This window comes from Dermacentor variabilis, chromosome 6 (assembly GCF_050947875.1).
Source record: "Dermacentor variabilis isolate Ectoservices chromosome 6, ASM5094787v1, whole genome shotgun sequence".
NCBI lineage: Eukaryota > Metazoa > Arthropoda > Arachnida > Ixodida > Ixodidae > Dermacentor > Dermacentor variabilis.
In genome coordinates this window covers 130,951,267-131,022,509 of record NC_134573.1, presented here as the reverse complement: position 1 = coordinate 131,022,509, position 71,243 = coordinate 130,951,267, and the positions used below count along the sequence as shown (strand labels likewise).

Genomic DNA, 71,243 nt, shown 5'->3' with positions numbered 1-71,243 from the left:
TTGCTATCTGTCACCAAACAACAGCACATTACGAATACAAACTATGCAGAGTGCACCGGTTTAGAATTGAGAGAATATTGTATTACGGGTGAAAACAGAATTAGCGTGTGGTAGGTGTAGCGACTGATGTCCTATAAAATATACAGCCAAAAACGTCTAAACAACCAAAATGGCTCATAATAAATTATCGAAGTCGATGCACCATAACACGGAAATATTTAAGGTGTAAACGTTACCTTGCCAGAAAAGGTGGCGTGACGATTTACAAAGGCACTGCAAATTGGAATAAAAACAAGCGCTGTAAAGCGATGAGCTCGTCATAACAACATATATCTCTGCGGCCATTGCAACCCAGCTTATTTTGGTGCACACGTAAAGACATGTTTCGTGCATTTTGAACGTGCCTGCCGCAAGTTATAAGGTACACTGCAAAATACAGGCTAGTGGCAAAGGACAGCGCAAGCGTCGTAATAGTGGGAGATTCATGTTTTCAATAGAGATTGTCTTGCACATTTGTGGAACCGGCTCATACGTCCGCACGAATATCGTAAACTGTGCACATGGACCCGCTGCCGGAACATATTTCTCAAGCGAGTGGCTCCACACAGTTCGTAACGCATATTTACACACAGCAAGCCACGATTTCACTTAACGGCGAATGAACCGCGTAGAAACATGAAGCATTGTAAGCCGTCTTCACACACAACAGCGCCATATTTGCTATTTGTTTCGATGCTGTTAACGCCACTACATAGGTAGAAAGAAGCTTGGCAATGGTATCAAGAAATGCGAAGTGGCAGTGACGAAAATAACTACTCCAGGAAGGAAGGAAGCATCAGGACAGCTTGAAAAGAAAATCGCGAATGTTTCTCAGTATGTTCTCCTCAGTAAAGTTGCTCATTAGAGTACCTTACAGTTTTGACACAGAACGCTTTTAAGACAAAAGTATGGCATAAAATTTCAAGTACCAGCGCGGCAAACACATCGAAACGCATCTTAACATATCCTGCAAGCGTTCATAAACGGTGGAAATACGCGAGTATTCACAAAGTTTCTTCTATGCAAGAGCATTCGTTAACGAATGAGCACGTTCGACTTTACCGGAAGGCTTTGTCGACAGAAATAGACTGAAGTTGCAACTTTTTTTTTCCAAAAGAGTAGGATAAGTCTGTATAACGCCGCTACGTTACGGAAATTCAGAATCCGATAGCGCAAGATTACTATTAAAAAGTAAATTTCTTTTCTTCTGTACCTAGTTAACAATAAGAAGGGTCGAAGACGACGGCGAGAAAATAAGGCCAACAAGGCGACGCCTTCAAGAAGCTGGGCGTACGACTACGTTCTTGGAGTATACTCGGCCCAGTAATGATTCCACTCTCCGCTTGCTTTTCACCGCTGGGCTCCCTGCAATCAATCTCTGCCAGTCGGCGACCAAACACCGGTATCAATCGGCCGATCCTCCCGAGAGCGCTAAAGGCGGGAAAGAGAGGATCAAGATGACAGCCGTCGACATAGATCAGATCGGCCGGGAGCAATCTCCGTCGATAAAAAGAGCACAAAAATAAATATCCGTGCCACTTGCTCTCTGGGACTATACAAGCGAGGCGCTCCTCTCATTGTTTTGGTAATCGGCTTCACCAGGCTTTTCTCTTCCTCCACAGCTAGTCAGCACCATATCCTCCGCACAGGGCCCCTTATTTTGTTCTTTCTCGCGCAGGAAAGGACCCGCAAAAAAATGTGTCGTACTAATAAGAAAAAAAAAAGAAAACGTGTTCAAACCTTGGAGACAGCTAGAAAAGTGACAACAGATAGCACTGTCAAGACTTCTTCCTTTCTTCCGGCGCACACAAGAGGATGACACCGAAGAGCCATTGTCCGGGTTCAGCACGACCGATCGCTTTTCACGATCCCGCGCGCTTTGAACTCCTTCCGTTCTGGAGCGTTTATATTGTGCGCAAATGGGATTCCACGCAGAGAGACCCGAGCAAACAAAGAGGCGAGAAGAGTACAGTGTGTGTGTGTGTGAGTATGTGAGCCCATGCACACGTCTCGATGAGGGAGAGCCGTGGGTGCCGGGCAGGGTGATGGGACAGCCAGGCCGGCACGCAGGGTGCGAACACAGGGGTGATGGGGGCGAGGAGAGGGGGGGGGGGTGAGGGGGGTTCTATAGCGTATCCTTTAATCCTTGATTCTCGATTCGGCCTGTTTGCTTCTTGTTTCACGCCTGACGAACAGGCTTGCCAGAGAAGAATGACGGAAAGAAAGGGAAGAAGACGGACAAGCCGTCGCCGACGAAGAAGTGGAAGAGCGTAGGAAGAAGAAGACAAGGGCGCCGCCGGAGCAAAGAGTTCGCTTATCTGGACAACGAGCGACGCGGCGCGCACGGCCAAGTCCCGTACGCGGAGTGGGCCGACGCACAACAACGGCAAGAGTTTCTCCGGCTTCCGGACCGACGGGGGTGGGCGACCATTGAGGGCCCGAAATCTTTGGCTCCCGTGCTGCGTTGCCTGACAGGCTTGGTGACCGATGGGCACGCATTCATCAAAGTCTTGAGCCGGAGCGCCCCTTCCCGGCCAAGCCGCCCGCGGGCGGCGGGTGGGCCGCGCGCTTCGTGTCGAAACGCTCCAATGGCAAAGACACTGGCGTTTCCGCCCAGGACGCACGGCGCCCCGCAGAAAAGAAAGATCGAGAAAAAAACGAAAAGAAGCAAGGGTCGCCCGGGCCAGGGTGTAGAGTTTTGCTACGCGTAAGTTTTTTTTTTTTTTGCCTTTACGTTTGGTCCTTGCGATGTCAGTGACGCGTGATTATGCCCCCCCTACCGATGCGAGTAGCTAGCTAGCGACGTGACGAACGTGCGCGTGCCAGGCGGGAGGACTGCGCTACCCCTGGCTGGTGAACTGGTTTCACCGACTGCGTATACTGTGTGGAATGGCTGTGCGCGGCCACACCCTACCGTCGGAAGTCTGGCATACATGCGCATGCCAGCTGGTGGAAAGGCCCGAAGTTGGCGCAGTTAAAAAGAAAGAAAAGAAAACGAGAAACAAATCTGGGCGCCAGCCAAAGTAAAAAAAAAAATAAAATAAACAGAGAGAAGAGACTAAAGACATCTTTTGCATTCTTGAGCAATTTACAGCGTAAATAGATCTGATAAGAAGGCAAGTGAGGCAACACATAACGGGTAGAACACTTTATTGTTGCAACGTACGCCTATTCGTACACTAGACCACCCGCTGACTAGACAATGTGTTATTAGGCGACAATATCTTTTGTACTTTTGAGACTTTCATCTACATAAGTGTGGAGACATTTACATTGTGTATTGTATGTACCATGTGTTCCTTACGTCATAGTCTTCCTGTGGAAACGTTGAGTGACAAGTCCTGGTGCTTGTGTGAAAAGACTATTTGATATGTAACCTTGAACCCTGTACGATGTATGACGGAACAACTCAAGAGATGAGGAGTAGCCGGCGCCTTAAACTGTGCGCCAACATCTCCTTACATCATATCAATAAAAAAAAACAATACGAAGACGATCATTATGGTATCGTGACGACAATAATGACGAAGACAGTGGTTCGACGATAGTTCCCGACCTCTGCGCCGATGGCAACGGCAATGATGACAGCGGCACGACGACAGTGTTGACGATGACAGTGGTACGATGACAATGGCACGAGAACATCATGGAACTATCGCGACGATGTCGGCCCAATGACGACAACACTTTGTTGACTGTAGTGTAACGCCCATTCGTTGAGCCTGACACTACAGCGCTAAACAACACATTCCATCATTAGCCTTGCACTCAAACTTGTTCTGAGTCTCCGTCGGTTATAGGTGTAAAGCCGGGAACGCAATAAATGAAACTGACACTAGGTTCATTGTCACATCAGTGCCTACAAGGAAGTTGTCATTGTTTGCTTGCTTGCTTGCTCGCTTTTTCTCTTCTTTCTCTAATAGCGTCATCTTTCAATAATCATTCGTAAGTGGCTACAGAAACAAACATTAATATGTCCACCTGTGAACTTTTCGTTGACACTACGGGGAAGAAACACAGTCACAACATGACACATACGTAATTTTCATGTGATCTGCTAGTATACGCGACTTGATCGCGTGCCGTTTGGCAATTCTCGCACCAAATTCACAAATCATTTAGTTAGTAAGTCCTGTTTCCCGGTGTCCGGATAGCTATTTGGTCATACCTGCGCTTAGAAACAATTATGGCGAACTAACTCCTTTTTCGAACACGGGCCGCGTTTCCTGTGCCCCGCTCGCGCCTTCATTCAAAGAGCGCAGTCAGGCGGGTTGAGACCCCGTGCAATGCAGAAAAGCTACCACTAAGACACAGCCAAACAAAGTTCACTGTGTGGCAGCGTCACCACAGCGCATACAGCTCCATAGGCCGTGGAGTCCTATATCAATAATAATAATAATAATAATAATAATAATAATAATAATAATAATAATAATAATAATAATAATAATAATAATAATAATAATAATAATAATAATAATAATAATAATAATAATAATAATAATAATCCCCGTAATTAGCATAATCATCATCTTATTATTATTATATGTCCACTGCCCGGACGAAGGCCTCTTCCTGCGATCTCCAATTACCCCTGACCTGTGCCAACCGATTTCAAACAGCGCCCGCGAATTTCCTAATTTCAAAGCCCCACCTAGCCTTCTGCCGTCCTTGACTGCGCTTCCCTTCTCTTGGCACCCATTCAGCAGCCCTAATGATACACCGGATATCTAACCTACGCATTGCACGACCTGCTCAGCTCCGTTTTTTTTCTCTTAATGTGAACTAGAATATCGGCTACCTATGTTTTCTTTCTGATCCACACCGCTCTCTTCCTGTCTCTTAACCTTACGCTTAACATTCTTCATTCCATCGTTCTTTGCGCGGTCCTTAACTTGTTCTCGAGCTTCTTTGTCAGTCGACAAATTTCTGCCACATATGTTAGCACCGGCAAAATGCACTGATTGGATACCTTTGTTTTTAATCACAATGGTAAGCTTCCAGTGACGATCTGACAATGAGTGCCGTATGCGCTCCAATCCATTTTTATTCTTCTGTCAATTTCATTCTCATGATCACGGTCCCCTGTGAATAACTAACCTACGTAAGCGTATTCATTCACAGACTCCAGAGGCAGGCTGGCGATCCTGAAATCTTGTTCCCTTGCCAAGCTATCGAACATTATCTTTGTTTTCTGCATATTATTGTTCAACCCCACTCTTACACTCGTTCTGTTAAGGTCCTCAATTATTTGTTATAACTCGTCTGCAGTGTTGCTCAATAGAACAATGTCATCGGCAAATCGAAGGTTGCTGAGGTATTCGCCGTCGATCCTTACTCCTAAGCCTTCCCAGTTTAATAGCTTGAGTATTTCTTCCAGGCACGCAGTGAATAGCATTGGAGAGATTGTGTCTCCCTGACTGACCCCTTTCTTTATAGGTATCTTCCTGCTTTTCTTGCGGAGAATTAGGGTGGCTGTGGAATCTCCGTAGATATTTTCCAGGATATTTCCGTAAGCGGTCTGTACTCCTTTATTACGTAATGCCTCTATGACTGCTGGTATCTTTACTGAATCAAATGCCTTTTCGTAATCTATGAAAGCCATATATAGAGGCTGATTGTATTCTGCGGATTTCTAGATTACCTTATTGATGAAATGGATGTGATCCATTGTACTGTATCCCTTCTTGAAACCTGCCTGTTCCCTTGGTTGACTAAAGTCCAGTGTTGCTCTTATTCTATTTGAGATTATCTTGGTGAATATTTTATATAATATTGTAAGTAAGCTAATGAGCTTATAACTTTTCAATTCTTTAACATCTCCCTTTTCGTGGATTAGTGTAATGTTGGAATTCTTCCAATTCTCTGGGACCCTTGAAGTCGAAAGGCAGTTCGTATAAAGGGCCGCTAGTTTTTGAAGCATTATGTCTTCTTCATCTTTGATTAAATCGACTGGTAGTCCATCTTCTCCTGCCGCTTTTCCGCGTTTCATGTCTTGCAAGGCCCTTCTGACTTCGTCGCTATATCTATAGAAGGAGCCTCTGTAACCTGTTCATTACTACTTAGAATGGAGGTATTGTGGCTGCTTTGGGTACTGTACAGGTCAGCATAGAATTCTTCCGCTTCCTTTACTATAGCTTCAAGATTGCTGATGAAATTACCCTGTTTATCTTTCATTGCATACATCTTGGCTTGTCCTGTGCCAAGTTTTATTCACACTGATTTCATGCTGCACCTATTTTTTACTGCTTCTTCAGTCTTTCTTACGTTATAATTTCGAGTATCCCCTATTTTCTCCTTGTTGATCAGTTTTGACAATTCCGCGAATTCCGCCTTATCTCTTGAGTTGGACACTTTCATTTTAATTTCATTTCCTTGAGTTGGACACTTGTAGTAAATGTAACGCTGATGTTTAGTGGCGCTAATGTTCAGCATCTTCGAAGCGTATTCGCTGTTGTAATTTCGTCGTATAGCGACAAATGTTCTCATTTAGCACCCCTTTTTCACCATTCGACAATTTTTTAGAACATTACAAGCAGCAATAGTTGTCTAGGAAAAGAAACATATAGAACATTACGTCATTCACTGCAATGAAAATTCCGGTAGAACTTATCTAATGCGACCTGTCGTTGGTGACGCGATTAGCATTAGTGCAGTGTGGCCGCACGCCGTATTTGTGAAGTCAAGTTTACTTAAAAGACGCAATTGTTATTCTGAAACTACCATTGCTCCGACTATATGTGACCTAGCCCAGTGTCCTCCCATGTTAGCATAGCACTCGATAGCCAAGGTCGCCCAAGAGCATGGCGGTATGACGACAACTGTATGACTTCGTCACACTGAATTGGATGGAATGACGAATAAAGAAATATCTCGAAGTAATGACAAAGGCGGTGTGACGACAGCTGCATGGCGGCAATGAGATGATGATTCTTAAATGGTAACTCTTTTCTGTAGATAACCGCGTTTCCTGGAAAATAATCGAATCAGGAGGAGGATCTCCACGAAGATGTAACAAATCAGTGGCTGCAGCAAAAATCGAACGACAGTTCCACTGCAGCCCTTTTAAAGTCCCTATGTTGACGAGATACCAGCAGTATCACACTGCCGTCTATAGAATGCTATCTTTTAGGAAATCATCCTTTGATAGGTCGCAATTTTCACTCTTTTTAGCCCCTAGTTTATGAAGGATGCTAGTTCTCGGGGAGCACTGAGAAGCGCGACATTTACACTTTCGAGCATCCTGATCCATGTACTCAATGTTTTCCGAACTGGACTCGCTACTGTTACCACCCTCGCGTTCTACGTGGGATGCGGAAGCTTCCGTGTCCTCAGGACTGCGGGGCCAGGCCTTTGCAGATAAGCCTTCACCCGCCGTGGTGGCTCAGTGGCTATGGTGTTAGGCTGCTGAGCACGAGGTCGCGGGATCGAATCCCGGCCATGGCGGCCGCGTTTCGATGGGGGTGAAATGCGAAAACACCCGTGTACTTAGATTTAGGTGCACGTTAAAGAACCCCAGGTGGTCAAAATTTCCGGAGTCCTCCACTACGGCGTGCCTCATAATCAGAAAGGGGTTTTGGCACGTAAAACCACATTTAAAAAAATAAGCCTTCGTCTACATTCTCATGAGAAACTGCAATCTCAGAAACAACACTTGATCGGGCAGCAATCTGCATAAGTTGTGACATCTGAACAGTGAAAAGTTGCCCGGTGGTCTCTGAAAGGTTAGAAAAGGGACTGTCAAGGGCTTTTGCCATAGCTTTCTCCCCATCAGCAGCTACAGCGTCACCAAGAGATGCATGCATAGCTTTTGAGTGACGTGCAGCAGCTTCAGCGTGCCCACATGACTTCTCTAATACAATTGCCCGAGCCTCACGGCGCGAACATCGCTTCCGTTCTATAATTGCAGAAGTTGAAGATCTTGTTCTCTCGCAGGACATTTCGAACAGTCCGCAGGGATGAAACCTTCGCACAAACAGCGTCGCTCGCTCTGAGAGGGACGTGTCTGAGCCTTGTGGCCTTCTCCGCAAATTCGGCACCGAAGATCTGATCTGCATTCATTAACGCTATGACCATATCGCCAACAGTGAACACATTGCAGTGTGCGGGAAGAAAATGCTTCGACCCTGTATATTAAAGGCCATGCCTTGATCTATGACGGCATAGTTGTGCCTGCAAAAGTGACAATGACCAACTCTGTTGCTACTATTTGATACTCAGAAACTCATGAACATCGCTAGACGGATACGGCACGTGCCGTGGAAAACATCTGCAGCAGTTCGGAAGCACACAGACCCCCGCCGACCCCCCGACTAGTCCCTTAACGCAAGCTAGATGAGAAGTAATAAAAGGGCTCATCGGGTGATTCGCGAACATTACACACTTTAAGAGGTCGGAGACACGAGTCTGGTCCGGCGAACAACATGGAATTGTCCTTCTGCCATATCGTCGGACATCAGTTATGCTCTGGAAGTGCGGGGCAGCTTTCCACAGCACTTCTTGAATTGCCCTTGGATTCTTCACGCGGATGAATCCCCTCATCGGTCGGCACTAGGGCAACAGGAACGCTGTGAATGCCACTGCGCAATAAAGCCTCTGTAGGTACATCATTAGTGAGAAGGAAATACGTCCATAGCAAAAACCACTGGCCGAGAGAATAAAGAGACATTAGTAGTAAACTGCAGAAGAACTGATAGTCGGGCGAGATAAGGGCTCGTGTGTCCACCGTCTCTGCGTCCTTGTCTATTGTGCGCGTCACAAATTTGACCATGATACTTAGGGACTCACAATGAAATCAACCAGATTATAAGAGGTAAATGTTAAACAAAACTAATAACAGATAAACCGCTTCATACTTGACCAATAGCCCGTAACACGAGGCCTGGGGAGAGCGTCTATACAACACCATACCAAGCGATTCTCACACCAACGCCGGCTCAGCGAGACAGCGCAGGCCGAACGAATAAGATGGGATAGGACATCCTACTTCGATGGCGCCTACCCACGGCGAGAAATTGGCTAAGATTTGGATGGTATTAGGACGATGTTGGTATTACAAAAATTGGTAAAAGTGTCAGGTGTAAAGTGATAAAAATAATGTTTGAAGAGCTTAAGAGAATCGCCTTGAAGCAACTATGAATTCCTCCACGGCTGAGCAACTTGCCTATGGTAGTTTCCAAGAGAAGAGGCTCCTAGTGAAAGGATATTTAAAATGGAAAATGTAAACCAAGTTACCTGATCGTTGGTTTTAAAATGTTCTTTCTCATTAAAGGAGAAAAACGGCGGCGGAATATGAAATGATCTATGGTCTCGTCTTCTCCACAGATTGGGCACAGCGGGGAGGGTGCCATACCAGCCGTTAATACTCGTGTTCGACAACGTAACCGGGTAAAAATTGCTTCAGTTTTTCTGGTGTGAAAGGAATTTTTGTGCCAAGGGAATAGGAGATGTCGATATACTAGAAAATTTGCTATCACTGGGTTCAAAAAGTCGGGAGCAATTGCCGAAGAAGCTCTCTTCTATTCTTCCCCTTTTCTTCTAATCTCGCAGCTCGCAGCACCACGCACAAGACACAGGCGCCCGAGCGCGCCATGTATAAAAGGCGGCCGAGGAGGGTGACGATAGCTGCTATACTCGCGCACAACTTTCTGTGGCTACGAAGGGAAAGCTACCGAGGCAAAGCGCGCATAAGTTAGAGCATTTCTGAAAAGACTCGCACGTTTTACTCCACGTTAATTTAGGCTGGGAAGACAAAACCTAAACGCCTTGTTAGCAGCAGTTAAATAATACAGAACACACCATTGAGTGTAAATTTTAGGTTTACTTATTTTACGGTTTTTCCCTTCCGTGTCTGAGGAAACGCGAAACCGTCGCACGTGAAAGCTCCCTCGGTTCAGCGTCTGTTCTGAGCAACCAAAAGCACTATCAAACGCTGCTGGACTACCCGGCGCGGTAACACATGTGCAGATGTCACGCGCCCGTAGCTTTCCCTTCATAGCCACAGAAAGTTGTCCGAGAGTATAGTAGGGTGCCTCGATGGTACTCTTCGCCTGCAGCTCCGTACAGAGTGTAGGCAACTGCGGAGACTCGTATACGGCGTTGGGCACGCGAATGGCGGACGGCGTAGTAGGCGCCTTTGACGGATGACGCAGGGGCGCGGTGCCGGCGCTCGTGCGTATCCGCCATTCGTGTGCCCCACACCGTAGCAAACGCCGCGGTTGTCTCCACCCTATACGGAGCGGCAGGCGAAGAGGACATCGAGGCACTCTAGCTGTTAGACGAGTACATACCTAGAGGCACAAACTATAGGAGTACCCCATCCTCTTGGACGGCTTAGAAGGCACGACATTGACGGCGCAACGAGAGGCAGATGACAAGCCTGGAATGACGACGATAGAACGACCCAATGATACCCAAGCGGGTAGAAAGCTTGGGGCACTGGATCTGCGTAAGAGGACGGACGGACGGATGGGTGGGTAGATGGGTGAACGAATGTATTGATGGATGGACCAAAGGACGGAGGGACCGACAGACAGGCTCGAAACGCCTACTCCATAAGGAAAGTCAAATGACAAAGCTGAAATGAAGGCGATAGAACGACATTGACGGCATGACGACCACGAGCCTATAGTGGTCCAAGCTGGTAAACAACTTGGGTTTCTGGATCTGAGTGAGTTAGTTCGTTAGCTAGTTAACTTGATAGATAGATAGATAGATAGATAGATAGATAGATAGATAGATAGATAGATAGATAGATAGATAGATAGATAGATAGATAGATAGATAGATAGATAGATAGATAGATAGATAGATAGATAGATAGATAGATAGATAGATAGATAGATAGATAGATAGATAGATAGATAGATAGATAGATAGATAGATAGATAGATAGATAGCAAAGAATGTTAGTCGCATTAAAATTAGGCACGCACGGTGGGCATTACTAACTGAACGTTATCAAGATTTATCGGCTCGCGTACTCGAACCTGTTGTACGCTGGAAATTACACGATTGAATAAAGCAATTATGGATGTAGAAGACTTTGCAGTTTTAAATAAGTGTTGTGAGGCTACTACGAAACATAACTGACCCGTTAATGACACCGAAAGAAAGTACTGTAATCCATGTACCAGCAATGATTTTCGTGGTGGTTGAACGACTTCAGCGTCGCAAAATCGATGTTCTTTCCCAGCGCATTGGATGATGGCAACAGAATGGAGAGAGACAGTTCTACGCTTTGCGTTATTCCGAGGTACCTGCGTCCACTGCACACGCAAGACATTTACAAAGAAAGCATTACATCCAAAAGAATGTTACCTTTCTGTGCTTTGAATTGAAAGGCTGAAAATGATCGCCGACCTTTACTGCCCTGCTGTCGACACCCTTCACAAAAAAATAGAAAAGGTAACTTTATTTCTTTTTCAAAGCTTTAAGAGCGAGTCAACTTTCAGTAAAACGCTTTCCTTTTTCTTTTCTTTTTTTTTTTCTCCCCGTGGGACCCAGTGGGCTCACAGCGGTGTCTCTGGGTAGTGAGCCTTTCAACGCACGCGTGAGGAAGAGGAGGGAGTACGCGGTGGGTCCCTTTTCTTCGTTGGGGCGCCCCCGTTGCTTCGCGAAGGAAACGACCGAGCTTCGCTATCCCGCCATATCGGCGACGTCATCTTGACGAGAGAGTGTCGTGACGGAGATGGATGCCAAAGCGTGAACCATGGAGATGCCAAGCTCTATTGTGAACACCACGTGACCTCGTTCCCGCTGCGCGTCTAAGCCGATGTTTTTTTTTTATTTCCTTCCATATAAAGTTGGGAGGGAGCATGCGACAAAAAGACTTTAATTGGACGTTCCACGCGCTTTCGATGTTCTCAACGAACTCGTTTTGTCTTTATTTTTTTGTTTATTTTTTTGTCACTGCCTTACCGACGGCCTCCCTTAGCGTATTTCTTCGCCCCCATGGCGACGTTCTTTTCAAACGCTGAATAATGAGTTAGAATAGCGCCACCGCGACTCATTTTTCCAACGTGCCGTAGCTTCCCACCAGAGCTTTGAGGAAGCGTCGACACTTCTTCCAATGCCTGTAGTATTTAACGTTTACGAGACCCGCCGATGTGGCTCAGTTGCTGTGATGTTGCGCTGCTCAGGACGAGGTCGCCGGTTCGATTCCCACTTACGGCGGCGGCATTCCGATGGCGGTGGGACACAAAATAGGGTCGTGTACCGTGCATTGAGTGCACGTTAAAGAACTGCAGGCGGTCAAAATAATCTGGAGCCCGAACTACGGCGTCCTATATGACGTACCTTTTAACTCACTATTTTACAGGGACGTTAAACCCGACAATTGAATTTTATTTAACGTACAAGGTCTCGTAGGAGGTAACAGATTGGCTCCAAGGGTGACGCTTCGACATGCTGCTATTTTCCTAAAGGAAAAAAAATAGCGGCACGAGTTCGAAAAACATGCGTTTCTTCTGCGCTAACCGATTTTCTCTAGCTAAGCGACGGGAAACTTTCCTCTCAGATATAATGGTATTTCATGTGACGCATGCAACGTATCAATATAGCGATACGTCATGTGACGAATCTTGCGGCCACACGAAGTTTAACGTGCTGAAACTCATTCAAGATGTATTGAATTGTTCCGTTACGCCTTTCATTTCCGTTATCACCACAGTTCATACTTCGTACAAGGTATATGTAAACTGGTAGCGAGGCTTTCGTAGAAGCCCACATGGCATGCAAGAAAATGGCGGCCTGTGGCAACCGTCGCCATCTGTGTGTCGTGGGAGCAACTTCTCTACAAAAATAAAGAAAGAAACAAGTACGGCGTCACACTTGAAAATGGAAGTGACGTCGAAATCTTATGCTGCTTGGGGAGAATGTTTGAATTTATTTTAGCGTCTGGCATTTCTGCCACCAAGCCAGCCGTTATCTTTCTTTTGAGGCTGAGGCGAGCTTGCGACTCGCCTCAGCTGACGCGCCAGCGTGTCATTTAACTATAGGTGTGGCGTATGTCTTAATGTGATCATAATTAGGATGTTCACGGCAAGTGTTCCAGTAGGTTCCTTGGGAAGGTGAGCGAATATGATGGAAATAAATGACAGTGGTACAGAGGTTTCTAAACGCAACTTCACTTTTATTCGCCTAGAATAATGCAACCAATATACTTGACTAAACAAAACGTACGTTTAAATGGATGAAAGCCTCTATGGCCAGCACACATTCGTATCGTATAACAACATATGTGAAACCTTTCCACAGAACCATTCGCAATTCCATGTGACGCCGTGTATTCAAGTCCAACAGTTATCATAGAAGGCAACGTTGCACCACATTATCATTTAGAAAGCATTCGACTTGCTAATTTTGCTGCCTGTAGGACACTTAGAGCCTGTGTTACAGAGAGTGAACGAACATAGCGCGACGTTTCTTCGCGGAGCGCTCAGCATTTATTGTCACGATGAGACAAAGCGCGTCGGATGCCGCAGCGTGAACTTGCACGATAACGAAAAGTCTGCACTCACACCTTTCTCCAATGAATGCCGTGCGCCAGGTCACGCAAAATTTGAAGTGAAGCTGGCGCCACGTTCTGAACAAACACGCGAGAAAAAAAAAAAAAAACTCGGACAAAACCGCCGCGTTAAAGTGAACTACGCTATTTCGCATGACAGCTGGCTTGCACAGGCCAGTCATTTCTTCCGCCAGAATCACTGGTTGGTAGGGGGTCACCAAGAACAAACTAATAAATTGTAAAATAGAAAAAAGACGAACATTTGTTGTTTTAGTACAGCAAAAAAATATTTGAACTGGAATATTTACTCGTACGACAATATTCAGATTAAAAATTTTCGAGCATTATTTTTTTACATAGGTTCTCTAGTGAAATCGCGCACCTCTAACTGATATCTCTAGCAATATCCTTTGGCCCGCTCTCCGTTCCAAGCTTCGCGACCTATTCTGATGGACCTTGCTTCCTACGCCACAGTTACAAGGAATATGATTGCCCACATATTCTATTCTCTGACAATAATATTTGAGCCTCTTGCTATCTACACGCAGTGAGCACAGCGTGCAACAGCCGATCGAGACTCAACCGCATACGTTCAAAGCTTTGAAATTATGTGGTTTTATGTGCCAGAACCACGATCTAATTATGAGACACGCCGTAGTGAGGGACTCCGGAAATTTTGACCACCCGGGTTTGTTTAACGCGCACCTAAATCTATGTACACGGGTGTTTTCGCATTTCGCCCTCATCAAAATGCAGCCACCGCGGCCGGAATTCGATCCCGCGAGCTTGTGCTTAGCAGCCCGACACCGCAGTCACTAAGCAACCACGGCGAGTTGCACTCGTTAAAAGCTATAAAACGTTGCTCGAAGTAGCTACAGCTATCATTGAACGAAGTTTAATACCTCGTTTTGTCAATTGCCTCTGATATCGAGATATTGTCCCGTTGTACATACTTTCTGAGGAGCGGCTTTGAGGCTTCAAGGTAAGCCGCGACAATCGCGCGACGCAGTTTAGAAAAACCTCGCGCGTTAAGATTTCATAAGGCACCGACAGCCTTCCGCCAAAGCTAAACTCCGGGAACCAAACAAGGCTCTCAGCGACAGTGTGTATACAAGCTCGCTTCGCACCTGGCGTCACTGTTCAAAAGCAGGTCCGCACCTGACACGGCCGAGTACTCAGAAACCATCGCTGGCCACTGAAGCCTGCGAGAGAAGCTCGCTAACGAGGCTTGAAACGCGGAGAAATGGAAAAGCGCGAAGAAATGTAAAAGAGGAAACAAGAAAAGGTATAAGAGTGGGCGACGACGTATAGGCATAATATATGCGCCGGCAAAAATTAGAGCGCGCAACATGCGCAATTAGCCGGAGAGCACGTGAGCAATCCACTTGCGTACAAGACTCGACAGTAGCGCAAAGCGCAAGCGTTTCCCTGACGCACAATTATGCGAGCCAGGCAGGCTGAACTAGAGAGGGCTGGCCGTATCTCAGACGCACGGCTACTACACATCGCTATACTTCAGGCTGCAACCTTTCTAGATTCTTCATACGGTATATATCCTCCTCGGCGGCTGCGTCAACGAAAGTGTCAGGCGACATAAAGATATCACCATAATAGCTGGTCGCAATGCCAGTGGCATTTGCCACCATGGCAAATGCCATTTTTACGTTGTTCTTTTTTTTTTTGCTTCCTACTGAAGCCGCAGTTCATGCGGCCCAAAATGGCGACTATATATAGAAACAACAAGCGATGACTCGAGACGCCGGGAGCGGTTTCTTTTTAGTACAACGGTGTATATTCAGTGGCCGAGAACGCGAAATGGCGGAGCGTAGAAAAGACAGAGGTTGGGAGAGGGGGGGGGGGAGGAGGAGGAAGGAGACGGTGGTCATATATCGCCGCCGCTCAGACTAGCGGTCCTGCTGCGTGACCTTTGCGCGGTGGAGTAACGCTTCGTCTGCTGTGAATGCGCAATGTTTCCTTTCGATGTCGCGCTACTCGTGGCCCAAGGCCAGCTGCGTGAAAAAAAAGCAGGTGACCAGACACGAGGGCCAGTGCTACCGTTCGGAGCAGCGTCAAAACGAGTGACGGTGGAAGACGTAAGCTGCATTTTACAGCTCCAAAATATTGATAGAAAAACAGTTACAACGAGAGTTAACACGTGTTTACGGTATAGTTGTATCTTGCGTTAAGGTGTACTATAAAGTTTTTTTTTTCCACCTTTTCGTTTCAGGACTAATTTAGCGGAAGCATGTACAATCTTGTGAACGACAGCATTCCTTGGCGGAAGTAATTGGCACTTTGTATAATATATATATATATATATATATATATATATATATATATATATATATATATATATATTACTACATACACTAAATTACGCTGCCTTCAGGAAAGAAAATGTGATGAAAAGGGTAAATTCGATTTATGATTCTTTTTTTTTTATCATCGCATCTCTCATAGGCCGAATTTTCGATCACACCATGGAATGCCTTCCATTGCAAAGAGCACTAAACGCAAAGATTTATGTGGCTTTCCTTTGTTAGCTAGTTGAGATAAATTATAATAAGTTGAATATTACATTAAGCCACGCATATTAGGCCACGCAACGAAGGACCACCCCATTCTTTTTGCTTATTCTCTACATATTTGATCCTTCATCTGACGTCATGTTCTCTTCCAACCATACATTCGCCATTGCGTGCTCGCTTATCAACACGACGCCATCATATCGCTATCACATTTTCTTTCTTCGCTGCTTCTAGAGAAATTCACGCGCGTCGTTTCCAGTCTTTCATATATATTCTAGAAAGACAGAACTATAAGTGCAAATCCACCTGCAACAACTTTACTCTACCAAACACAGCGGTAAAGGAAACAACAGTTCAATGACCGACCACTTTCACGAAAAAAAAAAAGGGAAAGGGCACCAAGCGGCGACAAACAGTGGGGAAAGCGAAGTAACGGCCTGTCCGCTTTTCCAGCAATGTGCACAAATGTCCTTTTTAGTTTTCTTTTGGTTTTTCATGCGCAAACATCCTTCGTTTGTCATCGATGTCCACGTTCTCACAACACCGGCATGCACAGTGTCTCGTCCGAACCACCAGTGCTCACACAATACTTGCTGATCCGCTGCCAACTCACGCTGGCAGCCTCAGCAACATTGCGAGGCTGGGCAGCGTCGATGCCAGCGCGAGAAGCACTCGTCCCGGCTGGGATGAGCCGGACGCCGACGTCCAGCCCTTTGACCCCGATGCTGGAGACCTGCAGTTTTTCGTTTTATACGAACATTCGCTTATTAGGTATATTTGTATGTGAGACTGAAATAAAATATGAACGGGACATAATAAGGTATACACATCTTTAACCTTTATTTAGCAAGATAAGCAAACTAGCGGACGAATAATTTTGCGCTCGTTTCTCTTCGATTAACTTGCCTGAACTCACAGAATATGAAAAAAAAATTTTGAGAGAATATAAAAGACGATGTCTGAATACTACCGATTTGACAGCTTAACGTTGAGAAACTTGATCCATAAACATAAGATGAACGCTCGTAGAGTAAGGTTCGGCAACAGAAGAGATATATTGAACTGAACATGGGCAAGCAATAAGAAATACGTGTCGGGTGTATAATTTCCTAAGGCTATAGCGTAAAGCCTTTGCTTTTTTCTACGCCAGATGTTTAAAACCACAAGCAAAAAGTGTGTGCGTGCGTGCGTGCGTTCGTGCGTGCGTGCGTGCGTGCGTGCGTGCGTGCGTGCGTGCGTGCGCGCCAGAGAAAGAGGGTTTCCTTGTATCATTTACTCGCTGCAATCTCTGTGTGCCTCGCATAAGAAGTTAAAACTACCTAAATATATATACAGCTTGTTTCGTTAACATGTTTAGTTACATTCAGTCATCGCCATCTCGTATCGGACAGTTTATCCGCTACGCAAGAACGCGGCGTCCACTGGCCTTTGACCGCTGGTGTGTCCGGCGTGGTGGTGTCCGCCGTGGCCGTCGTGCGCCAGCAGGCCGTGGTGTCCGGCCACGCGCAGCACAGGCATCGAGCCGTTCTTCATCTCGACGCGGAAGGTCCGCGCCTGCAGCCAGGACAGAGCGTCGTGCTTCTTCATGCGCTTGAGCTCGCTGCCCACGACGTCCAAGGTGCGGGCGTTGTAGTCGTTCAGCCAGTCCAGCTGCGGGAGGCGGTGTGCCGGCAGTGGCGCGGTTGACAACGCGCGTCTCAGCGTCAGCCACACGTATAGCGTTTCGTTCGCGATCGAATGAACGATGCATCCTTTTTTTTTTTTTTTAACGGCCCGAAAAAACAGAAATCACTACATCGCACGCAAACACGGCACTTGTACGGGTCGTGCACTGCGTGTTGGGGCTGCTCTCTCGCGCCGATAACAGGGTTGCATACTGTAAACCGCACCAACTTCCTGAGCTACAACTTCTCTTGGATGAACAACGAGTAAAGACAGACGCGGAAGCGTGGAGAAAACGAAAACAGAAAACAGGATCTCAGCATGGGTTTAGGTTCACACTGATTCGCTTTCTTTTTTTTTTTCAACATTCCATTTGAGTCTACTGGCTGCCACCAAGAGCTCCGAAAATGGTTCACCGTAGTTGAGTGGAATCGCCAAAAGTACACCGCCAGGGTTCAATAAGCGGATAGTGCAGCGAAAAGAATGCGCGCCGGCAGTTCCTCATAGCCAATGCGATATCAAATCAACCAACGTTATTAGAACCAAACTTTGATATCGACAGAAGCGTCCGGCATATGTCGACAGTTCTAACGTCCTCAGGAGCGGGTTTGTGAGTTTTGCCATCGACGGCGTAACGCAGCAAAACGGGCACTGCGTCATCGTTCGAGTCGTTTTCGTCAGCGGTTCAACGAGTGTATGGTACGCTGCGAACACCTAACGATTACCGGCACAAGGAAAAGGCCGAACCTTACTGCTCGTATAAGCATCGTAACGCGCTTCTCAATTACTAGGCCATGGCGGTGTTAACGAAAAAATAATAATGATAAAAATGAAAGATGCAGCCAAGCTGCCGAATCGCTCGTCGTTTTACATTCCTCATCGGTATAGGCCGGCAACGAACAGTGGTACCACCTCGTCCACATAGTGTATATGGCACGACCCGCGCCTATACCCATGCGGCCGGCACGACTCATGTGCGGGCAAGCACACCCCTATGTAATGGAATGGGGACGCCTTCGTCGTGCTTGGGCCAGCCTTCTGCATGGGCGGCGTGAGAGGCCGAACGTATACCTACTGCGTGCTCGTGACGCGAATGAAGCTGTGCGGCCCGCGTGAACACTAAAACAAACGCCCAACGCTATCCTGAAAGACTACGCAATAAATAAAAAAAAAATGTAAGAGGTAGGGAAAGGGGAGGGGGAGTAACGTTACGAAGCTCGAGATTGATCTCCAAGGGAGGGAGGAATGCCACTGACCTGCGCCTTGTTCAGCAGCTCCCACTTGATCAGGCTCGCTTGGAAAGGCACGAACGTGATGGGTTCAAACTTGCAAAACTTGTGGGACATGAACCTGTACTGGAAGAGCGAAGCACACACATGCGCACACATACGCGCATATAGGCGCACACCACGTAAAGGCTGCAGCCGGCCCACGTATCGACACGGACAATGCCGAGCCGCGGCGTGTCCACGCCGGCGCGCGCGCGGCGCGTTTGATGAGATCGTTAGCCTTGTTAGCGCGTGAGCGAGGTGGATGGTAAACGACCCTGATGACGCGTTGCTTAGACGAAAGGGGTGCACGATCTTATGCCGAGCTGCGCCGTGCCATGAAACCTGAGCAGCAGCAACAGCACGGCTGCTGCTGTCCGCGGTCTCTCTATACCGGTGTTATTGGTGCTGCTGGTGTTTCACAAGGAGAAAGCAACAGCCTAATAACACATTGCCTCACACCACTGGCGGTTCGAAGTCATGATGAGAGAGATATGACTTCCGGTGTTTGCGGACGCCTGCTTTTTGTTTGTTTGTTTGTTTGTTTGTTTATTAATTAATTTATTTATTTCTCGTCACTCGCTTATGTTTCATGCCTCCTTGGGGTTCGTTCTTTGTACTGCTTATTATTATTATTATTTTTCACTTACACCGCAAGTGCGATCATTCCCACCGCTATGATGTTTAAACGGATGGAGATAAACGCAGCGATTACGTTAACTTTAATAGAGCGACTGGCTAACTCCGTGTCAATTGCAGCGCAAGATTGATCAACGCTGGAGTTTACTCTCTCCCTTACCCCCCTCACCCCCCCAACAGCCCTGTATTACGTGCCCGTCACGCACATCACCGCGTTCCCACCACACACAGCGGTAGGTCACCGATTGCTAATACCTTCTGCTAGGCGGTCAGGTAGCATATTCACTTCCAGGCAGTGCCAACCACACTACGTTGGGGCCAGAATGGAAACGAGTCAACACGCTGTAGGATTTCTGTGCGCGTAGGATAATTTGGGAGTCTGCATTTTTGTAATGATTACTTTCCTTCGATTTAATTTCTTTCTTATCAACTGATCTCATCGAGCGATCCACACCGGCGATAAAGGAGCAATACCGCGCGATGAGAACCATTGACGAAGGGCGAAGTGAATCTAGAATGAAAGAAACTGTCACAAATTACGGCCCCAGGCGGTGGAAATTTATCCCAAGTAGGTCTTGCCTATATGCCGTATCTAACGGGTCGGGTGGGCGTAGCTTAGTGACGTAGAAACGCATCGGCGATTACGATCGATATTATCAAACCCCGCACTCAGTTCAACATACAATTCAGGTTGTAAGGGGCTGAATGCTGAAAAAAAAAAGGAGCTGCTATGTACCAGCTGTAGCTTTATTTGTCATAGCCCGCTAGCGCATTAAAACGTTTATTATGCTGACAATGCGGTGTATCCCGTAAAGGCACACCGCGCAATACGTGGTGACCCATTCGCTCAGAGCAGCCTTCGGCTCCTAAACGCAATGCCAATCTACGCACCCAATCTATTAGAGCAGTAAAAAAAAAAAGAAAAGAAAAAGGAAAAGGAATGCATCAAAGCAGGACTATGAATATAGCTGTGCTTCATAATTTGCGCTATCTGCTGTTACGAAACACGTCCGAAATAGACATAAAATCATCCTTATTCTACTAACCAGTGCAGGCCATCGCCGCATACCGGCGAGTTAGCGTAAATGGAACACGTTTGCATGACCACTGCGGTGCGAGCCAGGCATTATTCTAAAACGGGCGGCGTCCCACGGAGTGCGAAGGCTACATTTATTTTCTGGGTAAATGTTTGGCGGTGAAGCTAACGCAAACATTCGCATTCGCAAACTAATCCGAGCGAATTCGCTGATGCGACAACACGCACAAGCGGGCGCCATATACTACTGAAGAGCTATGAGCAAGCTATTTCTGTTAGGACTGCCTTTCCAGATCAGTCGAACCTTACACGACTTGCAGAAACAGTGGCGGAAGAAAAATGATGTGCTATATAGTGCAGACCGACTGCTATGAGTCTATTACTGCAGTTGAAGTGGTTCAACGTCTCAAAACAACATTTGGTTTGGCGCTTTATAGCCTGCATGGCTGCCGCGCAGTAAAAATCCCAAATCATCTTCAAAACAACATTTGGACTGTAAGTCTTAGTTGCCTCCACGAAAACTTTGAATACATTGTGATCTCGGAAGTTTATATGTATCAAAAAACATTTTTTTTACGCTCCATAGTCATCGTAATACCGCTGCAGAGTCTGGAAATTGAACCTGCAACATCGATGGTGCTCACAGGAAGACTGCCTCGTGAATTAATCCAATTAACACTTAATGTTCCCCGAGACTTACAGTAGTGTTGAACGGAGTGATCTGCATCGTCGTTTCAAGACGCACTCCCAGTCGCTCTTCTTCATAGTAACCCGGCTCTGAAATACAACGTCACGGAAGCGGTGCAAATGGAAAATTGAGGCAAGACAAAATCGTCAACGACATTCTTTTCTTCGAAGAAACGTCACTTTCTTTCTTGGGTCATCTAAGCTTCCGAAATTATAATGCCGTCTATTTTCTTTTCGTTCTTTTTAGAGAGGTTTTCAATCGGCATTTCTTACAACGAAGAAGTTCATTTATTTCAGCTATATGTGGTAGTAGCTCTCTATATTCAGCGTCCCTGCTGCGTACTGTCACCACTGCAGTTAAGCCTTCTGTGCTGACGTTGACATTTCGTCATTAATGTCGAAACATACAAGTTGACTACTCGAGCGACGTGAATATCACCCAAAAAATTAGGTACGGTCGGAAGACCTTTATTTTCAATGAAAACCTAAAAATTCGATGAAAACTCCGGCCACAAATCCGCACGCCATCTGTTCACATATAATATTGCTGATAATATACTGGTAAAAGTATGTAGCTTCAAATATTTGGGTATAACCATAACAGATAAATTGAACTGGCGTCCTCATGTTGAAAATCTTTGTCAATCAACATACAGGAAGTTGTGCTACTTGCAAAGGAAATTACGCCAGGCGACGAAAGAAGTCAAGTTAATTGCATACAAGACATATATCCGTCCGAGCCTAGAATACGCTGGTGCTGTGTGGAGCCCCCATCAAAAGGTTTTAAAACATAAACTAGAACGAATTCAAAGAATGTCAGTTCGCTTTATCTGCTCTAAATATCGACGACGTGACTCGGTAACTGAAATGTTAAAAATATGTAACTTGGAACCACTGGAATCAAGAAGGCAGAAGCAGCGATTGAAATTGCTTTTTCAAATACTACACGCAGATGCGAAAATAGACAAGGATGATTATCTGACGCTCTTTCACAAAAGGTTACCACGAAGAACACGCAGTACATTCGTGCAACCAATAATAGCTCGAACAGACTTATACCGCTTTTCTTTCTTTCCTGACGCTATTAAAATGCTGAATGAATTACCGAATGATATGGTACAAAAATATGCCATGAGTGATTTTGAGGTTGGCCTTGATAAGTATTTCGCTTGCACTGTATAGCTTATATTTGTTCCTTGCATGTAGCTGTGTATTTCTTTTTCTACAAATGTTCTACGTACTACAAATGTTCTCCTACAAATGATATTCAATGTTTGTTCTATGTACAATTCAATTACTGACCCTCCCTGTAACGACCCTCAAGTGAGGGTTAACAGTATGACTAAATAAATCAATAAATAAATCTCTGAGTTAACAGAGGTGTACTTGTCCCTACGTTCTTAGGTTCTCGTCGACTAAAGGTGCGAATCCGTTCGGTCTTCAGTTGGTTACTGCAAGTTGCCGTTATAAAAAAAAAATCGGCCTTCGTTCTATTTCACACGAAGTTTCTTTCTAGAATACTGCTGCGTCATGAAAGCCTATATTTAACAAGCACTGCTGCTGCATGCGGCTTTTTGATTCACTTGAATTTGTGCGGAATCGTCTTCGTCAGTGTATCTCGTAACACATTCAATTAATTCAGCGCGGGAAAAAGTAAGAAGCCCGCCAGCGTGAGCTATCGCTCGACGCCGCACAAACTTTGTCGTCACGCGAGAGTCGTTAGGTATTTAGAGGAGACTGTTAGGAGGAGGCTCCCCCTGCGATTCGCAACCTTAGGACATATATCTGCATATTCCCATGCGTGCCTATAATAAAGATCAATTTAAAAAATTATGGGGTTTTACGTGCCAAAACCACTTTCTGATTATGAGGCACGCCGTAGTGGAGGACTCCGGAAATTTTGTCCACCTGGGGTTCTTTAACGTGCACCTAAATCTAAGTACACAGGTGTTTTCGCATTTCGCCCCCATCGAAATGCGGCCGCCGTGGCCGGGATTCGATCCCGCGACCTCGTGCTCAGCAGCCTAACACCATAGCCACTGAGCAACCACGGCGGGTTAAAGATCAATTGATCGATCTATTGGTTGATTGATTCTAAATACAAACCACATGGTTTACAACCCCATGGTGCTAAATATTTTCGAGGCACGGTTAAAGGAACTGGGGAGCCTGCTTTGGTCACAGCGTCTCATCTATAGGGTTGGAACAGCAGCATCTTCGTACCATTATCCTCACGTAGACTAGCGACAGTTGCGTAGCAAGTGTAAGTAGGACGGAGGGTTTGTACAACGTCGAAATTGTATTCGTCTTACTAAGAACAACGAGAAGCACGTCGCAATTAGCATACGGACCCCTTAAAGCCAACAGCAGGCTAAGAAAACACCATGTTCCCGACATTCTGCCTCCGAGACGGAGTCCTGACTACGCCACTGGCTAGCGAATAAATAAGCTATTAAGTAATAAACAGCTTGCAAATCATTGGACGCCACTTACCGTTCGACAGGATCATTCCAGCTAAAAGCGGATATCCTTTACTGAATGGAGAAATCAGTGGAGGATCTGAAAGTGGGAAACATAGCGCTGCGCTTTGAATGCGTGTGTCGGCACCTCCTCAAGCAATATAAAAGGGAAGGTTCAAACTGTCTTTAAAAATCAATATAGCTGATGAACACATATTCTCATGTAAAAGTGGAGTATGTATGTTTGGCAGAATAATTGGGCGGAAAACATTGCGCTACACTGTCATTAATGGATAAGCTTGATTGACGTTCTGGAAGTTGGTAGCGAGATACATAGGTTCACTTTACATGTATTTCTACGTTTATAGTTTCATTTAACCACAGCAATTTATTTACAGGCAAGAAACGCTCTTCGCTCTCAAGTACACACGAGTATTTTAAAACATTGCAGGCATTAATATCTACTTTGTAAGAATGATGCTTGTGTAATAATATGGTAACCATATGGACGATATCATAGAGATATTTCTTATGTCTGCGCCTATTTATCGTTCGCATTTCTTATGCTATATACAAACCTTGAGCAGACTTCCATGGTTTCTTAAGTACTGGTCCTTTCGACAGTACTCTCTCTAGAATGGTACTGACAAAACTCGTAAAAAAAGCTGATTTCTTTCGGCCTATTTGCCGTCCACAGACTTCCGAAGGGATTCGTTGTGGAATGTTTAGAGACATTAGCAGACAATACCGAGAACTGATAAGCTCAAAAATACACAGGCTGTCTGCAGAACATCTATAAACTTCACGGAAAAACATCCGCTGTCTTTCTTTAGACTGTTTAAAGAAATATGCACGAAGTTGTGTCCAGATTCCTGTTACTGTCTTTCAGCATCGAACCTCAAGAGAACGAGGAAAGCAGCATTTCTTCTCGGTATCCAAAATTATGGATCGCCAAAAGTTTCACTAAACTCTGGTATGCGGTCCGAGACAGGTAAGAGGGTAAAACAGGGTAGAATATGGCCTCTGTAGTTTGCTCTAGAAGTACGTCGCAGATAGCCGTAAAAACCTCACGGGAGCCGGTTTAAAATTAAGAAATGCTCAATAAACACGACGTACGTTCGTGAGCCAGCATGTAGGAGCCTAGTCCGTGGCTGACACCATGCAGAAAGTCGAGGCCGACACTCCACAGGGACCGCCTTGCCACTACGTCCAAGGCACCGTCTGCAAAAATAGCGATAATAGTAAATGAGCGACTGAGTCATTGAACGACAGCTCAGAGAAAAGACGCAACGAACCTTTGGTTCCTTCGGGAAAAATTGTCAGGAACAAGTCGATCATGCCGATGAGTACCCTCGTGTAGACCTCCTGGATATAGTAAGTTTAGAATATTCTGTTTAAACAAAGTGGAGACCCGGCATGTTAAACAAAACATCTAACCTGCATTTGAGAGCGTTATCTCTACACTGAAATCGGTGACGTACAAAGGGGCAGGTTGAGCGACAGGAGGACCAGTTATCCTGTGTTAGCGAGCGAGGTCTGATGTCAAGCTCCTGCGGAATTTATCTCTTGAAAGCAGATTACGATTTTTATTGCGAAAGCAATTATATATATGGCGACTTCAGGCGTACTTCCACCGTCAGCGCCGTCAGCGCCGTGATGTTCCGTATAAAGTGTGAGTGCGATAACATCGCGGGCGCGCCGTATACTGTGGATACGAGTGAAAGCGTGCGAGTGTGAGCCGAGGATGGTGGCTCAACGTTGCGCGCGCAAGGAAGGAAAGTGGGGAGAAAGCGCACCGTCTTCCATTGCGCGCAATGAACCGGGGGTGCGGAGGGGGGGGGGGGGGGGGGGGTTCTACTTCGGCGGCGGCTGAGCGCGGCTGTAAGGGCCTTATCTTGAAAGCGATATGCGATGGGGTACAGAGTCTAGGTGCGCCGACTTCTGATAGCTTCGTGTACGCTGTTTTCTCGCCGCTTAGTTCGCGTTGAAGCGATAGGCAGCACGAAAGTCAATTCGCTCGCTGTCGTTGCCGTTATTTCTCACGCCAGTGTTTTGACAGCAAGTGTCAACGATCATCGAGTGAGATGCAGTTATGTTTGCCTGTGGGCGCGTGACACAATGCTTGTTAATTTAGTTAGTAAGCTAATGTATACAAGGTTATAAGGCCGATAAAACTACTGTCCTTGCTTTGTATAGCTGTGCATCGTTTGCTATCGCAATCGATGCTTGGTCTTTCACGCGAAATTGCGACTCTCTTTTTCATAACTATTTATCCTTACATGGACACGACTTATAAGAACGTTGCAATACCCAGGTAATGGCGTTAACTAACAACAACAGTTAAAATTGGTAGATCCAGTTTTAGTTCCGCGTCTTACTTTTTCGAAGTCCGACGGTACTCCGAAATGAATCGTCCTCGCAATATCAGTAGTGCCGTCACTGCGCAGAAAAAATATTACACATACCTTAAAGCAAAAATATGAGGTCTATGTCTCTCATATCGCGAGTTTACGTTACATGCTTAAGATGTTGTGAAATATCTTCTACTGATATATTTATAGCAGTCAGCAATCTTGTGGGCGTCATCATTAAAGAATGTCAAGAAGTGTTTAAAAGGTCTTTAAGCTTTCCTACGAAACTGCGTAATCTGACCTCACACAATGTGTACAAAATGTCACGCTGTAAACGTAAATAGCAGTAATAGTAACAGAGACGACGCGCTGGGTAAGGTGACAAACTCTTTCAACAAAGTGACATGATAAGCAAATAATGAGACACTGTGAGATTGCGGCTTCATTGTATCTATATATAAAGTTTTACTTAGTCTCTATTCCTCCTTTTATCCCTATCCTGATTCATCTTGTGCTGTTCAGCGTACGCTGATTTAGCATGTCACGCAAGAAACTGGCAGCGTTGTCAAACCGTGCTGGACTACAGGGTGAAGTAAAACACGTGCAGAAGGTGCGCTCCCATAGCTTTCGCTTCCGTGCCACAGAAAGTTGAAGTTGGCCACGAGCATGCACATATATTTAATTAAGCATTTACGGGGAGAGCAGCGGGAATTGCCAAACCTTTCACAGTTGCTTTTTCGTGTATTCTGTATGTACGTTTTACAGGAAGCCCCCTGACAATATTACTGTGCGACCTCCTTTGCTAACAATTTGTATGCATTTTTGCTGTAACACATGGAACCAACCAATAAGCCTCGAAACTGAAAGTAACGCCTACTTGTTCTGTCAGTTTAGTACCACTTTATCATGGTGTTGCCCTGATACATTTTACTCTCACTCTGCTTTCTTTAGTTCATTCTCACCTCTCAATGGGCATTAAGAAGCGACGATAACGCGAAAAGTTGTAACAATCGCATATAACTTACAAATAAGAAACTGCGGACACACGAAGGACGGGCGCTATTCACGGCTATTGTTATATATACGCAGAGCCCGTGTTTGCAAGCGTTCGAGCACTGACGCGTACATGACTAGACATATGCTGAACAAACGCAGTGAATGCGCACTGCGCTGCAACAGCAAACTGCGGATGTAGGTGTCATGCACGAATATCGAGTTGCAGCGCTGAAGATGTTACTATTTTAATTGTGCTACAGCCAGTGTAAGTTGTATTAACTTAAACACCCCAGAAAGGCGTACCTCCAACCGCAAGAGCTTTCAGAGCACGGAATATGAGGGGGAGGGGGGGGGGGGGGAATAAAGAAAGAACGTCTTCGCATCATTCGTCAAATTGAAACCTCCAGTGGATACTTTCCCGTTTGACCACCATTTCGATTAGCCTAACTTTGAGATTAGTGTTAAATTGAATTGCTTGATTCATTAGGTGCACGTAATATGCCAAAGCAACCCTGGTGCTATAAGAGACGCGGTTGTGTAGGAATTAGGATTAATTGTAACCACCTGGAGTTCTTTATTGTGCACCTGAAATCAAAGTACAAGTGAGTTTGTTTGTAATTCCCCCCCCCCCCCCCCCCCCCCCAAATTCAATCGCCGCGGTTGGTAATCGAGCCCGCAACCTCATGCTCAACAGCTGAACGACACAGCCACTGTGTCCCCGCGGCGGATGCCGCGTGGTATTTAACTTTTCTTTATGTAGTCCTAAAATTTTGGCGTACGGCTGTACTTAAACGTAATACCTTGCATCTGGTACATGAATTCATCCACTGTGTATAAGGCAGTGCCGCGATGTGACACTGTGTGCATGCATGCTTACAGGTACTGCGCCCCGGAGTCAATGAGCACCAGGCTGGCGTTGCTGATGTAACCTCCGGACCCGTTGCGGGCGTGATGGCTGGGAACCGCGGCGTTGGGACCCACGGCCGCCACGCTGCTGAAACTCTCGCCCCGGTAGTGCTGCTGGTGGCTGCGCCGCACGGCGTTGCATACAAGCAAAAAAGAAAGGGGGGGGGGTGAGAAAGAAGGAAATTAATTCTGGGGTTTTGATGTGCCAAAACCACGACCTGTTCAAAATGCTGGCCGTAATGAAGTCTCTGGATTCATGTTCGACCTTCCGCCGGCGTTTCTTTACCGTGCACCCAATGCAGGATACACGAACGCTTTTTTTTTTCTCTGCATTTCGCCGCCATATAGGAATACGGCCGCAGAAGCCACGATCGAACCCGTCACCTCGAGCTCAGTGGCCACATCCAAGCAAAATATATGTTCGAGACGTGCTGGACGAGGACCAGCGAACGTCGTCAGCTGTTATTTCCTGCTGCCCTGCTTTCTTTCGTAATACAATTTAATGCTCGACAGAGGAATTTTTTTTTTCGCAGTTCGTTGCATGCCTACTTCCCGAACCGTTATGCCCAGGTATGCTTATGCTATGCGATGCCGGTATCAGTTAGTACTTCAGCGCTGCGAACGTAGTGAATTTGCGGGAGCTTCGCGCGTTGCAAGTTTCAGGATATCGCGCTATGCGCATGCGCCGTGCGGTTGCTTATTTTCGATGACCAGACAAAAAAAAAAAAGTTTAATTATGGGCGTTTACGCTACGAAGCTACAATATCGCTATGCCAGATGCTGCAACTTTTTGGCCAGCTGGCGTTCTTTAATTCTAGCCCGCCGCTGAGTACACGAGCGTTATCGAGTACCTCCCCCCATCCTCCTCCCTCTCACAAAATGCTGCCACAGAAGCTGGAGATCGAGTTTGAGATTTGGCGCTCGGCAGCAGGACGCCATAGCCAATGAACCAAAAAGAAGTGTTTAGAGCTTGGAGTTGTCGCTTTTTCACTTCCACCCGATTGCAACAAATTTCCTGAACCCTTCAGTATTTTTACGCTACACTCTTAGGCAAAGTTACACCCTTTGGTGTGTATCTCTCCCACACAACAATAATCGTCATCTGCCTTGCTTGCGTTTCCTTTCTTGAAAACGCCGCGCCCGCTACATTCCTGTCGGGAATGCATGTCATGCTGACAATACGCATGCCGTTCGTTACTGGAAAGTACCGGGCTCGCCGGGTTAAAGAAAGGAAATGCGGACAGGACAGATGACGATTATTGTTGTGTGGCAAAAGGGTGTAATTTTGCTTAGGAGTGGATAACTTGACACTATAGAATGTTTTAGAAATGCAGAAGTATGCAAACGCGGCAGCTTTTGTGTAAAGGAGTCAGGGCTCATATGATCCACGCTGTGCGTTCTCAGAACGAGCGATGCGCTACGCGGCTTTCGCGAATACGCTGTACCCAGTGTGCAGTGGGCACAAACGTCGGCTTCATCCGTGTTGCAAGACTTGCGTAATTTTGAAAAAGGGCGGTAGCGATGAACGTTTGCTGTTTGTGCTTTCACACATAGATGGCGACACTGCGACGCCCGACTGTAACGACGTGTCAAGGACTTGCGCGCGGCCGCGCGAAGCGGGAGTATACGCGTTTCAACGATATTCTCAATACGCGCAAATTTCGAGACTCTGCATGCTGCGGTGCCTACAAGGCCACCACCACGTTCCTACGCTAAGTTCTACGTCAGCTGAAGGTTCTGAAACTTGAACTGCTATTTAACCATATATGTGTAATGCAACGAAGCAACAGTCTATGTATACTGTTTATGCAATAGCGAGGGACGACTAAATTTCAACTTCATCACGTGCTTGCACCTAAAGGGACCTAAAGACAAGTTATTTAATATTTATTAGCAAATTACCCGTCTACTGTACCAGGTAAGCCGCAAACGCGATAAGAGGCTTCGTGAGCGAGAAAATGGTGCAAATACGAAGGACGGGTGGCGACACCGCCTTTAGTTTCCCGCACCAGCTTGCCATGACGTCACGGATTTCGACGGCGTCTGTCCGGATACAGTTAGCTCGTTATTGCTAAAGATAGACTGCGTTCCATTCTATAAGTGCCAGAGACTGAATTTGACAAGATTTAGGAACGTTAACCGTCCTAAAATGGCCCGAATACGAAAAGGTGCTCGAAATTCTTGACGTCACACTGACGCACCGGTGCTTCGGTTTCGGCGCGATATTCAAAAATTGTAATATTCAATTTCCTTTCTGGTTTAATCATTACTACGAAATTAACGCAAGTTTCGAAAGAATGTGTTATCAGCCTGATGCCATTCAATCCTTCTTTTTAGTGTCCCTTTAGGACACGAGTACGGCTTAGTCGCTGTTGGCTGCTGCGTCACGAGAAATAAGTTTTTTTTTTCGTTTTTTGGGGAGTGGGGGGGGGGGTTTACCTGTCATAACTATGATCTGATTATGAGGCACGCAGTATTGAGGGACTCCGGATTAATTTTGAGCACATAAGATTTCTTTAACAAGCACTGAATGCACGTTACACAGGTATTTTAACATTTCGCCCCCATCGAAATGCGGCTACAACGACCGGCATTTGATCCCGCGCTATCGGGCTTATCTCCGCAACACCAAAGTCACTACGACACCGCGGCGGGTCGAAGACGAAGGCAATGTACGATGCTTCTTAAGGGGAGTATGTTGAAGAGATACAAATAACAAATCAGTCGCATGGGAAGCATGTCAAAATAAATTCTGGCACAGGTAAATGTTCGCACTGCTGGGGCGGCTGCATTATACTAAACATCACTTGTAAGCCTTTTGACTTGGCCGCGATAACCAGACTCTCTGTCATGCCACCTAATTTCAGATTGCATGTGTTCGAGCACGCACGTGGATACTTCTAGAACTACTGAACCATCCATTTGTCTATCGCTTAATTTAAAAATTTCAAACAACGAATCCAAACTTATTACGACAGAAAGTTGATATATAGTTCGTAGGAATCCATGTTTCAAAGGAAAGTTAGGTCTGCAGACAGACACAAGAAGAGGGAAACGGACAACACAAACGCCGACTATCAGTAGAAGGGTTGTACAGTGGCGGAAAAGAAGACGGACGCAAAACTAGCCCTCGCCGCCCGTCAAACCTAACTGCGCAAGCGCAGAAGAGGCAGCGCTAACCATCAATCTGGGAAATACGCGGGCCTAGACGAAAGATAACTTTTTAGCCACGATATTTCATCTTTTTCTAAGATAATCGAAGGTTGGCTCACGCACGCCCTTCTGCTATTATTTATATGCCAAGCCTCAACCATAAGACACGCTTCTTGGTTCCTATGTCTGATAGCTATACTGTCATCAAATTCTGGACCTCATACACAGTCGCGACAGTGCAACAAAAAGTTAGATAGAGTTCATCCGGTTCACGACCTTTTATGTTCAATTAATATCTGATTTAGTCTGTCTGTCTAGATAAAACCAGCTTGTCTGTCTGCCCTGGATAAAAACAACTGCCGTTAAAAGGGACCTTATAAATCACGCCCATAACGGTATTATGCGAACTTGGTGTGTTTTACATTGCCCCTGTTGGGGCCTTTTGCCATTCACCTGTTCTTTCTTTCTCTTCACGGCTGAGCATAACATCTCAAACTTATTCCCTAACGCATAACTTCCCTAACTTGCTCCCTAACGAATCCAAGCTGCGGAGAGGAGGGACAAGATGTGACAAGCGCTGCAATTGGTTTTCGCGGTTTTCAACAAAATCTTTTTTTTTCTCTCCCTCTTTCTGACTCTCTCGCAGGTCACATGTAGAACATCGTGGATGGAACATTTTGCTAGACCACACATTACTGCATCCAAAGTGGTAATCAAGTTGCAGTAGTTGTGACCATACACGTCACGTGAAAGGTAAACGGAAAAGCCGAAGCACTGTAATCTATCAGAGGCTGCATATACCTCCTTAGCCGTTCCAGCTCATAGATGACGCGTGCTTCCGTCCAAGGCTTTTTAGACAAGTAGTCCCTCTCCATGTGCGCGAGCATGGTCACAAACACGATAGAGTCTTTCAACTGCAGAAAAAAAGAACAGAATAGTAAGAAAGTGCATCTCAGTACATTCGGCATGCTTAGAGTTCCCTTCATTTATTATTTTTATTTAAAGATTGCTGACATAAGATTTCCAACTTTATATATTTTGTTGCATTAAATAAAGGTCCTGGATCTTGAAACCATAAAAACATACTGAAAAGCCCCAGAGAGCCCAAAACAATTAACTATGGTAGCTTATTCTACGAACCGGTTTTGGTTTCACTTCCAAGTATGCAAGAGGGCATGACGCAGAAGGTGGCTACGTGGTAGCAGGACATCGCGAAGTTTTGGCACCAGATCTACCTCGCTCACTACGCAGCCCAATGTAGCATCACAACAGACCACCGAGCGAGCTGGAGCCAGTGCCCATACCATGTACCGAACGTCAGAATGCCTGCTCTCATGTGATTACCATCTGCGTCATGACGTCACGAGCATACATCTCCTGTAGAACGAAACGAAACCGAAACCGGTTTGTAGGAAAGTTATCATAGTAAAATATGCAGGGCGCTTGAGGCTTGCCAGAATTTTTCCTGAAGTTGCCACTTTCTGAAGCTTTGAACTAAAAAAAATGTGAAACGTCAGAAATGTGTCAGTACCTCTTTAATACGCACACCACAATAATATAATATTTGGGGTTTTACGCGCCAAAACCACTTTCTGATTATGAGGCACGCCGTAGTGGAGGACTCCGGATATTTTGACCACCTGGGGTTCTTTAACGTGCACCTAAATCTAAGCACACGGGTGTTTTCGCATTTCGCCCCCATCGAAATGCGGCCGCCGTGGCCGGGATTCGATCCCGCGACCTCGTGCTCAGCAGCCCAACACCATAGCCACTGAGCAACCACGGCGGGTACACACCACAATACGTTACGGCACGAAATTATAAACGATGAACTTGAGTTATGGCCAAATACAAGGCACATGGTCTATACCTCAAGTCAGACAATGTTTCAACAACTCACTGACTATCTTCTCACGGTGTAGTTAGGAACGCTTGCCATGACAACTGTGTTTGACTATTTCTCTCTCAGCCATATAATAAATGTGCTTTTTTACACAAACACACCCCACTCTAGGAAGAGGGTAGTCGCCGTACCGAACGTAACAAATGTGTGATCACGGATTTAGATTTCACCAGTGGCGTGTGTATTATATTTCATTTTTCTCTATTTCCCCAATATCGTGAATATGACGGAAAGAAAAAAAAAACAGCCAGAATTCCCTGCGCATTTAAAAACTCTTCAATTAAGCTGTGCACTTTCCCAAGTATCAGTGAATGTTGGCTGCATTTCAAATGTCTTTCTCTCATTCTTTCTCTCATTCACTCATTCTAATTCGCAGACTGACTTGAATGATGACCTTTATCTCTTCCCTAGTTTGTTCATGGAGTAGCTTTGTACTTGTTAAGCTCAAAGCAAGGCGCGCGAGCACTGTGTTTCTATAACGCTGTAAATAGGCTATTTTGTCTTTTTCTTTCTTTCTTTCTTTCCTTCTTTTTTACGATGGACGAAATCGGTGGCGTCAGAAAGAGGTGAACATCGGCATTGGCTTTCTTGTGCTGGACAGCAATCTTTCCAGATCAGATATGATGCCCTAGTATTGGCAAGAGTTGCTTAAAAGATGTAGTCAAAAGCCAGCAGGTCACACCTGCTCGAAAAACCCCCGAGCCAATAGCTGACGTAGTCCTGTTGACCTCAAGGACAAGGACAGTCCTCGTTCAAGTACTCTTACTTGTTCGCTTACCCCCGCTGTCACTGCAGTATTTCACGCGTCACAATGCAGGAATCTACTGCCCGCATATTTGTGAATTATTTTTCATGGTGTTCCCGAGCATTGCGTATTTCTGAATTGACATTTTTTGGTGTAGGTTATCGAGACAGGCGTCGATGCACGCGTACGTGAATTGCAAAGGATGTTTTGTTTACGAGAAATGAACGAGAAAAGCTCATACTGTTGATGTAAGCGCCAAAAGGTCAGTGAGACAAGCTGGAACGCCGCCGGGAGCGAAGGCGTTAGCTTGATCGTGGCCCTTCATTTTATTCACTACAAGACAAATTAAACAGTCGAACTTACGTGAGCATTTCGTAGTCCCCGCAGTTCGATGTTGTTCTTCACAGTCATCATCATTTTTATTGGGGCCTCACTGACAACCAGCTTGTCCTGTCGGGAAAACACACGACCAGAGTGTCTACTTAAGTATATTTATTTGTTAAGTGCAGCATTCAAAGGGTATGATTAATTATGTCACCAAAGCTTCAATTCGGTCGTGAAAAGTATGCACGGGATAGCTTACTATGTCAATGTGGCCGCAGATTGCATAACTGCAGAATGGTGATACGAGCAGCCTGTTCACTGCGTTTCCATTGATGTTCATCTCGTTGTAAACAAGCTTGTAGTCTCTCCACTGAAAAAAAAAAACACGGTTCTTATCACACTTGTCGTCGATTGATCGATCAATAACGATTGATTGGCTGGCCGACTGACTGACACTTTTATCAGGTAATCGACTGACCGACCAAGCGTTTGATCAACGCACAGTATTATTGACCGCCCTACAGATGAAATCGGTGGACTGATTGACTGACAGACCGGTTGACTGATTAATTGCAATTAGCCTACCTGGACACAAGCCCAGTTGTTGCAGTCTTCCATGATAAGGTAATTTCGGACCTCGGACGTCAATTTTCGTGCGCTCACGTACAGTCTAAAGGGGAAGAGGAACAAAGTAAAACGATTAATCAAACATTCACACTCTGTCCTCAATCCCGGCGCTTGCCTTTGTTCGTCTTGTGACAGGAAAACGAAGGCCTCGAACACAGGCGTGTACGGCACGTCATTGCCGCGCATGTTGTACAGCCCTGCAGGTGAACAATGCAAGACGGGAGCGTGCGGGCTCGCACAAGAAGGAAAAAGCTATCACTGCAATGCATCCACCTGCTTACATGCGATTTCTCCCAGGTCCGTTATCAAAATGGCGTCAATGCCGGACTTCTTCAGAAATTCGCGCACTTTGCGAACCTTGTCCTGCCAGCTTTCACCTGAGTGAGGCAAAAAGGAAAAAAAAAAGTGCTGGGATTTACAGTCTGGCAGAAAGTACACTTTTATGCTGGATAGTTTTAGCCAACGACAACACAAAAGGAAGGCAAACAAAGATAGCACACTCTTCAACGTCCTTTTTCTTTTTCGTTGAACTATGCGCAGATTTCTGCCCGAGGCGACATGTCAACAAAACACTGAACGAAAATGATGTTAGCGATTCAGAAACAACAGAACAAGGTGCGCAGGATTGTAACAGTAGCCACGGACAACGCTTATTTCGGCGAACACGAACCGGCAAACTCCACACTGTGAACAACGATGCTGCTGTTGGACTCGTACGGCCTGCCTTCCATGGGCGTCCATATCTCGTCCACCAGATGACGCGGTTCGCCGACGAGCTCAATGCCAAACGGATGGAGGTTCTCTTCCATCTTGCGGTACTGCATCAAGAGTCAGGAACAGTGACATTATCAACGCTGCATATTTCAAAGTTAGCTTAAGTAGTAGAATTAGAACCACAGAATTAAACCACCATGTGAGCAGCTTACGATCGTGTCACAAGGTTTTCTTTACCGAGTTCACGCGCACACTGTTCCGATTTATTGTTGGATACAATGTTAGTAACCCAATAACTCGCCAAGCATTTGTGGCGTCAACCGAACCCGTGGGCATTTTTTCAACGATTCGGCGGAGAAGTGGGGCTGAAGTCGCAAAGCTTTTCTTTCGTAAGAACTATTTGCCTGTGGCCGGACCCCTTCACAAACATGTCCGACATCACGACAGACTGGCGCTTGTTCTTACGAAGAGTAGTAGCGTAAGAATATTTTTGCGAAAGTGGGCCCCTGATAAATACCGGGTGTTTCAGCAAACTTTCAATTTTTTTTAAATTGCCTATGGCAGATAGCACAATTTTAGTCCATGAGCTAGTCTACTCAAAGAAGCGGACATTACTTGCAAAAAAATTGTAATGCATAAGCGACTAATTAACAAAACACGCTAATTATGTTTTAACTAATTACCTTATGGCACATATTGCAATTTACAAATTATAGTGGGGGAGTTCGCAAGGCGGATCCACTTGGAACGAATTCTCAGGATGACACCAGTTTCTAGAGATTAATTTCCGAACTTTGCGCAGAACTGCATTGGCGTTCCAGTCACTCCTGTGTTTCAATGCACAAAACGACGTTTTGTCAAGAAAGTAAGTAGAACGACAGCGCATTTTTACCGCAAGTTTGACGGCGCATATCTCGTAAATGGTGTGATCCGCACAATTCTTTTCAAGTGGGTATGCCTCATCAAGACGGCAAGTTGGGCCAGCTGGTTAGGATTCGCCGTAAGATTCGTAACAGCGCAACACAAGACACGGACAAAAGGAAGGTAAAAACAACACGGCGCAGCACCGTGTCATCGTTACCTGCCTTTTGTCCGTGTCTTGTGTTGCGCTGTTACCAACCTTACAAAGGATATGCCTCGCAGACTCACTCGCTAGAATTCGTAAACTGCAATATGTGCCATAAGATAATAGTTAAAAGCTTAATTAGTCGATTATGCATTTCAATTTCTTGTGCAAGTAATGTTCGCCTCATCGAGCAGACCAGCTTATGGACTAGAATTCTGCTATCTGCCACAGGTAAATTCTAAAAAAAAAAAGTTTGAAACCGTTAGCTATACAGTATATGCATGTATATAGTATACAGCCCTTTGGGCAATACTCGTTGGCGCCTTCCCGTCCTACATTCGCTGCCTCTTTCTGCGTACGCGCTAGAATTGCTTCGCGAGAAGGAAAGCTCGGACGTGGCGCGCGAGCACTCGCCTCCTGGAAAGGCACGATGCGCGCGTCGACGCCGACGCGCGAGCTTCCGCGCAGGTTGCTCTTGAGCCACTCCTCGATGACCGGCACGTCTGGCTGGCCGCCGTTCATCAGCACCCAGTTGCAGTCGAGCTCCTCCTCGGCCTGCAGCATGTACCGGCTCTCCACCCACACGGCGGCGAAGTCCAGCAGCACGACCGCGGTGCCTGGTTTGAGATAGTTATAACAGCAGTCGCGGTTGCGCAGTGGCCACCCGACGACTTGAGCGAGTCTCGTTAACGGTTTGACTGAACCAGCAGAATCGGCTCGTTGGCTCATTCTGCTGGTTCAGTCAAGCCAGTGACAAGACTTGCGCAAGTCTTGCTACTGGTTTGACTGAACCAGCAGAATGAACCAGTGAGCCGTTGAACCGCGCTCACGTTTGAAACTTACCCGTGTCTCCCGAAAAGCCGGTGAGGTACTGTCTCCTCTTGTAATGCGGCGGCACGAATTCACTCTAAGTGGACACATATAAAAAGAAGAAAAAAGAGGGCGTGCTTTACTCGTCGAGTGCGATAACCCGGGTTAGAGTGATAAATTTATTGTCCCTTTGAGCGAGTGCGCTTATGTTCACTGATTTCCATTTAGGCGGCCTCGGTGCTATATATACACTAAAACAAAATATTTCGAATGAATGGCAGGAAGACAGGGAGCAACAGGAATCTCTTAAAGTGATTATTAGCATTTGGAAAGTACCAGTATTTGGAGTGAAACAATGGTTCATAAACAAATACACATTTCAATAAACTTTTTGGACAGCAGCACCGTCGTGCAAAAGGACAATTAGTTAGTTAGTTAGTTAGTTAGTTAGTTAGTTAGTTAGTTAGTTAGTTAGTTAGTTAGTTAGTTAGTTAGTTAGTTAGTTAGTTAGTTAGTTAGTTAGTTAGTTAGTTAGTTAGTTAGTTAGTTACAGGACAATATATGTGTATATCTGTGCTCGCTAAAGTGGTGACCGCAGAAAATGAGGATTGGTAACGTAAGACGGTTCTTTTCGTTACTGGAACAAATGCACGTGCAGCAGTATACTGGCACAAAAGTAACACATTCTTCGATATGTGATATTTTTGTTTTGTCTTACAAGTGTCGTTGTCGAGACTACGCGCTTCAAGGAAGCTGGCCGATATGAATTCAATTTGTTAAGTGCACTAGAATATCGGGCAGCCCCCAAGATATCACTAACACTGATTGACCACAGCTTAAAGTGACACAAAACTGGCTCGTCTGATTGACATGTAAATAACATTCCAAGTCCCTCATTACAAAAATTTGGACAGAAGGGCAACCGTGCGCACGTAACAATTAATATATTAAAGGTAACTGCATTAGAAATTACAAGAAAATGCGCTCGCACATGCATACACATGCGTTTCCTCCACACAGTGCCACACAGACTTCTGATTGCGTTATAAGTGCTCTGTGCGCTACCTTTTCCGCAACGCGCCATTCATTGCTGTTTTTGCCGTGCGATAACCAAAACGAAAATGACGACGATGACGACGATGGCGACGTAACAAACAGCACTTTAAAGTAGCGTCCACGCGATAATACTGAAGAAATGGTGTCAAATAAAGCTATGAGATGGAGTATGGAATAAAGGTACAAATACAGGTTATTCCCTTCGAGATTCGTACACACCAATTGGGCAGAATCTTCGTGCTCCTAAACCCTTTGAATGCCGGTTTATGCCCTGCAGGATTTCTCTTTCTTTTTTGCGTGTTGGTTCAGCGAATATTCATTTCTACATAGGAAGCTGGTTCTTTGTTCTCGCTTTTTCCCTATTCAGAACCCATCAACAGCTCATGAATTGTTTATTATTTCGCAAACGGACCTGCCACACTGGTTCATTTGCCGAGACAGGGCGACGGAGCACCGAGGCGTGTGCTTGGAATCCAACTTACACAAGTTTTGTGCTTAGATTACCTATACACAGATGTCCCAACGAGTACGCAATGTTATGTTTTTGCGCGAGTTGATTCGAGAGAGGCAGTGCACTGAAAACACAAAATGAGCATACTCGGGAGAAGTAGGGGTTGTGCGAGGGCGGGTCCTCGAATTATCTCGGGAGTGACAAGTGTAAGAGTCGATATGTAGGATCACCTGTACGCACCACTAATCGCTCATCGAACTAAGTATTTGACAAAACTTCGAAACGGCAAAAAGTCTCTTACCTTGTGGGCATCCTCGGAAGGCACGATGTATCCTTGAAAGTTCTCTTTGCTCATAAGATGACGAAGTTGTGCCAGTCGACCGGTTGTGTTCACTCTCAACGGGGATATGGAGTGATTCTTGAGAAAAGTAAGAAAGAATGGCAAAACAAACTATTGGCCTCATTCGAAAATTTCGTGCACCCGATGGTGAGGTTGGAAGCTCACCGTTTTATCATGCGGCTTTCACGTTCGCCTAACCTAGCATGTGGCTATACCTGCTGACATGAACACGTCAATTAAGGCTTCATAAAGGGTGGCATTATGGATAACCAGAGTTATTCAATCATAGCAGTTCCGAAAACTCGCTTCAAACGCAAGGTATGCACGAGTACTTTTCCGTGAAAAGTTACAAAAGCAACACGGGGGGAGGGGGGGGGGGGCACCTGTTGATGACAGAATGAAATTCGTCGTCGCCCATCACCTGTCAAAAAGGGGTAAGAATGCGTAATCAAGCTGAAAAAGGAAGCAGAGCTGATTGAAAATACTGCGTCGATTTTATTGCTGTACATGCTTTGTCGTCCTTATAACGTGACGTTTAATAGTTAGCTTTACTGGTTATATGTGCCGCGTACGACAGTCAGCAAACCTCAGAGCCAATTACGGTGTCAGTGTTTTGAAACGTGCGACCAATATTTCTTTATTTATACAATTTCATTTATACAATACTGCAGGCCCCAATGAGGGCCCAAGCAGGAGGGGCAGAATACATAAATATTTACGTATGCACGTATATATATACATACAGACATGAAAAGTAAATGAAGTAATGACGTCAGCCCTCGATCCGCCCTAATCCCATTATAAACGGCAAGGTTGTCTTACTGCTTTCACTCACCGAGCCGAAGACACAGGAGGGCCTGCTTTCTTCGGGCTTCGAGAACATGTAGAACGGGGACTTGTGTCGACCGGCATCGTCGAGGATCGTTGGGGGAAGATCGCCGCTTGCAGCCTCGACTGCAACCGAATAGTTGTGGCAGGAATGGAATGCGCTGCTCAGAACGCTGCTTTTCATGGTTGCCGCACCAAAACTATCTGAGCTGCTACTTCCTATCTGCAGTTGAGTGCAATATTCTGGCTAGTTGCGGAAAACGCCAGCATTGCTTGAGGGTTTGTCAGTATGCTTTTTAAGAAAAAGGCATTCGTAGAGATTGCGAAGCTGCAGTTATGCGTGTTAGGCGCCACGCAGTAGGCCGTTTGGAATGCAGGCTGTGCACGATGGAGCAGGGATAATAGCTGCTTCCGGGCCGCTATAGCCGCACGTAATTTGGTGTCGCATTACGTGACAACAGGACTCACAGAAATGCTCTGAGCAACAATGTCAACAGAAAAGGGTCACCAAACTGCGCATAGTTTGTCGACTGTTAATAATGTTACCCTGTCTACTGAATAGTATACTACATTACAGTTTAGTGTTTTAATGTATGTATAAAGACACACATACTCGACAAAAAAAGATGGCTTTTGTCAATGTATATCTAGCGTAACGTGAAAATTGGAGTTGCGATTGAGGTCGACTTGCACATCTAGACCCAGAATACTGAAAAGGAACCGGAGACTGTGTTCGAAATCGCGTAAGAGCGCTTAAAGACTGGTCTGTGTTCTTGAACTAGCCACTCAAGATAGCAATAGGCGTGATAACGAGACAACAGCCAACAATCGCCGTCTGCTGTTACGTAATAGAAGTTTTGTGAAAAATCCTCCTTCCTGGGTAATCCTCCTTCCTGGGTAAATACATTGACGAATCTGATAAATCTCTTCTGACGTGCCTGGGAATAACATTACCGGGCTTCCCATAGGAAATAGTGGGAAAACGAGTCCCGCGGAACCAAAATGTCGCATAACAAACCCACCCAGGGAAAAAATAAAGTTCGTACCACGAGGCACCCACTGCATTTTTATTTTTATTTCATTGAAAACCACTCATGCAACTTGCCCACCAAGCTACATTACTCGATGACGCATATCCTTCTGCCCACTTAGAAGTATGGACAATGGATATACATGTAGTTACCGGAGAGTAAGTGTAGCTATTTTCTCCTACCTCACCACAGAACGTATACGCTGGACCAGTGCGGTGGTCATAGCGAGTTGCAAAGACATTCGTACGGTCCGACACATCCTGTCAAACAGGAACACGTGAACGGAGAGGACTAGCACGCTTTCGGATTAGCATGACGGGAACTAAAACTATGAACCAGCGTAAATATGGCGAGGTCAGAGATGGCAAACGGCGCAAGGTCGCCGTCATACAGAATTTGGATACTTTCGGTCACCAATAAGCACGCATGGCCAGTCAGTCAGCATCTTCATTTGTCTCAAAGTTGTCGTCGCCTTCCTACTTTAGTCCACTGCAGGAGGAGGAAACTTTCTATCAGAGATGTCCAACCAATCCCGCCTTGCGTAAGCCGAGCCCCGTCCTAATCTAACCACGTCTATCCAATTTATTTATTTCCACCTTTGAATCTGTCTTATTCCCTTGACAACTGTTCCGTTGCTCTAATAGACCACCGTCTGTCTGCCCCGCATTACATTGGCTGCCCAGCACCATTTCCTCCTCACAATCTCGACCAGAATAGCACGCTCCCTCCCTCCTTCGTTTCGATCGCCAACACCATACCATCCTCCTCCTATATTTAAGTGTTTACGTCTATAACTTTCCCTTCCATCGTTCTTTCCGCACTTATCGTCCTTTCAATTTTCTTTGCAACTCACCAAGTTACGACCCCAACACAGAGTCACTACCTTCATCTACCTGACTGCAGTCGTAGTTAGGCTCGAACAGGTTCACGTTGCCAGCTGTTTAAGACAATTAGATTGGCGCTTTTGGTCTTCCTAACCATGTTCGCTTGTAAAAAGAAAGAAAGCACGCTCAGTTTTCAACCAGGTAAAGCACTACTGAGCATGAAACCGCCTTGGAAGGGCAGGAAAGGCGACGCTCATCTCCCGCGACTGCGCATATACAGAAGAGACGTACCGGCCAGGGCTGCGAACAAGAGGAAGGCAGTCGCGCTGCGTCTCATCCCCGACGAGTCACTGGGGACAGTAGCGAGTCCTTGCGGAAAACCATGTACACGCCACGATATCGGCAAGAAAACGTCGTCTTCCACAGCGCGAAGCGGCGAACACACGAGGCACAGCAGGCTCAGTGCCGATGACGATGATAATGGTAGCCTCGGTGCCAGTGGCGCATACCCGAAAAGTGACAGTGGTCAGAGATGTGGCGTCGTAGTCACGTTCCGGTACTGGCTTAAAAAAATAATTTAATGAAGATTAAGTAATGAAAACAATAACAGAAATGAATGGATGTTGTTGAGCGCTCAATTCAGAGTGAACAAAATTTAAAAATTCCCATAAAATGGAAATACATACAGTGAACAAAAATAAATTTAAGGTAAACAATAAAATAGGCGAGTTTCATTGAGCACGTTTTCCTTGGCAACGGTTATATTTCTCCGGGTGTGCCCCAATTTGGATGCCCTGAAGGAAAGCACAGCAGGAAAGGTGATTAGGTTGTTGGTTGGTTGATCCTAAACGAAATAGTGCAACCCACTACGGCCTTTAGAGGCGTTAGCAGGGAATAAAACGGTAAAGGGACAGTAGCAGGGACGAGATAGAAAACGAAATTTTATAAGAGTGAGGAAATTATAACAGGGAGTTTTATATTTTGCGGCGTAGCGCTTTATGTGCTAAATGGTGTCTTCGGGCACCCGAAGCCGTTTCGGGGCGCCAAAGCTAAAACTGCCTATTGCAGGAATATTTGTTGTACATGAGCAATGGTTACTGGAGAGTGAGTGAGTGAGTGAGTGAGTGAGTGAGTGAGTGAGTGAGTGAGTGAGTGAGTGAGTGAGTGAGTGAGTGAGTGAGTGAGTGAGTGAGTGAGTGAGTGAGTGAGTGAGTGAGTGAGTGAGTGAGTGAGTGAGTGAGTGAGTGAGTGAGTGAGTGAGTGAGTGAGTGAGTGAGTGAGTGAGTGAGAACTTTATTGAATGCAATAGAAAACTCCACTCTTCTTTGTCGGTACTGAAGACCATGCATTATATTCTCCTAGGAAGTAAAGGAAGTAACTCTCCTAGGAAGTATTAGTTTTTGCCCAAAAGCCAATTTGACGAACTCTGGAAAGGCACAGGCCAGCACTGGATGTAGAAACAAGAATTTTTAACCCGCAAGAAAGTTTAAGGGACAATATAAAAGCCTTTTGAAAAAAATAAACTTTTTACCACATTACGTTGGCGGCTCAGGAATTTCAACAAGGCTGCTGGGCGACTTTGTGCATAATAAGCGGAGACGAAAATCAGAAGGAAATACGCATACGCAAGATACAAGTCCACATGACGATGGATGGACAAAAGCAGTTCTTAGCCCATCCTTCAAATTGTGTACTCGTCGTCGTCTTCGTTGTTGTTGTTGTTTCTTGCTTTCAAGTTTCACGACGAATCCACAGTTAGCATGCTATTCATGCAAATTTGCGGCGATTGTTTTACTCATAAAACTATTGGGTGTCATGAGTTATATTTTTTTATTACGCGGGCACGTACAGCCTTAAATCTACACACTTTCTGGTTCTTTCATTTCGTGAATACGAATATAATATGGTGTGCTCGCTTCCGAATTTTTTTCCCCTGTGATCAAGTCATGGCATTGCAAGCAAATAGGTAGTTGTACTAAATCATGGTTAGTAAACTAAACAGACACAAAAAATACAGATGCTCGTAAATAACCTTGCGAAAGTCCTTTTATGCTGTTGTAGTCTGCCAGGTTAGTGATTAACATAAATGAGAGCAGCAAGGTACTTGTTCCCGAATAGTGAATACGAATACGTCATTAGTCACGTCATGAATAAGCATTGACCGATTAAGGCGAATCTGCGATAGCTCTCTATATAAGAAGAATACGTTCCTCCAGCAAAAAAGAAAAGAAAACGAGAAGGAGAAGGAGAGAAAAGGAGAACAGCAGTCAGCTGGTTCGATAAGCATCGACTATTGTCACAGGGTCACCGATGTATCTTCGGTCGTAACTTTGCAGATAGCGACAACAGGCATACTTTGGGAGGGGCGTTTGAAGTGCTATCACGGAGCACATTTCTCTCCATTTACGAGTCATACATGAAAAAGAAAGATGAGTACAAATCCACTTGATGTCGCAAAAATTGGAGAACGCTATGTCATTCATTACAACAGATAAGACAACGTTCATTCTCCAACAGAGAAGCAGCTGAAATCACACTAAGGACCGATAGCACCGCCCTCAGAGAAGCGATGTCAAAGACGCCGCCGGACTTCCCAGTTGATGTACTCGATTTACAGGCCCTAGCTGTAACTCAAGTGATCGCACGCACACAACCACGCATGGCTTATCGAACTCGCCGCAAGTCTTCTCTTGAAACACGGGCTCTCGTCAGCGACACTTTTTTCGAATAACCTACATACTTGAAGACGCGATTGAACGAGCCATCTGCCAAAATCATAAAGAATGGGCCGATCTACTTTCAATCTGTAACGGTGCCTATTTCAACAGAGGAGAAACTAAATAGTACGTTGATCTCTACGATGCTATACGTATGCATTGAGTGCGAGTTTCATACAGGGTGGCAATTTCAGCTCACACTTTTGTAGAACGCCCTCGACTCCATTTAAGATATAATCTGCAATATAACTCCGATAAAAGTATCTTTTTAGGTCTCTCGAGGGAGTATACTTGCGACTCTCATTGAAATTACCAGTATCTAACTTTCCTATAGTCATTGACAACCTTAGAATTAAAGCTTCACCCACAAAAGTGCAATGCAGAGCCCCTGCACAGCTTTCGCTGCACTCGTCATCCTTGTGCATCACTTTCGCCGCAATTCGTCATTTTTGTAACTTCCGCAATAGTGCACATTGGGATGCGGAAAGCCGTTAATAAGTGTCAAGTCTAATTATGCTAAATGTTCACGTGAAAAGGTAAAAAGAGGCATATAGTGATGTCCTGCCCCTTTCTTAGCGCAAGTACACTCTACAATACTCATCCCAACAGTCCTTGTGCTGAACGACAAGTACCAGGAGTAGGAGAAATAGGATGTTGGCTAGTTGCAGGCAGAACTTGCCTCGCAAATGTATGAGGGCACTCGCTCCGCCTGAGAGTCTCGTTTCAACTTCGGCGGGGTAAACGCCACACAGTTACATGCGGCGTAAGCACGTCGCTTATCACAAATGTTCTTGAGGGATGAACAAGGCGGCGAGGCGGAGCGGAGGTAAGATGCCTTCACCCGTTCATTCTTACTGGCAACCGGCTACTGGTGGATGTTAGCAACTGCTTCTAAACGTCAGCACTCGCGCGACAAATCGGTCTAGGAAAACTGAATAGGAGGCGAAACGCCTCGACTCCTGAATGTCCCGGGACCCTACGGGAACGCTAAGTCCTCCGTGGCCGCGCACGGAGCCGCTCTATACGATGCAACCCTTCAAGGCGAGACTTGTCGCTCTTTGACGAACCCTGGTGAGTCTAACAAGTAACAATTTTTCACATTCTCACGATCGTGACAGAACGAACGGGCTGCTGATATTGACAGTGCTATCTTGTGCTACCACGCCAGAGTTCACGATGACAATGCAATACGGCGAAATAAAGGGACAATTCCGCTCGGCTGAGCCCTTTGGTCACACAAGGTTGGTAATGTGGCGGCCACAAAGATGAAAAATGGTTCACCATAGCTCTTCTGAAAAGTGGCTCAGTCTCATGAGTCACTCTTATCGCTGACATACACGTCGGTGCTCGGTGATCAAGACTATAAACAGCTTCGTTTTCAGACACGCCGATGTACGAGGGAAGTCACTGTAATTTCAGGTAGAACCTTAAACAGCGTAGCGGCATAGGCTGCGGTACTGCCTGGACCCTGGCTTACAGTCATATCACCACTGGTTACACACGGCAGGATCTTGAGCTCACCCAAGGCAGCGTCAATTTCGACGTTTGCAATCACTGCTGTAGAAACGATTCGATCGAGTAGGGCAGCCTGGTATCGCGAAAGCCGTAGCATGAATTTTGCGTTCCGCGTCAACAGAACCATCAGTGAAGACATGAAGGTGGCGGCTATACATCTTTTCTAAGTGATCGAATAGCAAGGACTTGGCTCCTGCCGCAGACGCAGAGTGCTTAGTTGCAATGCCATGAATATTTAGATGGCCTTTCAAGGGCTGAACAGACAACAGAGGCTCCTGTCTATTTCTTTTTCGAGACAGACGAAGGCTAAGGAATCTGAGTGTGTTGAAAGCAACCAAGCCACGACACTTTAGTATGTTTTCAGAGGCGCTGGCGCAAAGCTCTCCCATTACCGGACTCGCTAAAACGGCAAAGCTGTGTTAATATTTTCTGAGAGCTAAGCAAGCGCAGAAGGGGCGATGGGGACTCATTTAACACCTTTTCATACGCTGTTGCCTGAAGTAGCCCGAGAGCGAATCTGAGGCATTTCTAATGCAGTGGCTCCAACATGTTGTACTGCGTTTACGATGATGAGATGAGATGCGGCTGGCAAAGTATTCTGTATACAACAAGGGCTCTGTGTGCAGCTTGGTCATGAACGCCGGATGGCTTTCCCGATGTGTACCAGCGATTCGGAGTTAAGGCATTTGAAACTCAATCCATTTTCATGTAATGTAACCACGTGAGGAGGGCAAAAGACCACCAACATCATCTGCGCACAGACGCTTGCGTCCTTCGCACCCATTTGAGCGGCTCGCGCGGAGTAATACGTTGACCATTGAAGTCGCTAACTACGTTGCACCACTAACTGCACTACGTCGTATCACTGTCAGTCACATGGTGGGAACTGCTCAGCAGGAAGAAATGCTGATGAAAAACAATGAACAACAACACAAAACGAAACGTTTGCCTAGCCAGCGTACATCGTGCGATATACATCGGCAGATATCGGTAAACACAGACGACAAGGGCACAACACGCGCACTCACGTGTGGTCTTATCGACGATCGATACGCTTTATCGATCGCAGACTAATTCGACGAATGACCTGTTGCGGAAGAAAACCGACGGCGGCAGATTTCATTGTGTGATACGCCGTTCACTTAGAGAAAGGGTTGGCACGTGCTGAAGGGACGAATAAAAACAACGCGCTATTTCCAAGAAAACAGGATCCTTGCAGCATCTTTCAGTTGTCTGATTCTTGCTAACTATAAAAAGTATCCAATACAACAGGGCAAACCAGAGCTACTAAAACATTTGTAGGGCTATAATGGAACGCCATAACGCAACCGTTGAGAGGGAGCTTCAGCTTGGAGCCTCCTATTCATTTTTATTGCCAATCAATTCCTCAAATTTATTTAGGTTTGTTGCATTTCAAAGAAAAAGTTCAAATCTAGTGGCTGTTGCTAGCGAATTTTCGATTTAAGCCGTCAACATCTTTATAACAGTTATTGAAAACTGCAAATATTCAGAAAATGGAACTATCAAGATTACAACTCTGTAACTCAGCAATGAAAAACGATATCACAATTATTTCAATTTCATCTAAAAGTACATCTAAAGAGGACGAAATGTATTGTGCACGGCTCTCGAATAGATCCCTAATCTAAGAATATGACTTTTGCAAAACCCTTGTAAAACATGTAATGAATTCACGTAAGTTACAAATTGATACATCAAATTTGTACTCTTCGGATGTTCTAAAGGATGAAGTTTGCAGATCTGTGATACGTATTCTTGGTGCAGAGTTGCGAATTTGTAAACTTCATTCTTCTACATTTTTAGAAGTTACAAATTTTTGAAAATTGCTTTTAAATTATTGAGGCCTTAAATCAAAATTTTGTTTCGAACAGTCACTAGAATTTAACTTTCTCTCGGAATGATTTGATGAAAATCAGCCAAGTGGTTATCTCAGAGTGAGTGATTGAGTGAGTGAGTGAGTGAGTGAGTGAGTGAGTGAGTGAGTGAGTGAGTGAGTGAGTGAGTGAGTGAGTGAGTGAGTGAGTGAGTGAGTGAGTGAGTGAAAACATTTATGAGCTCTAGTAATTGTGTTTTTCTGTGGCTGAGGCGGATTCTTCCTGGAAAGCATTTCTGCGTTTTGCGTGTATTTGAATAGGCGGCATCGGAGTTGGGCCCGAGCTAAAGGTTCATCTTAAACAATGCGAGGTGTTGGGTTCATCTTTTTGTTTCGGACACCATTTACATGACTTGAAATTTTTAATGAGAGCACTTTTCATAAGAAAATATAAGTTGATTTCATTGATTGATTGATTGATTGATTGATTGATTGATTGATTGATTGATTGATTGATTGATTGATTGATTGATTGATTGATTGATTGCGGTTGGGTGTATTGGTTCTCCTAAATAAAGGTTAAATAAAGGGAAGCACTCATGCGGGCGATTGTTGGCGTAGGAAACATAACAATAAGTAACAATAAGAAACATAACAACAATTCATTACATTAGCCGAAACAAACCGCATTACCAAAAATGCCAGTGGTTAGCACTTGCAGAGTTATTCATTTTTGTTTTTTTTTTTGTTTTTTTAGTATAGAGCACACATATATAATAGATATATTCCTGACATTCGGTATCTTTCCAGGAAAAACTCATATCGGTCACAAAATAGGAACGCATAAGCTTCCGAATGAATGCGCATTTAATGAAATATGTGCTCCCCAAATGAGGAAATTATAAAAGACATTCACCCTTCCAAGTCCGTGTCGGTCCCTGCCTTGTTTACGACGTACTCGAAAACTTTGATCTTACAAGACGCACTCAGACCAAACAGACAGTAAAATTGGACAGAAAATAACAAAACGCGACGAGAAATTTGCAATACAGCAATATAGATTGTAGCAGCCAAAACAAGCAATCAGAATAAACAACCGTTTAAAGCCAACGCACGAGACGGGATATCATTTTACGAGACATTTGTTTTCTTTCGTTCATATTTTTTACCGTAATAAAAAACCCGCTGAATAATATGACTCTGATGAACCACTACGCACATATATTATGAGACGGCAAAACTGTAAGGATACGCTTAATATTATGACTGTGAAGAAATACTACGCAAACATAGGTATCACAATATGACAGCAACGTCGCAATGTCATTGAACGTAAATGAATAATCAAGGAAGATTTAGCACTAATTTCAATCCGATTTCATAAAGAGCTTTCGCAAAATAAGATTATGTCTCTATGTTGGGAATTACAGCGTAAATTAGGCAAGGAAAGCCTCTATGAAAAAAAAAAAAGAAGTATCGTTATTTTACTTGGTGGGTGTCGAGAACCTCGCCAGGCATATTACACGGCCCAGGCCTCAACTATTATATAACTGTCTTTTATTTTTATGTCAAAGTGTACGAAATAGAGTAAGTCACATTATAGTTGTGATGGTTTCTTCCCTTTGCATAGTTTTACAGGACAAACACGTTACTGCTTGGTGCCCGCCTATGTTCCTCGTCTCGGGAGGGAGGGGAAGCTATGTAAACGCAACCAAGGGAAGCGTTTCTATAGTTGCCTTAACGAAGACAGATGCCCTTGTTGAAACGTTAGCTCCCCGATGCGGCTGCCTTGTTCACCGACCCTTTATTTGTTGCTTAACAACTGCAGGTAAACGGGAAAATATGTAGGCTACATCAGAGACGGCTAAACCCATTACGTAGTTAAAAATTTTGATCTACCCATTTTCCCCGTAAATGGAGAAATGGGTTACTTCACTTTCGAGAAATTTCACCTGGCTGTCACCGCACCGTTCGCCACCTAGTAGCAACAGCGTTGCTGACACTGTGCTACACGACAGCGTGCTTGGCACTGTGCCACTAATGCTCATGCGCACTGGCGACTCGCAGTAGTTTGGGTCGAAAAGCGGCTGTTCTGAGTCAGTCGCACGCTGCTCGATCACTAGTCTGAATAAGCCCTTAGACGCCGAAGCGAACCGGCGCTTTAATCCCGCGAACTCTCACAAGAGAGAAAAAAGTGTCTCTCAAAGTGGTCGTCCGAGAGTATACGACCATTGTGTCCGGTTTGTTTTGTTCTGTCTATAACATGTCACATTGTAGCTGCGCTGCCTGTATGCAGCTGCTAAACGTTCCAACGTCACTTCGTCTCAAACAATGCTGACCACTATAGGGCTGTTAGGGTCGGCCGCAGGAACCATTCGAGCCATTCACATAAACTGCGCAGTTCACAAAGCGATGCGCTAAGCAAAAGTTCCTGAATGGCTAGCTCAATGTTATAGTATCAAATTGAATTGAATTGTGTGGTTTTATATGCCAAAATCACGATCTGATTATGAGGCACGCCGTAGTGGGGTTGTGCGGATTATTCTGGCCACCTGGGGTTCTTTAACGCACTCCCAATGTACGGCTCACGGTCGTTTTTCCTCTTTATCCTTTTCGAAATGCGGCCGCCGCGGCCAGGATTTGATCCCACATTCTCGGTATTCACAGCGCAAGGCCATAGCCTACCTACCTACTACTACTACTACTGCTACTACTACTACTACTACTACTACTACTACTACTACTACTACTACTACTACTACTACTACTACAACAACACCAACACTGCGGGTCTTATAGTACAGTTCGATTTAAACGAGGCACTTATTCCACGAGGCATAGTATGTGGTCATGTTGGCGTTTAAAAAAAAAGCTAGAAATAAAGAAGTAATAAACGATCGCAGTGGGGGCCCGATAAACCCCGCTGCAACATGAGCCGTTGCTAGAGGCGTAAAATTATGCAAAAAAGAAGGTTTACAAATTTGAAGGTTATGGCACAAAAAGCTTTTGAATTCCTTCATAATGTTCGCGGAAAGCTTTCTTTTTTTGCTGCATATGTTGTGGCGGGAGTATTGGAATGGCGTTCCATCGCATAGACTCGCTGAACCTGAATTTACAGTACTCTGAAAGCAATCATATTATTTCTGAAAGCGGACATCTGCTGTGTGTTCTAAAGAAGGAAAATTACGGACACTACCTCCGTATATTATTCTCCCGTACCATTTTTAATAGCAAGCATGGCAAAACTGCATGTCTAAATTACTCGTATATGTCTTGTCGTCACGACACCTGAAAGTGAAGGCGCTAATGCCAGACGTTTTTGAGGATGTATAAAGGAAATATGGAGCTTTTCACATCATGTATGCCCAGCATTAGGTATGCTCACTGTCCACAGCGTTGTTATTACGTCACCCATAAATTAAATCATTTGTATTGAACACACGATGACTAAAAGCGCATGAAAAGATTGCTGTGCGTGTTTGACCTCACTGATCACAAAATGGCCGGCAATGATTCACTCAGGTTCCCTTCACCGGAAACATCCGTTGCACACAAGATTGGCCGGAACAAGGTACACGTAGAACCATTTATTTACTTCCTCTTTTTCGCTTGCCCGTCAAATCACACTGTAAACAACTCCAGCACCGAACTTCAATCTGCTCGTGCTTTCGCCGCCCCGGGTAATGTCGCACTACAAACACGCTAAGCCAGCGCACGTGAGCTAACTCCACACGTGACTCCCGCGCCAGACAACACGAAAGCCTCCATTGTCCTTTCGCTCCTTATGCATCACCGCTTTTAGCGCTAGCCTTCCTATCTCCCTGCGCGTTTATCGGCGAACGGCGGGAAAGGGGGGGAAGCATTACTAACACGGCCCGACTCGGATCAGGCCCTCGCTGCGTCACGTTTGCAGTCGGCCACGCTATTATCGGTGAAGCACGCGGTCTGAGCGCGAGAAGCACGCTTTAGCCATATCGGCAGTGCAAACAATCGCACCGATACGGAGTCCGCGAGTCACAGGTGTGCGAGCCGGCGTAGGGGGCCATTGTTGTGTGACCGCACGCACGCCCCCAGCTCCCTACTCGAGAGGTTAAAAGCGGGGCGGGCGTTGGGACTCGGAGCATTGCCGAAGGAGCGGTGAACTGTGCCTGCCTGCCTGCCTGCCTGCCTGCCTGCCTGCCTGCCTTGCTATAGCCAGCACTCCACGCATCCCATAACCGAGCAGACACCACAATGGCATCCCCACGAGTCGGAGGACTGTCGCAGGAATTGAAGCCCGCCGATGCCCAGGTGCAGGAAGTCTGCGAGAAGGTATATACTGCACGACACGGCGTCGTCTTTCGTTCTTTCGTGTAGCGACCGAAGCAGGAAATATAGCGGAGTATTTTAGCAAAGCGTTACCGTTATAACGCTGCCGATACCACTTTCCCCTAATGGCTTATTCGCTGGACAGTAGATTATGTTATCCTAGCGTTACCAGCTTATCTCTACCAATACCGCTTTCCCCAACTGCTACCACTCTCCCCTAATGGCGCATTCGTCGGACAGTAGATTACTTTAGCACAGCATTACCAGTCTACCATTACGCCTACCGCTTTCACTCAATTGCACATGCGCAGTTGGGGGAACGCGCCATCGGTAATGGTAAAAGGTTAACGATGCAGACTAAGCATAGTTTCCGAAATAAGAATCGCTTTAGGGCGCGCACTTACAGCAGATTCAGCTTACCACAACATGGGTACTAAAGTTTACAGCTGGACGAATTAGTACGAATTGATCCCTTACACACGAACTGCGACACAGGCAGGGCACATCGGAAAGGAAGAGAAGTACACTCGTTCGTTCCCTTTCTTAATGTACCGTCTGCCGTGCAATTCGTCGTAAATGAAAACTGGCTAAGTTTAATTTTATTAAATATCGTAAAGCAATGTAAATAACGCACTGTATTTATTTCTGCTTTTAATACGCATCTTGACCTAACAGTACTCTAACCAAATCGTCATTTTACACTTGAAGCACAGAAGATTTCTCCGTTCACAAAAAACACAACGCAATGATATATTTACGTAGATACGCGCTCCCCCTGAGATATAAAGCTTCCTCTTAATTAAACTGCAGCCATAATCCATACGTTCGGCTTAGTGGGTCGAAGGTATTTTGGCATATCGGCCAGCAGGTGTAAAAAAAAATTGCCATGGAGGACGATTTACCGATCTACGTTGTGTCGTCGAACCGAACCAGGGCCTGTGTTCCCAAAGCTTTTCGTTAGTAAGTGTTCTTCGCCACTGGCCAGTCGTCTTCCTTAAGTCCAGCATCAAAATTAGATGGAAGTCCCTCTTACGAACAACTTTAACGCAAAAGCTTTTTGTGAATACGGACACCACAAGTATAGCTGTTGCAATACAGATTCTACTCGGGAGACAGCCGGCCTGTAATGCCGAACTATATTAACAGCTAGCTGATAACATCCCCTGATATATAAAAACCTTGTTACTCTATAGACTCACGCAACCAGATAACTTAGGAGGAGGTGGAGAGAAAAGAGAGGGAAAGAGAGCGACTTAATTCAGTGCAAGGCCGACTGGCTACCCTGTATTGTGGGTATGTGGCATCGGTATAAATTAAGTAAGTCGGTAATGAATTAAAAGGAGAGAGTGTGAGAAAGATAGAAACAATAAAAAAACTATGTATATATACGAGCAACTCGTACGTCAGAGACAGCTAAGCTGAATAAGGGAGTACACGCACCCCCGAAGCTCACCGCCAGAGGGTGCGCGGAGGGTAGGAGCGGTAAAGCGCCTTGAAATTCGTAATGTAGTGCCACGCTTTGAATGCCGCCTCCTCCTCGCACGCTCTGGCCGAGGCCGACGCCGCGTCGCTATTGGCCTAATAGCATCACATGGGCCCTCGTGCCGTGCATCAGCGCCATTTTTGCTCGAGAAGCGCCTACGGAGTGGCGAGGAGCGCGTGTTGGCGCCGTTGCTACGCTCGAGCAGTGTAGGTGGCGCCACGTTCGAGGAGGGAGCGTGAAAGAGGAGAAACGAGGAGGAGTGAAGGCGGAGGAGGAGAGTGTCACTACTTTACGAAGTTAAAGGGTTTTTAAGGAGTGGTAAGGAGCGGGGCTCCGCCGGGATGGGAGCGGACCAATCAGAGGGCGCGCCAGGGGAGGAGGAGGAGAGGGGTATAGGAACAGGTGTTTCGCCGGCGCGCCCCCTTTCGCCCCATGGATTCCGCACGGCGCGAGCGGTAGCGGGTGCTCGCACGAGAGCGGCTGCGCCGACGTCACGCAAGAAAAGCGCGGCTTCCCTCCACTGGCAGAAGCAAAGTGTCAGGGGAGGGAAGCCGCTACCGCCGAGGATCGAGAACGGGAAACACAAGCCAAGTGCCAGTAGAGGCAAGCTAACCCCCACATTCGACAGTAGGAGACCGAGCAGAGACGTCGACGCACAGAGATTCCTCCCACGGAGGGTGACGACGGACGGTTCAAGAGAGAATTCCTCGACCGTGAGAGCGGCCACAGCTGCACGGTGTGTTATAGACTGCGTTTTGATCACAACCTCACGCAACTGAAGAGTGTGCGCAATCTGGAACCGAAGCTCCAATCTAGAAAAACGACGACAGCGAGACAAAAGACTCATGAAAATCGCATAAAACACGAGTTGAAACTTGAGAAAACGACCACCAGCTTCACTGTTTCGACAGTTTTCACAGCGTGGAATTGGCTTTACTTTTTTTTGTCACATTTGCACACCACTGCCGACTTTCACTATCGCCGCAAGCAAAGTGTCGTGGTACTCCTCAGATAGCTTCACTGTAAAAGCTTTAGGAAGCCACGGCGTATAAAACTCCTTCTTCTGTATATACCATGTGTGCACTTGAAAACCCGGTGCGCTAAGCACAACGCTATTGGGCAGCCCTGTCGAATCACGCAGACTTTGAGAGTGTCTGTGCATGTATTTCGGAAACCACGGCACAGGCAACAGCGGAAGAAGACGACGTCGATGGTGCGTTGTGCAGCACGAAGTTGTTCTTGAGAAGATGGCGGTGGTCCGCGGCGAGAACGTAATGTTGTAGCCCTTTTATCGGCGTTGCGGCTGCAGCGTGTTCATTACCTCAGAAACCTGCCCCTCGTGAATTTTTGACAGTCAAATTAGCCAAGGAAAGAGAAGCACTTAGTTACGTATACAACAGGCACATGTTCTTGATGTGTTCAGATATGGGTATGGCGCATCACAGCCTGCACGGCTGCTGCGTCATAAAAATCCCATATCATCATCAGATATGAGGAACGCGCCCCCCATGTGTCGATCGCACGTAGATGTAGCTTCCTTGTTGTATACTTAACCTGAAATTCACTTGCCAGACAATGTAACTGTACACCAAAATTGGTGCTAGCTGGAGAGTTCTATATATTCGTAGGCTATTGCAACTTGTGTAGTTTCGGATTGCATTTGTAAGCTCCGTTTGTAAACATAGAAGTGGTCTTAAGGATTAAGAATCAGTGTGGTGAAGGTAACCCAAGGAGGTTTGTAGCCATCGCTCACGGCATTTGAAGTTTTCTTCGAGAAATGGTCGTCTTGAGAAAAAATTGAAAACAAACGTTTGCTGAATTTCTTTTTTCCATTTGCATAGGCTAAGTATTGTAAAAGACATGCGTAGTTCGCTAAATAGCTGAAATTTTTTATTTCTTTTATTCAATACCAGCAATGTTTGAAAAATATTGAAGCAAGAATCTATGTGGCCGCCAGTGCACCCGTTGGGGTTGTACTGCGATGAGAGTAGCGCTCCCGCACTGTAGGACGTACGCGTAATAGAAAATGTTGATGTATCAAATGTCATGCAAAGCTAGTTGCAAGAATGTTCGGAATATCCATCGTGCGGCCACCACAGCGCCGATATCGGTTTGCGAGTCTCGTCTAGTACAGCGCTAGCTACATTTTGTGGTGCTTCCGTAACATCGCAGAACGATCTCGGCAGTCAAATAGAGCAATGTATCCCAGAATGCGGAAACTTCGGGTGATAATATGGGGTCATCTTGAAGAACAGTTGTTCAAACTCGGTGAAGCCGAGTTTCTTCGCCGCTGGTCTACGCGGTACGTAACCGTCTCCCAAGGCAAAGTCTTTCTACATCCAGAATAATGCTCAATTCTGTTGCCTGAGTTCAGACTGTATCTGTATGTGCCCCGGGTACCTTTCATAAATTCGAGGCTGACAATAATGCTTTTGTGTGGATGCGGTAATGAGTTTTGTTGTTGATGTTGTTGTGTGTGGCAAAGCCAGTGTCAAGTAGACACCATTTATTATTTCATTTGTTAATCTGTTTTGCTTAAATCAAGTATGATGTATTACATGTGATGTACTTTATATTCTACTTTTTGTTCATACCACAGTTGTAAGCGTGCCTACGGTTGAATAAATTTCCTTGTCAGCAAAGAGTCGCGTCTACTACAGCGCTGGCTACGTTTTGTGGTGCTTCCGCAACATCGCAGAACGATCTCGGCAGTCAAGTAGAGCAATGTACCCCAGAATGCGGAAACTACGGGTGATAGCATGGGGTCATCTTGAAGAACAGTTGTTCAAACTCGGTGAAGCCGAGTTTCTTCGCCGCTGGTCTACGCGGTACATAACCGTCTCCCGAGGCAAAGTCTTTCTACAGCCAGAATAATGCTCAATTCTGTTGCCCGAGTTCAGACTGTATCTGTATGTGCCCCGGGTACCTTTCATAAATTCGAGGCTGACAATAATGCTTTTGCGTGGACGCTGTAATGAGTTTTGTTGTTGTTGTTGTTGTTGTGTGGCAAAGCCAATGTCAAGCAGACACCATTTATTATTTCGTTTGCTAATCTGTTTGGTTTACATCAAGTATGATGTATTACATGTGCTGTACCTTATATTGTACTTTTCGTTCATACCACAGTTGTAAGCGTGCCTACGGTTGAATAAATTTCCTTGTCAGCAAAGTGCATTGTGATATTATTAGATTTCAATCGTCAATGAAGTAATAAACATATTCCAAACACATTTGAGCAGAGAATTTGAAGTAGCCTTTTACAGGTAAGCTAGTTAGAAGTGCTCAAAAACATTATGTTCGTGTCCTTATGGTGTCGTGGGAAAACTACATAATTGACGGAGTTTATATTTATAGAGAATGCCAGGCATCTTAGGGGATCGTGTGCAGAAATATTTTGAATTTGGTGGTTATATCGGGGCTGAATAACTATTGCTAAACGCACATTTCCTGCGGCTTTGAAACATGTTATGTTTATAAAGTTCCCTGCTTACCATGAGAAAGCGAGAGGTGCTAGCCATATAATCTTTCCAGATGATGGGCGCCATATTAGGGGTGACGTGTACCGGAAGTTTTATCTGTGTAGGTAAATTACAGGCTTCGCAGCAAATTACTTATACAAACATTCGAGTGCTTAATTTATATACTCTACTACTCGCGCAGCTAGTTTGCCCAGTCAGCATGAAAGAACTCAACGTGCCACAAAGCTGATGTTGTGAGGAAATAGGGGAAATCATTTGGGTGATGGGTGGACGAAGCTTCAAGATCGTAACGTAAATAGGGGCTTTGCAAAAAAAATGCCTTCGCAGATGTGTGCAAATTCGAGCAACTCGTATCTCGTGGATAGCGAAGCTGAAGGAGGCAGTTCTCAAATCCTTCGGAAGTCCTAGGGGTCTGTTTTGCCACTCATCGAAATTGTGCCCGAGAATTTGCAATTGGTTCACTATATCCGGTGCAATTATTTTGTTATACGCGACCCTTTCTATATACGCTTCAGTATATCAGCACAGACACTCTTGTTTTCCTGTTGATATCGTGAAAAATAGATCTATCTTCATCGTCGATCGTTTCTTCAATGTTTTCTATGATTTCGTCAGTGGACGTGGTGTCTTTGGGCACTTTGAATGTAGAACAGCTCTCCTAGGAAAATGGAGGCAGGAGGTGCGTCGGGGGCAGAGGTCTTGACGTCATCTTCTCAGGTCCCCCAAGAGCTAGGACCAGCGATAATGGGCTGAGATTTTTTAGATTAGCAGCAGGAGGAAATTTCAGAAGGCCCGTGGACACAACGCCGATGAGGCGCCGATGAAAGCTGATGGGACGCTGGTCGCGCAAAGCTGAAGTGCTTGGTACTCCGCTAAAACTGACATTGACCTTAGCCAAAGAAAGGCCCATACGTCATACCTGAAAAATGAGCGGTCAATAATGCCCCCCCCCCCCGCACCCGTAGCTGACCTTCAACTCAATTGGAGCCGGTTAAACGAGCCATGAGAAACAAAATTTACGAACTGCTGGCTAAGATAAACATCTCTATCGTCTGCTTTCTTTCCTTTCCTTTCTTCTTTGTCTAGTTGTTTATCATGAACGTTTTCCAACTCGCCCAGTTCTCGCTTATAGTTTGTGAACTAAGATAAACACATTAAGAATTTGTTCATTCGAGTGAGCTGCACGAAAGGTCACCTTTATTTTATAACTCGTGATATGGTATATATACGTTTCAAAGCAAGGTTCGGAGCTATGATGCAGGCCGCGTTGCTCCCTCATCCCCGACTGGCATTTGATACTGAGCACGATACTGCTGCTACCTTCATCACCGCACGAAAACGGTCATGCAAGTCCCCTTAACGGCCTCGCTGTAAAAGCGTGTACGTCAGAAAGCCTGCATGCCTGCAAAGTGTGTCGCAAATTCTGCGTGTCTTCGGAAAGCAGAGAAACACGTTTAGGGTTTCCTACGCTGAGGACGGTCTGCCCCCCAGACCAGTGTCCCAGAATTCTCCCTTCCGAGAGAGCTATAGGGCAATCCCCTATCGTCCATGTATATAGTCCGCACCAGGCGTGTACTTCGAGTGTATTGAAGCACGTAACGAGTTTTGGAGGCACCCAACCAACGATACGCAAGTACGCAACGAGTACTACGCAAGAATACGAGCTAAACTTAGGAGACACCAAAAGTATATCGTTACTTTTGCCTAAGACGCACTTGCGTGTCTGCATATCAATGTACAGCTGCGTATATATACAGTTACATAACCGAAAACACTATCGTATAGTGGGAGAGAAAGGGCGCAAGAAAGGCGGACAGCGCACGAATACCTGACACTCGTGTTTCCGGAACCGAGTAGCGTAAACATTAGTCAGAAGGACGAAAGAAACACAAACGCAGACAAATATTCAGCGCTAAGTGAAAGCGCTTGCGACCACTTCACGTTGTCGGTGCGACGATTACGAAGCTTTGCCAGACGCTGGAGGCGCTAAGAGCTCTAATCTCCCGAGTCAACACGAGTGCAGCGCACCAAGAGTAGTGACGGAGTCAGTGTACGATAAGGAGTGTTATGTATATATGTTCACAAAAAGCGGCACCGGTCCCGGTGGGCGCATATACATCATGTGCAAGTGCGCGACGGTAAACTATGACGAATGTGCCCGCTCAACAAGTATTTTTTTTGTTTTTTCAGGCGACGTTTTAGCGAAGCGTGCTCGTGAAAAACTTCGAATAATCTCACTCCACTGTTTTACAGGTCCGCTCCGATGTGGAGAACAAGCTCGGCCAGAACTTCGAGGAGTTCACGCCCGTTAACTACAGGACTCAGGTCGTGAACGGCACGAACTACTTCGTGAAGGTAAACAGCTGTCACGCACATGCACATGCGCGCGCGCGATCATTTCTGTTTTCAGTGTTCGCGTGATCCTACAGTCAGCGACAAACATTTTACGGAAGAGAATCTCATAAAAAGCTGAATATCTGCGCAGCCTCACAACGAAGCCTGCAGTATTCGCATTTACAGCCTCTACCAGTATATATGTCAACAACATTGTGATGCTCGGTTTTACTGACTACTGCTTTACAGGCTGCTCGGAAATTGAACGTCCTCTGAGATCCCGTGGTCCGTAAGCTTTTGTGGTTGATTGTACCATAACGTATAAATTGAAACGCGACAGGAAGAGCAGGTGAGAAACTACACCGTACACATAAAGACGTATTATGAATGGTCGCATCAAATTGCAGTCGGGTATGCTCCTTAACATGCGATAGCAATTACATGTGCACGCGCACGCGTATACACACGCGCACATACATTCGGACTGGGAAGCGATAAAAGCGAAGATTTTCTTTTCTCGACTTCCTTTATTTGTTCAGTTTTACATTCTCCACAAAAGTATGTCTACCCAACGAAGCTCTCAGCAGTCAGGGCAACGTTTTCCCCAAAAAAGCTGGCGACGAATTCCCAAATTACAATTTTTTTCGTTCTCAAGAGAAGCTTGCGACTGTCGCTTGCATTATATAATACGTTTGCTTGCCGCATAGACCACCGCTTATCAACAAACAGCTCTAGCGTACACACTACTTTGTAAATACCGACACTGAATTTCTCCCTTGCCCAAGCACACTACTAGAAGTATTCATATTGTGTGCATAATGCTGCTCTGTTTTAAGCAATGTCTCAGTTCGAGCTCGTCACATGCTGCGATGAAACAAGGTGCCGAATTCGCAAACATTTTCGTTCGTAAGAGCCGTTAACAATTGGTCGGCCGCCTTCGCTATATAATGTGTCCGATATCTAGATAGAATGGCCTCAGCTCTTACGAACCGTTCTGGCGTACGAAAGTCTGTGAATAAAAGCGAAGGGCTTTTTTTTTTGTTCTTTATACTAACATCTCTCCCTCCCCTCCTCCTTACGGCGGCCGCATTTAGATGGGAGCGAAATGCGAAAACACCCGTGTACTTAGCTTTAGGTGCACGTTAAAGAACCCCAGTTGGTCCAAATTTCCGGAGCACCCCACTACAGCGTGCCTCATAATCAGAAGGCGGTTTTGGCGCACACCCTAACTTAATTTACTTTCTTTTGCGAATTGCATATTTCTAGAATGCATGTGCGTTCCAATAGCTTGGCGGCGAAATGTTTAATAAGTACATCGCGCGCGCACCTCGCAGGTCCGCGTAGGCTCCGACCAGTACGTCCACGTCCGGGCCTACAAGAGCTTTCAGGGCGATGTCACCTTCGCCGCCGTCCAGGAGAACAAGTCGCTCGAAGACGAAGTGGAGCACTTTGCCTGAACGACGACCATGCGTATTCTTCCAAGGAAACGCAACGCCGAGTGTGCTCACGACGTCAGTCCCAGAGCCATGGACTGAACGTTTTAGCATGCGCTGGATCGGTCCCTTAATTGTGACGCGGTATCATGAAAACAGCCGTGGCGGCGAAATTAAAGGCACCGCTGTAGGCTCAGATCTTTCGTCTGTAAACAGGTATGCTAGTCACTTAGCAGCGCGGTCTGTCTACTATTTCGAGAACTGCTCTCCAACGAGATTATATATATGAATAAAAAAAAAATAACGGTGGACACGTGTGAATAAAATATTGTCTTAAAAACAGCGTGCGCCATCTTTATTTCGGAGCAACGACGGAATGCTTCTGCATTCTCCACACATTGCGTTAATTTGATCCTCCGACCCGAGGCGCCCATTGCGCATGCGCAGTTGTCGCCCCTTATGTATGGACGGATTGTGATATTGCACCACGAAATCCTATAATGCTAAAGCTGCAAAAGTTGTCTAGCTTTGTCCCTGCAATATATGCTACACGCACGCGTGCGTGCGTGCGTGCGTGCGTGCGTGCGTGCGTGCGTGCGTGCGTGTGCATGTACGTGCGTGTGTGTGTGCTTGTTAAATTCGCTTTTCGTTCTGTTTTGTGACTTGTTTCTGCGCGTTTCATTCTTCGTTCACATTGCTCTCTTATAGCGCCGCATTAATCATGGCTTTGGCCAGTGCCTGGCAAGTAGAAGTACAATACAAAACGGCGACCTCTTAGCGTTATTGGTGAGCAAAAGCGCACATTTCAACGCTACAGCGTCTCACGCAATCAACGAACGACTCCGTATGTGCAGAGAGCTGCTCCGCCCACCGTACTCGAGAGCCCTTCTAGCCTACGACATAGCTGCAGGAGGCAACGAATGCGGAGAGAAGGTAGAAGAAGTGGATAAGAACTCATGTAAGAAGCCTTTATACAGACCCGTAATCGTGAAGACGAATTCTTTTTTTTTTTTCGCTCGTTAAATACGAACGCCGATAGATTGCGCGTGCTATAACAATATCCGCGCATGCATACATATGTGCTCGCGAACATGCAGGAAAGCGTCACATTTAGGTTACGTCAATAGCGCTATGTAGAAACACAAAGCAACATCAAGAACGTGGGCAACTATCTCGTACAGTCCTTGATCTGATGTGACTTGAATATTAGCTCTCTACTCTACAGGAGCATTGTTCGATTGCTATTCTACAGTATACAGTGTACCTGTCACTTTATATAGCCCTTACTTTAGGAGCGGTTCTCTCCAGGGTGTTTTTCCCGCCGGCGGACGCCTTTTCGTTCTTTCACTGCGCGCGCAAATCTGAGCTGCTAGTGCAAGTAAACAACGTGTTATTATTTAGTATACTTTGGCGGCGCCTTCGGGATTCCCAAGTGGAAACGGGGACGCCAAAGGGGGTTCGCCGAGGCCCACGGACCGCCCTAGTCCTGCTGCTTTGATGGGTCACCCGATTGACACGGCCATTATTGGGCGTCCTGCATGTAGACATTGCGCCAGCCCGCTTTTATTATAATCTGTTGCAGGTACCCCCATGAAGCCCCCGTTCAGTTCACCGGTATTATTTTATGCTGAATTATCTCATACATGGAGGAAAAAGTAAGAGCAGACACATTAAGAACTTTGATTACGCGATATGCTTTTGTGCGACCTTCCTTCCCGGCAGTACCAGTTTCCCCGGGACAAATTTGTCTTAGCTCGCAAATTGAGCCTCGTAAACCGCCTGAACGGAGCGATTCCTCTGCTAACGGAGATAACCGGGAGGTAAGCGAAAAGGATTGTTCTGCCTGCGCGTTTACGTTAGGTGCATATCAACTTTCGAGCTTCGAATAAGTGTCGAATAATTTATCCCCGCGCTTACTTAATTAGTACTTGTCGCGTCTCCATAGTTCTGTGTTACGACGATACGATTTATTCGTTGCTTTTATTTTTAGGCTATAAAATTATTATTCATAGGAAGCAGTATAGGCTCTCTTTGTAACAATTCCACTGTCATGCGGGTTGCAAAATTTACTTTCTACATCAGGGAGAACGAATTAATTTGTTATAAACATAACAATACGTCTAATGTGCATTAAGAGGCTTTATTCAGTTTCATTTAGGCTGACCACTGGAATTTGTGGTAAATTATACGGTTCGGAGCGTGCTGGCGGTGTCCTTAACAAATGACATTTCAGTCAACTGAACAGCATGTCATTGTGCTTGACATATTAATATTCAATAACAAGAGAAGGGAAAAGAGTGAAATGGTAACCAGGTTATGCCACCCGCAGGGTGGCCGTTTGGTTGAGACGTTGAGCTGAAGCGCGAGGTCGCGTGCCCGAGTCCCGGCCGTAGCGGCTGCATTTCTATCGGGGCGAAATGCAAAAACGCTCGTGTACTATAATTTATGTGCACGTTAAACATTCCGAGGCGGTCTAAACTAATTTGCACGACTTCAGTGTAAATTATCAAAATAAATAAATAAACATGAGTTATTATTATTATTTTTTTTTTATAGAAATGGCCGTCAGCTTTATGACAAGTGCGGTTGTGATTAGACAATTGCGCATCTGTTTTGCATCTTGCCACGTTACAGCTCAGAAAAGCTAGCGCGCTGTGCTGCTCTTTACAGATTGTACAGTACGTCAGTCATTGACAGAAAAAAAAGGTTTTAAAGTAATGGTCACAACAGACACCCTTGCTAAACCTTGCTAATGCGCTTTATAGTTCCTGCGGTCTACGGCATGGCATCCGTGATAGGCTGTGACAGTGATGCGTGTCGCTTCTGACGCGAGATTTGCGTCACTTAAGTATTCTTGTGCCGTTGCTTTCTATTTATATCTCATTTTCCCGATTCGCTCGAGCAAGCCTACTTCTTTAGAGAGAGAGAGAGAGGAGTTATAAGGGAAAGGTAGGGAGGTTAACCAGACTGAGCCCGGTAGACTTAAAGGTAGCCCCCTGCAACGGAGAAGGGTAGTGAAAGAGGAAAAGAAGAGAGAAGTTCGCACTTTGCACGGTTACACTAGCAAGCGTTCATCGCTGAGTTAGTTACAGGCGGTCATACAAGCTGGTGCATTGAAAAAGAACAAAAAAAGAAAAAAGAAAAACTCAGCAGCGCCTGTGTAGTCTGCACTTAGCAGACGCTCGAGGCCACGGGCTCAAGATCTTCTCTGTAAAGGGCCTGTCATCTAAGTGGGGCCTAGTGATGGTATATTTCATTAACGAGCCAAATATTCCGCTACATCGCATTAATCTAAATATCTCATTAGTTATGCAAATAATCTAACTGTGCTAAGTGGACTATTGCTATAACTTCGCGTTGCAGGCAGCCTAAAAACAATACGGCGTCTTTCAGTAAAAGTAATCGCAAGTCATCATGTGGATAGCTAGCTAAATGGGCGGTACATTTGCTGAAAGTATATGCATCACGCAGCCGATAATATTTCACTCACGCCAAAGAAACAGGCACTATAAAGCGTTCCAGAAACACGTTAACTTACGCAGCAGGTATGTTAATGAGATTGGCTGCCTAAATTATTCAAATAATGAACGAGTGAGTGAATTGAAGTTGCAGATGACTGCGAAACCAAGGAAACGTTAATGCGAGCGCAGTCACCTTGTTCAAATTCAGATTTGTAATGCTAGGGACTAAAATGCGTATTCAACATGTTATGTTTACCATTCGCACGTGTATTTTAAATTATCTGCGCGCAGTTATCCGAACGAACTATATTCAAGATAGACCTACTGCGTGGTGCTGTAGTGTCACCTATCGGCGTCCCACCACATTTGTACTTGGAGCATTGGCTATAATGACCACAAAGCGGCAGCACCTGCAACTTAGAGAGGACTTTAGATGCTTTGCACTAGATGGCAGCACCTTACTGTCCGTTTCATTTTCAGAATGAGTGACGTAGGAGTCACGAGCACTGAGTCATTGTAGTAGCGCGCGCGATTAGTGAGTCGTTACGTTCTAAAGTTCGCTGCTTCCTCGTTTGTGCTCCGCGTAGCTCAAGAACACCCCGAGTTAAACATGCCTCTCTGTGGTGGACTCTCGGAGGAAGTTAAGGATGCCGATGACACAGTCAAGGAGATCTGCGAAAAGGTAATTTCATTTCAGACGCAAGTAGGAAGACGAGTCCCGGCGCGGTGGGCGTGATTGTTTACACCACCGATTCTGGCCGCAGGTTCGTGCCGATGTGGAGACGAAGCTGAGCAAGACCTTCAAGGAGTTTGCGCCTCTGAAGTATCGGACGCAGCTGGTGAACGGCGTCAACTATTTCGTAAAGGTTGGTGCCACGTACTACGCGGTGGGACGAGTATGTGCTCACGGATCCAGCTAGACAGCGCCCTGACACATAGAGAATCTCCACTCGTACTGTACGCACGTTGCATTTTTATGCATCGCTGTACGTTAGCGATCGTGCCTGAATGACTACGAGCGCTACAAAACGCCCGTGCACTCCGCGATGGGGCGTCACTCCGCACACGTATTTGCCGTTGACGCGCACTACTGGAATGTGTTCCGATCCCCACCCGCCCCTGCGCGGAGGAACGAGCACGTTTTTCAAAGAAAAATGTGGGATGTCATATGGACCAAAATACTCAACCTAAAGTATCAGCAACCCTGTTACCCACGCCCCAGCAATCTACGAGTGAGGTTTGATCTGCAAACGCCGGTGTTCAGAGATAAATCTTGAGTCGGCCTATCTGCGCCCTGGCTGGAGTCTATTCCGCTGCTCCGGGTACGGCCCCCATCCCGGCGGGAAGAAATGCGGAGACGCTCGGCTGAACTCGCTGAAACGATGGATCTCGTCGCGTTGTAGAAACCGTTGCTCTTTTGCTACTTGCGTCTGACACGTACGCGACATGTGACGCCCGTAAACGCTGCGTGGTAGGTTGGCTATGCTGATTTTCGGGTCAGCTCTCGCTGTTCGAAACGCCATTTACGGGTGCTTTTCGTTGTTTGTGACGACGCACCTTATATCCAATCGGTGTCAAATTTCACTAAAGTTGACTGCAAGAATATGCATAAACTACTTTTATACAGTTACTTATGCATCCCCGGGGATGAACATTTTGCGTAGTCATCTGAATTAATTACTTTTAAAAAGGATTGATGGCAGTATGCATTGTAACAGGCGGTATCACGAGGTTATGACGCGCGCGGTGAAAGGGCGGCGGTGATCGTGACAAATGCCAGCTGGCAATACAGCGGCGCGCGGCGCCAAGTTTGTCATTGGTTTTTTTAGCATCTTTGTGTATGACTTATTCCTTTTTTTTATTCCTTACGTTTCTTTTTCTTTTTTCAGGTTCACGTAGGAGATGGCCATCACATCCACGTGCGTGCGCACAAGGCTTTCCAGGGCGAAATATCGTTCTCGGCCGTGCAGGAGAACAAGACGTTGGAAGACCCGCTCGAGCATTTCCAGTGACGGCTGTAGCCAGCGCTTACCTTTTACATATATGCGATAAAATAAAGGAACAAATCTTACGGGATATTCTGTGTTGCGCTCAAACTTACTCGGTCCTATCAGCCGCCGCGCACTATTACGTCATAGACTACCTACAGGCGCCGAGTCATTGCCTCGAACGCAAGTTCTGACCCAATGACCTGTACAAACGATTTGATCTGTTCATGGTTTTGTTCTGCACTTAAACGTTGCATTGCGTATTTGGCCTCCGTGGATATTCGAGTCAATTGTGCACTTGTGTTTTAGGAAACGGACAGAATCATATGGTTACATACCTGCTAAAGAAAGTTCCGAATTAAACTATATTCTTAATTAGAGCTAACGTACATGTAAGGGCGAAAACCGAGGGAAACCCACGTTTTTTCTGGTAAAATATGTATGGCTCTATGCAGAGAGCCAACTTGGGGATGGGAGCAGATTATGCCTGGCTCACTATGGAATCCATAGTCATCATCAACAATAGGCTGACGATGACTATGGAAGATTCACACGCGAATAGCGAGTTAGCCCGCCCTCGGACTAAGTCCTCAAATGACGTCGCCTCCTTGGGCCAGACCTTTTTCCCGAAACGTCTTAAGACATTCGCCTTCCTATACGAGATAAACACTTGGAACGAGCTACCTCCACAAAAGAGAGAAAAATTCGTTTGTCTTTTTCGCTAATAGCGAGTATAACAAGTGTATAATTCCAAATGTTCATCGTAGCGACGTAAGGTTTCCGGGAAATCTTGAAGACGTAAAAAAAGACAAGAATAAAATAGGTTTTTCTTCCCGAAAATTTTGGAAAGACACGTAAGTAAAAACAACAGCAGACCCGGGTGCACGCGAAGGCATGTTTGCGAAACTTAGGGCAAAATGTTGGCATTCTTCAACAAATAAGCCACTTCTTTATTTACTCCGAGATTATTAGTGGCCACCGGAATTCTCATCTACCATCCATGAAAACTGCTCTTTTGATCTCTTAGGAAGGGGAACCTGGCGTATACATACTGTTTTGCATACTTCCGGAACATTAGCTTTTCAGATTGCTGATGCAATGAATTCGCTACGCATTAAGTTACGTGTCACCGGTTGGATGTAGAAAAACAATGTCGAGCATGTGGACGCATTAAAGACTTAAGGAACGGTGACAAAGGCGCACTCGTAATTAAGTAGCTAGGTTTCTTGCTATCCGACCCGGTTGACAGTTTACAATCGTAAATATTTTTTCGCCATTTTCATGCGAGCTGTAATAAAAAATCATAAATAATTGAAGAAATAGATACCCAACTATTTCCACTAAATTGCTCGTCGGAACATCAGTGCATGTACGCGTGAGCTCACAAATTCTACATTTTGGTTCAAGCATTCTCACACCTGTAAGAACAAAATTATCCGCTTGATACAAATTCAGTGAATCAAATTGTGTCGAAACCAACATCTTCGGAATCTTGCTCTAGAAGTGCGTGGCATTCGAGACGCTTACCTTGTTGGAATGGACACGTAGTGGTGGCGTAGTGTCTACGGCGTTGCGCTACTAAAGCCGAGGGCGCGGGATCGTAACCCGGCGGCGGCGGCCGCAAGTCGATGGGGGCGAAATGCAAAAACGCCCATCTACCGTGTAATTAATCCGGAGTCCCTCACTACGGCGGGCCTCATAATCTAATCGTGGTTTTGGCACGTGAAACGCCGGAAGTATTTTTTGTTGTTGTTAGAGTAAAACCAAACTAAGCAGTTCCTTTGCAGAGAACAGCTATACAGGCAGAATAACTTCTTAATATACAGGGGGCAGGGTGTGTACAAGAACTCGGATGGAACTATATATGTATCGCGCGCTTGCTTTCATGTCACGGAACACAAGACGCAGAGTAGCTACTCAAGGTGCTCCACTGAATTGCTAATGTTTCGGTTCACGTGCAATTTGGCACTAAGTTGAGACAACAGCAAATTCTGTACTGCATACCAACCAAGACACACATGGGCAGAAGACATCTGAGATGGTTTCATGCAGATTTCCTACTGAAAAGATCATCCAATGCTTGCCCTGAGGACATGTGCTCAGGCCGGACAAATGGACTCGAGCAGTGCGTTTAGAGACTCAGTGATGTCATGAGAACTCCTAACTGATGTCCTAATCGTACTCGAGTGTACAAGGATGTCCTCAGGATTTCATAGCGTTAAGAACGTTACCACGGCTGTCCTCCCCGTCGTTTTTCAACCGGGGAAAGACCGGTTCGGTGTCCCACGATGAATCACGCATGTAGCAGCAAAAGATGGAGATGCAGCGCAGCACCACGGTTAAATAATTTACATAAACTGAACGAAATGTCACCTGAATGTTTGTATGCACAATGTGACACGTCAACCTAAATTTTGCATGATTTACCCTAATGAGACACACTTTATATTCGGTAAATTGGGCCCTTGGTTCCTTTTTTTTGTTTTTCACTTCTTTTGCTCAGGGAAGAAACCAAGAAGAGCCTTTCCCCCACCCAAAATTCTTTTTTTTTTCCGAGCCCTCACATCTCTAGGCATGCCTTTTCTCTGTTGCACATGTATACCGTTCTCTTTACAAAGCCAGGCTCCTTCGCACTGTGTATTACGTCTAAATAACATTGATTACACGCGTCTAAGTAACGTTCTTTTACTGACTATTGAGTAGCTGCACGCGCAGTATACTGTCATCGCTGAAGTGATCGGCATGTCTGCTCTCAACATTCACCAGTGGTGCGATGGCAGAAGTGGCAAATGGAATCATTACAAACTAATGGCGTTGACAAACATGCGCCAAAACGGTACACGGGTATTTTTTTGCACGCATAGGCATTCATGGAAATGCAGGCGCGCCTCGGCCGCGGCAATGCTCAAAGGAACAGTGCTCAAAAGAGCCCTGTAACCGCCGAGCCACGACGGTAAACTCCTCGCGCACGTTATACACACTTATCAGAGCACCATGCTAACAGGGAATTCGCGTATCGTTGGGGGTACATACGCTTCTTATCGAAGAGGCGCCTGTGCGAGACGCGGAAGTTTTCCCAAAGCGAACGCCGCCAGACCATTTGTTCCGGTGCTCTAGAATGGACTGGTGGTGCTAAAAGCACAGCAAAAACTTTGCCGCAAGGTGACGCATTGTTGCTGAAGTGCCACGAGAAAGCTCTCCATCCGCGATAAGGGTCTTATCGTAAAAGGCACCTAAGGCGAACGCGTATACGGCGCCCATATAAATAGTGTACTATCCATACTTTCAGCACATCCCTATCATCTTGTCCCGAGGCTAGCGCAGCCGATAACACTGCTCACAAGGTAAATCGTAACGTCTTCGGGGCTGCACGGCTGTGGGATCAAGTACTCGGGGCTGCTCCCGTCTGCGTGGGCATACGTGTGCATGCATAGGAGCAGTCTACAAACGAACGAATCACTATTCGGTGCGCGTGTAGTCCACAAGGCAACGTTCATCCCGGCGCCTCAACACGTGTCGGCTCCCATACGCCTTCATACCCTGCCATCACCAACCAAACTTCCCAGTGCGCACAAAAATAGAATCGGGATTAGGAACGTTCACTGTAGAGCCAATATACTTGTGGTACCATAACGAGACGTGCATGTGCTAAGCAGTGGCGTCACATAGGAAGGCCGATGGTTCAAACATACGAATGGTGTAGGCGATCGAGTGACACTGCGATTGCCTTTTCAATTGGTAATGCAGTCTCCAAAAGGTGGCATCGACATTCTTATCCTCCTGGCACTGGCCTTCTGATTTCTCAGAGTCTACGTCTTAATGTGAAGCATTAATGGGCTCGGTATACCTGTGTTTGTTCGTACGTGGTCCTGGCTAGTGTGGTTTTTGACCGACAAAGTAATGTCATGTTCTAATAAAACAATAACAACATAAAGCCTGTATGTATAATGTCCGCTTATAAGTATCTACAAAGCACACAGACCTCTTAAACGCCAAACTATATTAGTATAGTTTATATGTAGGGGAGTCTCCATGCAAAATCTGCCGTTTAAAATACAAGCGGAAGCGTGATGGAACGCTCGCAAAATAGCCGTTATCAATAATGAAACTGAAAAAAAAAAAACGTCACCATTACAGCTCGTCAGAAGTGACGCATGACTAGCGATCAGATTTATAGGCACAAAAAATCTTGGTCTTATTGGAGCCTAAAACTGGCAATTATGGCCTCGTTTAATATAGACACGATATAGGGGTCCGCAACAGGCACTATAAGCCGTTCGCAAATCATGGCCTTTTCTTTAATTTATTGAATGCGCGTAGCCCATTTTGACGCTAAGAAGCTGACGCAGCGTTCACTTGTGAGGTCTGAAAGGCAACAACTATGCATATTGTTCAATCCATCGCTTCACAGGGCTTTGCTATATCACGCGAGAGGCAGCCTTTTCATGAATCCGCTAGAACGGCAGCCTACACACTTAATACATCTGTTCGGACATTATGTGCAGCTGGTGTATAGTTAATAGTCTAGCTTTCCTGCTTACAATGGCGCGCCGAGTGGAACAAGCACGAAATACACAAAATACGCCAGAAAAGCTGCTGAAAGATTAATGAGAGAAGCTGTAATTGGTGCCCGATTGACTGAAGTTAACAAATGTTCCACTATGAAAGGTAGCGTTTAATAGTGCACATTTACAAATATTTGTAAAAGAACGAGAGTAACACATGATTATCTTCTTCAGGT

At 45.7% G+C, this 71,243-nt stretch overlaps 4 protein-coding genes across 4 annotated transcripts; 2 read left to right on the top strand and 2 right to left on the bottom strand.

The window, feature by feature from the left end:
- Positions 1 to 16,353: 16,353 nt before the first annotated feature.
- On the bottom strand, positions 16,354 to 35,642 carry LOC142585241 (uncharacterized). The gene is made up of 16 exons (XM_075695840.1): positions 35,501 to 35,642; positions 35,112 to 35,207; positions 34,946 to 35,027; positions 34,789 to 34,873; positions 34,463 to 34,573; positions 34,243 to 34,329; positions 32,033 to 32,145; positions 28,050 to 28,199; positions 26,204 to 26,264; positions 25,121 to 25,190; positions 24,942 to 25,046; positions 23,860 to 23,925; positions 21,380 to 21,456; positions 18,993 to 19,091; positions 17,501 to 17,724; positions 16,354 to 16,807 (listed from the first exon to the last, which is right to left on the bottom strand). Exons 1-16 carry the CDS (start codon positions 35,637 to 35,639, stop codon positions 16,684 to 16,686), a joined length of 1,689 nt encoding a protein of 562 aa, XP_075551955.1. The 5' UTR covers positions 35,640 to 35,642; the 3' UTR covers positions 16,354 to 16,683.
- Positions 35,643 to 36,365: 723 nt separating this feature from the next.
- On the bottom strand, positions 36,366 to 42,571 carry LOC142586293 (uncharacterized). Its single transcript, XM_075697539.1, has 6 exons — positions 42,242 to 42,571; positions 40,103 to 40,221; positions 39,229 to 39,345; positions 37,454 to 37,517; positions 37,025 to 37,227; positions 36,366 to 36,371 (listed from the first exon to the last, which is right to left on the bottom strand). Exons 1-6 carry the CDS (start codon positions 42,285 to 42,287, stop codon positions 36,366 to 36,368), a joined length of 555 nt encoding a protein of 184 aa, XP_075553654.1. The 5' UTR covers positions 42,288 to 42,571.
- Positions 42,572 to 51,931: 9,360 nt separating this feature from the next.
- On the top strand, positions 51,932 to 61,396 carry LOC142585240 (cystatin-A2-like). Its single transcript, XM_075695839.1, has 3 exons — positions 51,932 to 52,327; positions 59,540 to 59,641; positions 60,955 to 61,396. Exons 1-3 carry the CDS (start codon positions 52,250 to 52,252, stop codon positions 61,075 to 61,077), a joined length of 303 nt encoding a protein of 100 aa, XP_075551954.1. The 5' UTR covers positions 51,932 to 52,249; the 3' UTR covers positions 61,078 to 61,396.
- A 3,614-nt stretch (positions 61,397 to 65,010) lies between these two features.
- LOC142585239 (cystatin-B-like) lies at positions 65,011 to 66,590 on the top strand. Its single transcript, XM_075695838.1, has 3 exons — positions 65,011 to 65,196; positions 65,279 to 65,380; positions 66,404 to 66,590. Exons 1-3 carry the CDS (start codon positions 65,125 to 65,127, stop codon positions 66,524 to 66,526), a joined length of 297 nt encoding a protein of 98 aa, XP_075551953.1. The 5' UTR covers positions 65,011 to 65,124; the 3' UTR covers positions 66,527 to 66,590.
- Positions 66,591 to 71,243: the final 4,653 nt, after the last annotated feature.

Bases quoted from the DNA above. Each gene is read 5' to 3' on its own strand.
- LOC142586293 (XM_075697539.1), bottom strand. From the start codon at position 42,287: ATGAGACGCAGCGCGACTGCCTTCCTCTTGTTCGCAGCCCTGGCCG. The intron at 40,222-42,241 runs GTACGTCTCTTC...ATTCGGTTGCAG, and splicing joins CTTGTTCGCAGCCCTGGCCG to TCGAGGCTGCAAGCGGCGAT. The intron at 37,518-39,228 runs GTAAGAGACTTT...GTGTCCACTTAG, and splicing joins CTTCCGAGGATGCCCACAAG to AGTGAATTCGTGCCGCCGCA.
- LOC142585240 (XM_075695839.1), top strand. From the start codon at position 52,250: ATGGCATCCCCACGAGTCGGAGGACTGTCGCAGGAATTGAAGCCCGCC. The intron at 52,328-59,539 runs GTATATACTGCA...ACTGTTTTACAG, and splicing joins TGCAGGAAGTCTGCGAGAAG to GTCCGCTCCGATGTGGAGAA. The intron at 59,642-60,954 runs GTAAACAGCTGT...CGCACCTCGCAG, and splicing joins GCACGAACTACTTCGTGAAG to GTCCGCGTAGGCTCCGACCA.
- LOC142585241 (XM_075695840.1), bottom strand. From the start codon at position 35,639: ATGGAAGAGAACCTCCATCCGTTTGGCATTGAGCTCGTCGGCGAACCG. The intron at 34,874-34,945 runs GCAAGCGCCGGG...CTTCCCCTTTAG, and splicing joins CTGTCACAAGACGAACAAAG to ACTGTACGTGAGCGCACGAA. The intron at 34,330-34,462 runs GTAAGCTATCCC...TTTTCCCGACAG, and splicing joins TCTGCGGCCACATTGACATA to GACAAGCTGGTTGTCAGTGA.
- LOC142585239 (XM_075695838.1), top strand. From the start codon at position 65,125: ATGCCTCTCTGTGGTGGACTCTCGGAGGAAGTTAAGGATGCCGATGAC. The intron at 65,197-65,278 runs GTAATTTCATTT...TTCTGGCCGCAG, and splicing joins TCAAGGAGATCTGCGAAAAG to GTTCGTGCCGATGTGGAGAC. The intron at 65,381-66,403 runs GTTGGTGCCACG...TTCTTTTTTCAG, and splicing joins GCGTCAACTATTTCGTAAAG to GTTCACGTAGGAGATGGCCA.